The sequence below is a fragment of the Medicago sativa genome, chromosome 1, assembly GCF_051527215.1.
Source record: "Medicago sativa cultivar Bolivia chromosome 1, Bolivia_mono, whole genome shotgun sequence".
In the NCBI taxonomy this organism is placed as follows: Eukaryota; Viridiplantae; Streptophyta; class Magnoliopsida; order Fabales; family Fabaceae; genus Medicago; species Medicago sativa.
Genome location: NC_140749.1, coordinates 82,472,297 through 82,544,385, shown reverse-complemented (window position 1 = coordinate 82,544,385; position 72,089 = coordinate 82,472,297). Strand labels below are relative to the sequence as shown.

General features: G+C 32.1%; 7 protein-coding genes, 1 long non-coding RNA gene and 1 other non-coding gene across 13 annotated transcripts in view; 4 read left to right on the top strand and 5 right to left on the bottom strand.

Moving 5' to 3' along the window:
- LOC146958169 (transducin family protein / WD-40 repeat family protein) overlaps window positions 1-1,663 on the top strand; it is a 7,173-nt gene extending 5,510 nt beyond the window's left edge. For all 3 annotated transcript variants that reach the window (XM_085739749.1, XM_085739747.1, XM_085739748.1), the window contains 3 exons: window positions 134-192; window positions 753-840; window positions 1,205-1,663. In XM_085739749.1, coding sequence (XP_085595875.1) covers window positions 134-192; window positions 753-840; window positions 1,205-1,429 — 372 coding nt within the window. In that variant the 3' untranslated portion in view covers window positions 1,430-1,663. The remainder of the gene's footprint in view (window positions 1-133; window positions 193-752; window positions 841-1,204) is intronic.
- A 14,670-nt stretch (window positions 1,664-16,333) lies between these two features.
- FAB1D (FORMS APLOID AND BINUCLEATE CELLS 1A) lies at window positions 16,334-27,436 on the top strand. Of its 2 annotated transcripts, none has more exons than XM_085739741.1 (14): window positions 16,334-16,636; window positions 16,757-16,804; window positions 18,066-18,365; window positions 18,467-18,500; window positions 18,584-19,243; window positions 20,148-20,292; window positions 20,391-20,732; window positions 21,325-22,170; window positions 22,668-22,984; window positions 23,628-23,754; window positions 23,896-24,042; window positions 24,993-26,339; window positions 26,428-26,694; window positions 26,819-27,436. In XM_085739741.1, exons 3-14 carry the CDS (start codon window positions 18,125-18,127, stop codon window positions 27,137-27,139), a joined length of 4,794 nt encoding a protein of 1,597 aa, XP_085595867.1. In that variant the 5' UTR covers window positions 16,334-16,636; window positions 16,757-16,804; window positions 18,066-18,124; the 3' UTR covers window positions 27,140-27,436. The 2 variants fall into 2 exon arrangements, with proteins under 2 accessions (XP_085595867.1, XP_085595866.1); XM_085739740.1 differs by having other exon boundaries at window positions 16,757-16,832.
- Window positions 27,437-31,929: 4,493 nt separating this feature from the next.
- On the top strand, window positions 31,930-34,068 carry LOC146958167 (PyrD). Of its 2 annotated transcripts, none has more exons than XM_085739738.1 (2): window positions 31,930-31,970; window positions 33,541-34,068. In XM_085739738.1, the coding sequence occupies exon 2, from the start codon at window positions 33,562-33,564 to the stop codon at window positions 33,859-33,861; it is 300 nt and encodes a 99-aa protein (XP_085595864.1). In that variant the 5' UTR covers window positions 31,930-31,970; window positions 33,541-33,561; the 3' UTR covers window positions 33,862-34,068. The 2 variants fall into 2 exon arrangements, with proteins under 2 accessions (XP_085595864.1, XP_085595865.1); XM_085739739.1 differs by having other exon boundaries at window positions 31,930-33,379.
- A 1,493-nt stretch (window positions 34,069-35,561) lies between these two features.
- Window positions 35,562-39,635, top strand: LOC146958165 (Exostosin family protein). The gene is made up of 3 exons (XM_085739737.1): window positions 35,562-36,321; window positions 37,092-37,345; window positions 38,846-39,635. Exons 1-3 carry the CDS (start codon window positions 35,697-35,699, stop codon window positions 39,395-39,397), a joined length of 1,431 nt encoding a protein of 476 aa, XP_085595863.1. The 5' UTR covers window positions 35,562-35,696; the 3' UTR covers window positions 39,398-39,635.
- On the bottom strand, window positions 38,169-38,464 carry LOC146958166 (signal recognition particle RNA). The gene has a single exon (XR_015025061.1).
- Window positions 39,636-52,731: 13,096 nt separating the features above from the next.
- LOC146958163 (F-box/kelch-repeat protein KIB1-like) lies at window positions 52,732-55,668 on the bottom strand. Its single transcript, XM_085739736.1, has 3 exons — window positions 55,424-55,668; window positions 54,658-55,280; window positions 52,732-53,960 (listed from the first exon to the last, which is right to left on the bottom strand). Exon 3 carries the CDS (start codon window positions 53,698-53,700, stop codon window positions 52,891-52,893), a length of 810 nt encoding a protein of 269 aa, XP_085595862.1. The 5' UTR covers window positions 53,701-53,960; window positions 54,658-55,280; window positions 55,424-55,668; the 3' UTR covers window positions 52,732-52,890.
- On the bottom strand, window positions 53,704-55,165 carry LOC146958164 (paired amphipathic helix protein Sin3-like 6). Its single transcript, XM_085751630.1, has 2 exons — window positions 54,658-55,165; window positions 53,704-53,960 (listed from the first exon to the last, which is right to left on the bottom strand). The coding sequence occupies exons 1-2, from the start codon at window positions 55,163-55,165 to the stop codon at window positions 53,704-53,706; spliced, it is 765 nt and encodes a 254-aa protein (XP_085607756.1).
- A 3,669-nt stretch (window positions 55,669-59,337) lies between the features above and the next one.
- LOC146958162 (uncharacterized) lies at window positions 59,338-62,148 on the bottom strand. Its single transcript, XR_015024581.1, has 3 exons — window positions 61,449-62,148; window positions 60,742-61,057; window positions 59,338-59,820 (listed from the first exon to the last, which is right to left on the bottom strand). It is a non-coding gene; the product is annotated as an uncharacterized LOC146958162 (long non-coding RNA).
- A 1,949-nt stretch (window positions 62,149-64,097) lies between these two features.
- Window positions 64,098-64,727, bottom strand: LOC146958161 (uncharacterized). The gene is made up of 2 exons (XM_085751624.1): window positions 64,496-64,727; window positions 64,098-64,414 (listed from the first exon to the last, which is right to left on the bottom strand). The coding sequence occupies exons 1-2, from the start codon at window positions 64,725-64,727 to the stop codon at window positions 64,098-64,100; spliced, it is 549 nt and encodes a 182-aa protein (XP_085607750.1).
- Window positions 64,728-72,089: the final 7,362 nt, after the last annotated feature.

Genomic DNA, 72,089 nt, shown 5'->3' with positions numbered 1-72,089 from the left:
TTTCATCACTTATCCTTGTGCTAGTTTGTTCCTTTTGTCTTTGCATGCTGCAACTTTATTTATGTAAAAGGGTTTGAGCATATAAATTTAGCTTTCTGCTTGGTTTCTAAGAAATGTTGTATCTTGTTGACAGGTTGTTAGTACCCTGCCTTCTCATTCAAGTTCCATTGAGTGTGTTGGATTCGCACCAAGGTATGTTTTAAGACTAGCAAACTATTCATAACCTGTGTCTATGTGCATTCGTGCGCATTTTCATGTCCATGTATGCTTGTCGGATCATGCATGTGTATGGTACAAGTTTTATTTATTCAAAAATGTAAATTTGTCCCGCATTATAGAGTTACAGTCATAAGTAAAAATAGTCTTGTCAGTGACAAGCAACAAAAAATCAGTGTCCGTTGATGTTTGAAAGAAGTAGGGTTTGTTGTTAATAAATATGAAACAGAACCAAGTGTTATGACTCGTAAATAACCGTCAGTGACTTTGTTCACGGTATAACACAAATATCAATAGTAATTCCATCTCATTCTCAAGGAATGATAGACTGCAAAGTGACCTAAACCTTAAATATGAATAGTTGGCATAAGTGAAAATTATGGGCATCTTTTTAGCAGACTTTGAATTTCATTCGTTTACGTTATTTCAACATTTCAATAACTGCATTTTTGTCTTAATCTAATGATGATTTGGACCTTGTACTCCTAATTAAATATGAGCCCTCAATAACTTTGTTCCTTAAAACTGTATGACAGTGGTTCCTGGGCTGCAATTGGAGGCATGGATAAAATGACCATCTGGGATGTAGAGCACTCCTTAGCCCGAAGCATTTGTGAGCATGAGGTTTGTTGGAATCTTGCTTTGTGCAAGTGACATGCTTATGCATTAGAAACTGAATGAACTTTTGTTTACTAGCATTCCTCCTCTCGTCGAGTAGTTCTAACAACACTCATTCTAACATGTTTTTCAACAATCAACACCCATTTTCTTATGGGTGAAATCGGGTGGATCCCACAACTTTATGTGGAGCCCATTTTCAATATGGTGAGACTCATGTATTTCAGTTAGTAAAAGAGTGAGTGTTAAAAAGTGAGTTTTTGAGTGAGTGTTGTTAGAACTCCTGATGTTCATGCATATCCTATTGTATTTTAATTTGGAATTGTGAATCTTACTTCTGATGAACGAAAATTTTCCATTCTCTGAGCAGTATGGAGTGACATGTTCAACCTGGCTTGGCACATCGTATGTGGCTACTGGATCTAATGATGGAGCTGTGAGATTATGGGACAGTCGATCTGGTGAATGTGTCAGAACATTTAGAGGGCACTCTGAAAGCATTCAATCTCTTTCTTTGTCTGCTAATCACGAGTACCTTGTCTCGGCTTCTTTAGATCATACAGCTCGTGTTTTCGATGTTAAAGGAGTTTGTTAAGCAAAATCGTTTGTTTGATTGCATATGATATGGGGTTGTCAATCATCTAATCAAAACCCCTTTTTTTGGCACACAAGCATGTATATGTCCTTTAGGACAGCGGGCGTTCCTCTACAGAAGCCAGATTGTTGTTTTATGTTATGTTGTGGTAGAGTCAAAAACTGTTGCATAAGGTTTCGAATTTTGACGGACCTAGACATTCTAGAGCAGAAATGTGATTGTCTTTTAAGGTTATATTTCCTTTTTAATATTAATTTTGAATGAAATTCATACTAACTCAAAAGTTTTTTGTTTTATGGCGATGGGATACATTGTGAACAATCCATTTTTACATGTTAACCTCAAAAGTTATTTGTTTTATGGCGATGGGATACATTGTGAACAATCCATTTTTACAAGTTAACATAAATGATGTTTTTACTTAAAAAAAATAAATAAATCAATTCGTGTAAATTTCATATTTTTTAATGACTTTTTACATAGATGTTTAGCATGTTATAATAATCTCTCGAGTAAATTTCGTACCACTTAGGTCCTTAATTGTAACAAGTTGGTTTTGAAGTTTTTTTTACCAATGAGGTTCTAAGTTATTAACGTTAACAATTTGGGGGATTTCAGATCTTAAAAATGTAAGTTATTCAAGGCCTAAATGTTACAATTAAATAACTTAAAGGGACCTAAGTGTTACGAAAAATACTTAAAAGACTTAATTGTTACAGTTAATTAACTTAAAGGATCCAAGTGGTACGGAAAAAAACTTAAAGACCAATTTGTTACAACAGGGCATAGCCAAACATTTACAGGTTGTGTTACAAGTTTCACAAGAGTATTAAGCATTTTAAGTAAGGTATTTGGAGCACTTATTAAAACAATTTTTTTAGACTCATCGACATAATCTGACCTCAGTATATATCACTTAATTCGATCAATTTGATATGGAATTTCTGGGAGCTTCTTCTCTCACTCTATCTTCATTCATACTAATTGAAAATTGCTTCTGTCGGATGGAAAAAAATCTGAATGGACAAATCTTGAGTTTTTGGAGGGGGTGTTATGGTTTTTATGAAATGAAATTTGGAGAGTAAAGTAGCTCTCTAAATTTTTCAGGGGGGTGTGCCAGTGATATTTTATTCGCTGGTTTATTGATCCATAGACATTTTTTAGAAGCCCGTAAATAGCCCACGAATATTATCACTGAGCTGAGAAAATTGATGTTCCCACATCAAAGGTTACTTGAAACACCAAAAAATTACTAATATAACCCTATCGACAGTTAACTGTCGATGGATTTTAACCGACGGTAGTTAACTATCGATGAAATTTAGGGTTAAACTTGTCATTTTATTGTGTTTCTTAGCATTGTGAGAAGTGTAAAAAGCAATTTTCTTGAGCTGATGAGTGATTTTGAATTTCAGAATTTTAATTTTAGGGTAGTCAAGACAAAAAAATAAATATCAAATTCTCTTATAGAATTTTATAATATACAACATAGTATTTTGAAAAAAAAAATAGAATTTGAATCTTAAATTTTACAAATAAAATCCCACATCTTACTAATATACAAACACATGAAGAGTAAAATTGATAGATTAGAACTCAATTAAAATTGATGTTCTTAGTACATAAAGGATAAAGGAAAAGATAGAAGAAATTACTCTACTAGAGAGTACCAAAGGGAGAGAGAGGAGAGACTTTCATCATTTTTCTTTCATACCCACTATTGATCCTCCATTCACTATTTATGCACATCCAAGGTTCCTTTATTTTAGGATCACTAGACATGTGTCGACCCGTGTATGTTGTTCTTTAGAAATTTGGAAAAAAATTTAAACAAGTAGTTTAGTGGCAAAAAATTCACAGCATTAAGATGAATAAATAAAAATTCATAGTTCGAATACCGACCTCTACATACTAATATCTCAGTCAATTGAGTTATGTTCATTGGAGACAGACGATTGCCTTTTCAAAATTGTCATGATATTATAAGTTTCTAACATGTATTGACCCGTGTTTTTTAATGAAATGAAATAGTCTTCGGATTTTGAATAAAAAAAATCAGTATTTTTTTTATTCAATACTGATTTTTTTTATTCAAAATCCGATTCAGTATTAGTTAATTAGTTGTGGATGAGAATTTAACGTAGTAAGTAACAACTACCCCAACTTACCATAGACATTCTTCTTTTACTATTTTCTTGCATTCCTAGAGTCATTTTTAATTTTGCTTGTTCTATATCTTGTCAATTAGAATACTAATTCAATGCATATAGTTTATAGGATGTCATAATATAAAGAGGTTGAAAGTGACAAGGCCATATACAATGAGCCGTAGATATCATTTCATAGAGTCGCATGGCTATTAAAAGTTCGAATACGTGCGTGACATCTCAAATGGCGGGTGCTTTGAAATTTGCAAATTCTATGATCAAAATATTAACAAGTTGCATATTATCCAACTGCCAACCCAATACAACAAATAGCAAGTTGCAACTTTTAAATTTCCCACTTGCACTTACGATAAGTAATTTGACATTTAACTACACCACTACTCCATCTGTGTTTGGAAGATTTTGTCAATATTAACATCATTGTGATTATTACAGCAGGCACCGATTATTTATTGATTGGTCAGGACAAGAAAGAATAATATTTTTTTTTCTTCCATATATGTCAATTGTCAAGGATCGTCTTTTTTACTATTTTCTTTCTCTTCGGAATATCGTCTACTCCATTGTTTGCTGAATAGTATCAGAAAATTATTGGGTTAGTTATGTTTCTAATCCCTATAAAATAGCGACCTTGTAAGTTTAGTCCTTACTTAATTTTAATAGTATTTTTAGTCCCTATAAAAAAAATTTACTTATAATTTTAGTCCCTGCTAAAACAAAGTTTGATTAATTATCCTTAAACTCTTAAATTTTTGAACGATTTTTTTGAGACAAGATTAGAACACTATGAAAGGTTCGTTTATTAAAATTTAGAATTTTCAGACATGAAATGAATTAAATATGAATTTTTTAAAACGACAAAAGTTAAAGATAAAAAGTAATAAAATCTGGATGTAGAAATCAAATTTTGCGATAATTTTTTGCGGAGGAACTTTTAGTAATGCTCTAAACATGTCTGCAAAAAATTGTTCAAAAATTTAAGAGTTTAAGCATAAATTAAACAAATTTGAATTGAGTAGGGACTAATATTCAGGGAAAAAAACAAAATTAGGGACTAAAAATGCTATTAAAATTAAGTAAGGACTAAACTTACAAGGTCGCTATTTTATAGGGACTAGAAACATAATTAACCCAAAATTATTTTGTGATGAGTATTTATTTTCTTGAGTTAAAATTATTTTTGAATGATTCTAAAATTGAGAGCAATACCTTTTAAACGGGTTTTGATGTTAATAGAAGTGATGGAGAAGTGCTCTTTGCATAGGCGAGGAGCCAAAGATCAACTACAAATCCAATGGCTGGGATTAATTGATCGTTAAACAATCAATGGCTTGTTCTCACCTTATTAATGTGGATGCAGTGTAGAATCAACTAAATGGAGGGTGCGCACACACATGTGCTAGACACGCGCAGACGTGCGGAAATGCATGTTGTTGCGTGCAAAATGCTTATGTGTATCGAAACAAAAAATTAATTAATTTGAGGTTTCAGACCATTAAAAATTAATACACCACATAACTCAAGTCTCATGCCCAGGCCCGGACAACGTCGTCGTACGGTAGTCATCGCCCGTTTAAAAAGATTGTGGACCACCAAAGGGACACCCTTGAAGTCCTAGCTCCCAAGCACGAATCTAGTGTGGGGGCGATGGGGTCAAGCGACCCAACTTCCCTCCACATGTGTATTGTATTTTTAACCTAAAATTAGATATATATTTAGTTTGACCCCACTTTATATAGTATTATTGTCTTCACATAGTTTATTTATTACACTATTAAAATTACAAAACTAAGAAGGATCTTAATCAGTGTTCTAAGAGCACTAAGAAGGATCCTAATCAGTGTTCTAAGAGCACTAGTTAATAAATCAAAAGTAGTTTTTTTTATTTTTATAAAAAGTTGTTATAATTATTATATCGATACAAATAATCCTTATTTTTAAGATAACATTTTCTTTTATGAAATCTTTAACCAATTATCTCAGAGTATATCGTTGACAAGACCATACAACTACTATTATAATACAAACTATTCTTATATTTGTTGAAAAAGGTTGTGACTGACGCTACGTTGGTGGTGAAAATATAATTAATTATGGTTATATTTTTTATACTCTACTAGAAATGGACATATTTTTTTTTAAAAAAAATCAACATTTTAGGGCAATTGTAAATATAATTTGTATAATTTTCGTACGCTTACGCGTTTATAAAGTTTTATATAAATTTTTATGATATAACTTGACTCCACTTATTAAAATTTTTGGATCCGTCGTTGCTAGCTCCACTATATAAACACTAGTGTTGCGTATAAACTCTCCAATGTGGGACTTTTGAATCTTTTATTTCACACACAAACACCCACAGTGTTCCAAAAGACCATGTCCCTATTTTGTGTGAATCAGATATCATTTGCGCGTAACTGCAGAGTCTAATCACTAGAATTAGGTGAGATCATAATGGATAACAAAACTCTCCCTCAATAGATTTAACAATGTTGCATTCTCAATGCTGATATTTAACTTTCCCTCAAGAGATTTAACACTGTTGTTTTCTCATGTTGAATTTGAACAAATAACCCATGATTATGTTAAAAGAGAACTTTGATCATCTCATTCAAATGTTCTTTGTTTTCTACATCAAAATTTAGCGCAACATGTACATTGAAAGTACAAGTAAATAGTAATAAACATTTTCCAAAAACTGTCATTAAAGAGGAACAGTTGGATATTTTTTTTAATATAATTTGTATTTCGGTAAAAAAAAATGTATATTTTGTAATTTCTGTTAATATATTCTTGAATTTAATTCAACAAAGACTAGTCGAGGAGTAGATGAATGAATTATGAATATTCCTATACTAAGTATGTCTACATCTTTTGCTTATTGTTTTCAAAGATAGCGACTACTATGTTTTCAGGTCCATTCCTTTTTGAATTCAGAGAAACAAAAGTTACTATAAGGCATGTTATCGACCCCTGAAAAACGGAAAGAAAACAAGAAAGTTTTTTTTTTTTTTTTTTTTTACCATAATCACAATAACCATTTTGTCAAAAAATAAATAATAATCACATCACAATAATCATAATTGCTGTGATTTGTTTACGAATTATTTTTTGACAAGATAATTTGTTTGTTGATTAATCATAGCTTTTTTTCCACACCTAATAATCATAGTTGTTAGAAATTAGGATGTGTTTTCTAAGAGATTCCCCCTGTCCAAATTCTACATTATCATCACCAACTTTTTCGGTATTATTGTATTTGCATGTATGGGAGCCGTTTGGCATGGCACCTTCATTCTTTGAATTGTTCAATGGCCGGTGCATTTTGGCTGATGAAGGAAGGTGGTGTGGTCCTGATTATCCATATTCCATATGGTCATTTTCTGCTGCTAGAAATTTTATCTATAATATACTATATACTTACTTTTTAATTTGCAATAAAATAAAATAAATATAAGAATCATATCCCATTTTCTTCTATTCTATCCCCCTTTCTATATAAAATATTCAACAAATAACCTCATTAAATTTGACTTTGCTTGGTAAATGGTATTGGAGGTTGAAGGAGGAATGTGGGTGTCTATGGTATAGAATTCTAGCATCACGTATGAAGTAGGGGGAGTATTGGCGATGGTGGGAGGGGGGGAGGTTCTGTATGGCGGAATAATTTGATTAGCATTTGTGAGGGTGTATGTGTGGCGGTCAAAATGTGGTTTGATGACAATTCAGTCGGGAGGTGGAGGAATAATTTGATTAGCGTTCGTGAGGGTGTAGGTGTGGCAATCATAATGTAGTTTGATGCCAGCATCAGTCAGGACGTGGAGGATGGGTCTTCTACGATATTTTGGTGGGCTCCATGGATAAATGAAGGGTTTTGGGGGATAGGTCCATCCATCTTTTTGAGCTAGCCGATAATAAGATGTTGTCGGTGGTAGAGATGAATTTATTAGGTTGGGGGAGGGGAGAGACATAGAAGTGGCGGAGGAGGTTATTGGCCTAGGAGGAAGAATTGGTAGGGGAGTGTGCTTTGTTAAATTCTTTTGTTTTGCTGGCTGATGTGGATGACAGGTTGTTATGGCTTTCACATGAGTTTAAAAAGTACAACGTTAGCAGTTCTTATTCTTATTTACTATTAGCTAATCACAATACTATTTAAGAGAACACAAATTTAAATATCATCTGACATAAATAGGCTCCTCTGAAAGTAAGTCTTTGTGTGTAGAGGCTTCTTTGTAACTGTATTCCTACAAAGGTTAATAAAATCAGGAGATGGGGTGTTTCAGTCAAACACACAATTTTGTGTGGGTGGTTGTGGTAAACTTGAGGACGCAGATCATTTGTTTCTGCATTGTGACTTTTTTGGTAAAATTTGGTTTTTTTGTTTCTCATTTGTTAGGTATTATTACGGTAAATTTGGTATGTGTTTCAGATCACTTACGTTAATTTGAATGGTTAGGAGGATTTTCAAAAAATATTCGTTCAGGTATTCATCTCATTTGGTTTCAACCGTCTGGGTTATATGTAAAGAAAGAAATTCTAGAATTTTTTCAACATAAGGAGGATACTCATCAACATTTACTTCAGCAAATTAAGTTACAATCTTATCGGTGGCTGAAGACGAAATATATTACTTTTACTTTTGTCTATCATCCACTCATGTGTTTGAGAGTTGTTTCTTAGTGAGTTCGTTTTTCAATTCATGTAAGTTTCTAGGAATTATGGTGTAATTGTGGATTCTTTCCTAAGCTTTTTTAGGGCACTTCTTATGCTAGGAGGACTCGGTGCTTCGCTTAATATATTTCATTTTAACTTCTTAAAAAAAACCGCATTTGTCCTCTGTAAAATATATTAAAAATTAAAAAATGAAAATATCAAAATAAATATAAACAGGACGACTATATAACAATACAAAATAGAAAACAACCATATTGTAAAGTGAGTAAAAAAAAAACCTTACTATAAAGAATATTGTAAGTAAAAAAAGGAGGAAACAAAATAGAAGGTAGATTTTTGAATGGGTTGATCTTTTTTTTTTTGGTGGTGACCTTGCATATTTTATGTATTTGTCCCTACCAACTGAGCTAAGCTCACGAGGACACAAAACTTGTGATCGGAGATAAAGTAAATGCACTCGTTCGTACGTTTTGATGATCAACCGTGAGTTTTTTTTTTTTTTAAAGAAAGCTGTAAGTTTTATTTATTTACTGTATTTATTTATTTTTATATATTATAGTTAGATGTTATCTACCTCTGAAAAAAAATAGATTTTATCTTCCTGTCCTAAATTTTTTCGATATATGAAAACATAGAATATATATATATATATATATATATATATATATATATATATATAGAGAGAGAGAGAGAGAGAGAGAGAGAGAGAACATAAAAGTAAAATTAACATTGTCCAGTTTACATATGTAGCTTTTCTTAGGTTTTGGGGTAGCTCGACCTATAAAATCATCTTTTGAGTACATGTTTTTTTAGAGGTAGTACATGCTATATTTTGGTCTTATCTTTAGCCAATATGAAACTTATTATTTTTTCGATAAATTATTTACGTGATCACGTCCAATTCTATTAAGTTTGATGTGTGAATGACAACATGATTCATTGACAATTCTAATATTGATTTGAATATTTTATTAATTTTAATTCAACTGTATAAAATTGTATTGTAAGGTAAACATTGTCTAAGGATGAAAACCTTTATTTCTTCCTTTAACATTTATTTACCATTGTTACTTTTGGCATAAAAAAAAGTATTTGTGATTAAGATGAATAAAAATATTCACACATTGTGTATACGAATTAAATCTCTACGCTTATATACAAACTAGTTTCTACATTTTTTAATGAGGAATTTTTCTCACAAATTTTTAGATGAGAATGGACATCATTTAAATATTTTATTTCTAAGAAAATGGTGATTTTTATGGTGTTTATTTTCTGAAAGGAAAGGGATGTTAAATTAGGTGACAAATACGGAGTGGCCGGAGGTCACAACAAAATCCCAATTATATGGTGCAATAATTAGTCTCCATTTGATACAGGATAAACTCTTGCACCCAATCACATTTCTCCATCTCATAACGTAAACCATTATCTACACAAACTCTTCATCATCACAATAATTCAAGGGTTATAATAGTCTTTTAAATCCACGTGGCAAGCCACGAATGCACCATGATGTAATCGTACCTGATCATTGGAGCAAGAGAAATGGCGGCTCCTATATCTTAGATTCTATTCGAATGCATGAATGACACGTGGAACAATTGCAAGTTCCCGCGTCAATTGCATTCAACGGTGATTAAAAAATTTAAAAATTAAAATGTGTGTATGGAGAGAAATGCAAGGGCATCCAAAATAGAGAATCGATTGATTCTCATTTCTACGTATAATAATTTTTTTAAAATTATAAATTAGTCCTTAAACTTAATTTTAGATAATACTTTGTGTTTTGTTTTTCTGTTTTGATTTAAACTTTTATGTGATATTTAGATGATATTTTTGTCTTTAATCTTTTTCATCTTTCGATTTAGTCTTTTATGTTATAATAAAATGTCAACATTATTGTTATTTTTTGTCAAAATAAAATCAAAAAATTCATAAAAAAACAACTTATAAAAAAATTCATTAAACACATAAAAAAAACTCACATATTCATCATGCAATCATAGAAATCCAAATTTCATTAAAAACATCTCATAAACTTCCCCTCTCAACTAATTTTTTCATATGCATGAACCAGAAATTGAATATCTCACAACGTGTTTAAGGGATCCAAATCTCTTGTCATTCAAACAAATTCATTGTTGGTATCATAACTATCCGATTATTATAAAAGTGTTTGACTTTCTTCGTATGTCATTTACAAAGCCGCATACATATAGTTCACATCAACATAACTCAGTTGGTAGCAGCCACATATCTAGGTAAAGTGGTTTGGGGACAACTGCCCCACTACTCTTCCGATTATAGTTGTTAAATCTTTGATATTTTAATGATTGATCCCTCTTAAAATAACAGATTGCCCCCATTAAATGGAAATTTATACCATAAAAAAAAGTTTCACTCAGGAATTTTATAAAATCAAATGTGTAAATTCATTTGAGATGAAATTTTGAATAATTTCTACCATATTTTTTAAATATAAAGGCACGTAGTCGTAAAGAATAATTTTAATTTCCTTCAAAAAAAAAGACAATTTTAATTTATAGATGTTGACGAGTCTTTAATTTTTCTAATATATAATAGGATAGTGTTTACAATCTTGAGTATTTTTCTCAATGATAATGATATATTATTGTATCACTTTTGTATTCACTACCCAAAAAAATATCACTTTTGTAATGCTAATTTTTTTTTTATAAATATTTATCATATAAAATCTTGCATCCGCAAGTCAACATTTATGGATCCGTCAGTGATTGGTAAATATATTGAATTATATATACATCGGTCGGGTTCGAACCCCAAATTCATCATCTATCCACCTTAAAATGTGAAATTATATAGTCCCTGAGTTACAGAAAAAAAATCACATACGTTGTAATGGACTGAGATATAAAACCGTTTCCATTGGATGAAATGATTATATGGTACATAGATATATATGATCATTACGAATACAGCAAGAAATGAATTGTCCTGTTTGAATATTTTTCAATGCTTTTTTGGAAAAAATTTCAAGCCTTTCTTTTCGGGGGAAATTTTTTTAATTCTTTTCTTCCAACACATAATTGTACGCGTATTTCTATATTCATGCATGCGCTTTAAAATAATGTTAAGTTCAATGCATAAAATAATGTTAAGTTCAATGCATATACGCGTATTTTTTTCTTAGATAAGGAAAAAAATCAGTATACACGTATTTTTGTTTCTTTTTATTACGATGTTATCATACGATGTTTTCATGATGCCTAATCTTGGTCGGTAAATCTCTGTCTAAGGAGCATAGTTCGATTGGTGAAGACAATTTATTACTAATATGTATAAATTATCCAATCTCTATCCATTAAACCTATTCATTGATGTGTATTTCTATATTCTCAGCTGGAGTCTATCAAAACGCGAACAATTTCACATTTAAATATAAAAAAACACCAACGTTCACGAAGTTTTTTTTTTTCTTTTCTTTTTCCTGCAATTGTGAATTACATAATCAAATCTTAAAAAATACTCATCTGATTCCTATTACTTGTTGCTTATTTAAAATGAATGTTTCTATAAAAGACATGAAGTGGTTACAAAATAATTATGTTAAAGGTACAAATTATTACTTTCAAAATAGCTACTTTTGTTATTGAAAAAAAAAACTCCAAACTTACAAATTATTCCCTCATCGTCCTTAATTATAAATGTCATTAATAAATAAATGTATTATCTTAATTTTGTTGACAATTATAATGTTAATTAATATATACTGCTAACAAATTATCTTAAAAAATAATATTGAACACATCTATACATAAAAAAACAATTTAATACTGATAGTTCTACACAATCTAACTAGGTATGGGTCACAAAGCTCCTTTTTCCCATCTGAGATGTAGGGTTGAAGGGCTCATGAGGGTTTTTTGTGGAGGAGGGACGTCTCTTTACATGGGATTACCTCGAAATCTTTAGGGGATATTGATTCTCCGACGACATTAAGGTGGTGGGTGATGTAGATCCACTTTGTTTTTGTATAATCACATGATTGGGGGGTGGGGTTGGGGGGTGTCCCCCTTGAGTGTTAGATTTCAGATGTTTTTTTTAAGGCTTCTATGTAGTGTAAGGGTATGGTAACTGAGATGGGGAGGTGGGTGTGTGGAGCCTAGGTTAGAGATCTCAACTAGAGACGAGCCATGTCTATTTGGGAGAATAACCTCGTGGCATGTCTTATGTCTGCACTTAATTCTTTTGGACTATCTTCAACAATCGACTCTTGGTCATGGAAGCTTAATTCAAAGGGGCTCTAGTCGGTTAAGTTGACTTACTCGACCCTTTTGGTGGGTCTAAGGTTGAGAGCAGTCGACTCACCAAGGAGGTTAGCACCTTGACCAATGTGAGGGCGTATTGGGCGCCTCCTTATGGTGGTTGTTTTCTCTTAGCAACTCCTATAAGATCGAGTTCATGGCTACCAAAACATATTTTGTTGGAGGGTGATAGTGGATCCAACATGTATCCATTGTGCTTTTTGCGGGGTGGTGGTTAAGTTGTTGACTCATCTGTTTATTGTCTGTGGAGTGGTCCTTTCTGTTTGGTACGAGGTTGTTTAGAACCAAGCGAATCTATGCAAAAAATTAAAATAGCATAAAAATTTGAAATTGATAGTGAATTTACTCTAAATACTATCAACTATTTACTTGCAATCAAACTCAATAAACACCCGTGGCAAAACTCATGTTATTAATATAACTAATTGCCTTTTAAGTCTCATGCTTCCTCTTCTCGAGGTTGAGGCGCACACACATTAAAAAGTAGAAAAAGAAAAGAATTAAATAATGCATATTTTTAAAACAACTGATTGATATGTGTTTTTGTGCATGTGTCCAAAAGATGTGTTCAAATATCTGCGACCATTTAGGACTTCATCTACTTTAACTATAGCTATTATTATACAAAGAATCAAAATAAATATACCACCTCGAGTGTTTTTTGACTTCCTTTTCCTCGTGATAATTAATGCTACGGACTATTATATATATTTTTATTTTATAATAATGTTAAGTTGTTAGTGGTGCAAATTACACACCGACTTTGCTGATGATTAATCTCTATCAAAATCTAATTGACAATTTTTAAGAAAGACTCCTATAGCAACCACATTCAAACTTGATCAATCATACTTTAAAGATTGAAGGATGTTATTTGAACAACCATTTTATATAACAACTTATGGGACAATCAAGATATACAAAGAAAGGTAGGTCTTGACACAAAAATAAAAATAGAGAGAAAAAAACGAAACATGATGTGAGTATAAGAGAAAAAGTTTTTATAAAATAATTGTTCAAATATTATTTTTCTTAAAAATTCGAATTTATTTTCACTTTTGATCAATTATTAATATTCAATATAATAATTTAGACCAAAAAAAAATAATATTCAATATTATTAATTAATGACTTAATACTTTACTAAGTATATTTTTTTCTTTCAATTTCTTGTGTCAGATTTTAGGGTGCACGGAATTGACTGAAAGCAAGAGTCTTGAAGCATAAGATCTAGATTACAGGGACCTAACAGCAAAGATTCTTTAGATGCATGGAAAAATACCTTTCCCATTGATGACATGCGAAAAAAACCACGTATTTGGACAAAGATTATCCCAAAATCTAGCGTACATGTATTGCTGTGTCCATACGGTACATGTTACATTCCACCCTCCTACAAGTAACGGCTAAGTATAAATAATTATTGTTTTTTTTTTTGACAGAATAAATAATTATTGTTTTTATTAATTATTAATATTAATTTTGTTAGTCAAAGTATATTAAAATTCTAATTAGTTTATCCAATCATCCTCATGCAAACTTACTTTCTTTCATTATAATTAGTCTTCTCTTCTTTAGGTGACTATACTGATTAGTTGACCAAGTTTGATGCTAAAAATGTTTTCTTTGAAGATATGAATGTCTCCTTCTCCTCAGCTAAATATCACTCTGCTTCCGGACGCCTATAGGATATTTAAACAGCAAATTGCTTAGTTTATTTATTGTTTTCCCCTTGATAAAATAATAATAATTAGTCTACCCAATAATATTTTTATGAGATGGTAAGAGATCTCTTATAGATAAATCAAAATTATTTAGTTTAAATTCAATCTTCAGAGACTACAATCAATCATAGAGAATACCTGATTTACACACAAAAAATAAATATAATTTTATATCCTTTCTTATATACAAAGTTTTTTAAATATTGTACATAATCAACCGAGATTGAGTTCAATGAAAATACAAGACTCTCGCAAATGATAAACTAATGTTCGAATCCTAATTGAGAGACAATTCTTATAAAAAAAATTAAATCCTTTACAAAAGTCAAGAAATAACTTTTTGTTAATAGGCTAAAAAATCTTTTTAGTAACAATTTACTTTTGAATATACTATTTTTTTTATTGAGACACAAATGCAAGATTCGTACAACATGATAAACCAATGTTCAAATCTTAACTCAAAAACAATTTTTATGAAAAACTAAAAACACAAATCTTGTACACAAGTCAAAATATAACATTTTTAATAGCCTTAAAAACATTTTATTAAAAAATATTTAAAAAATTTCATAAGAGTTTATTTTTCAAATTTTTATGATAAACTCTTATGAAATTTTTAAAAAATATTTCTGATACAAAAGTCAAGAAATAAATTTTTGATTAATATCCTAAAAACTTTTAATTAACTTCTTTCTTTAAAGGTTTTAATTAACTTTTGAACAGACTATTACTCTTTATTGAGACACAAATGCAGGACTCCTACGATGTGACCAACTAATATTCGAGTCATATATATTTCTTATGAAAAACTAAAAAAATAAATCTTGTACATAAGTCAAGAAATAACTTTTTTTAATAGCCTTCATTTTTTTTATCAAAATTAACTTTTGAATATACTATATTTTTTTATTGAGACACTCATTTAATTATTCTTTTCTTTTTTGACTATATATATGTAAAGTAATAGATAAAGTAATAATATACTATTGCGAACGAAGATCGGTTATAGTTGATAAAACGTTGACTCATATCTCATAAACACACGAATTCAACTCTCGCTATTGCCTCATTCAATTAGTCTTTTCTTTTTTGACTATATATATGTAAAATAATAGATAAAGTAACAATATACTATTGCTAACAAAGATCGGTTATAGTTGATAAAACGTTGACTCATACCTCGTAAACACGCGAATTCAACTCTCGCTATAGCCGTTAGTAGTGTATAATTCGTTGGTCAATAATTTATAAGATATCTATCAACAGTCCCTAAAATTCGAGATTGTCTAACCTAATGAACCTTGAAAATACCCATTTGGGGTTGGCTTAGTGGTTGGCTTGAGATCTTGGAGTGTGCTCCTCTCAAGGTCTAAGGTTCGATTCCATCTGGTGCCAATTTCAATGGGCAAGTCCATACATAACTTTGCCCTAGCTTAGAACGGGCCCCCCCGCAAGTGGGCGGTGGAATAGGTACCCTCGGACTAGTCGGTACTTGGATCGGATACCGAGTTTTAAAAAAAAAATGAACCTTGAAAATCGACTCATCTAAACTTTCGTTAAAATGTCTAACATAATAACCAAACAATTGAGTTCAAGTGATAAATGTACTTCAATAAAGGACAAATCGTTCAGGAGAATCTGAGTTCAATTCTTGGGTGAAACAATACTTAGTCAGACTATCCTTACCTCACGATCGAACTGCAGATTACTAGGATCAATTTCTTTTGGAAATTAGAGGCTTAACATAAAAAAAAAAATATCTAACCTAATGAACCCCAAGAACCAACACACCTAAACTTTTTTTAAAAAGAAAAAACTAAAAGTACAAATTAATAATAAAAATATAATATAATTTTATTTACAAATCGAAAAACAAAAAGGCAGAAAAAGTGTAAAAATATTTTAAATTTTCCTTAAAAATAGTTTTTGGACATTTTCGGAGGCAAAGAGTGTGTGGGGTCCACAAAGGTAAAACCCAATTTTCTTTGCTTCATATGTTGTCTAATGCTTCTGTAACAGTTCTTCATTCTCTACTTATTTTCCTTTCATTCAACCATTGCATCCTTTCAACAATTCTTCCATTCTTCTCTTCATGTCTCATCTTTCTATCGCTTACCCTCTTTTCTTTTCTTCATAAAGCTTCCATCTTTACCCTTTTCGCTTCTGTTAATCCATTTTTTTCATACCAAAAATTCTTTGCTTATTTGTGAAAATATTACTAGATTTTTATTTTTTCGGCTTAGAAAAAAATACCCTTTTGCTTGGGAGTTCAGATTTCTCTGTTGGTTACATCCATCTATTCATTCTTGGATTTGCTTTCACGTTAAGGTGTGTATATATTTTCTTGAATTATTTTTTTATTTTTTGAATTCTTGAATTTTTTGTTCTTGTTTTAAGCTTTTCATGATGGTGAAAATGACATTTTTATTTTGAATATTGATTTAACAGGGAAGGATATTGATGGTTTATGTTGGAAGCAGAAGATTTGATTGAGAGGTTCATCTGAATTCTGTGGATCATTCTTGTATGGATTGTTTTTTATTTTATTAGGTTTTTATGCTTACAGTTCTGATCCATTTATTCACTGTTTGGAATCTGTGCTTAACTGTTTGGAGAGTTTGGCATTTTAAATTTTCCAATTCAAATATTTGGTACTCAATCATGTGTTATTCAATTTTGGTTTTATTTATTTAATTTGTTGTTTTCTTGTTGCCATGAGAAAATGTGCATCTAAAATCACTAATTTTGATATGGTTTTAGTAAAATAAAAATTTGAACTTTTTTTTTTTGGTGATTTATTTGAACTAATTTTAAATATGCAGTTTTGGCACATGGTTGAGTTGTATAATGTCTTGGATTTGAATTTGTTAGTGGTTAATCATCCTAGGTCTGCTAAGTTATTTGTACTTTTGGTCTGATTTTTTGATCTTGTGTATATGTTGTTGGATTTTTTGTTTGGTAGTTAATATGGCTAACAAATCACCCTAATTTGTAGTTTTAATCTTTTGATGGAAACCAAACTATCTTTTCCACGAGTTTCGTTTGATTCAACTTAATGCTAACTTGTTATGTGTTTTTCACATGTTTATTGCTTCAATACATAGAAAAGAGAATGCTGTTTTCCTGTATTAGGTTCACTTCTTAATTTTATTATCTTTTTTCCGATAGTCCGAGAAAAGCAAGACCTTTTTATTATACCAAGTACCCCATTTATCAACGTAAATGTTTTGTATAAAATTAAGTTGGAGAAGGATGTCCAGTGTTCAAACCCTAGCTATTATCATGACATACTAACAACCATCATTTGCTTATAGAAATGATTTGTATCATCTTTGGTGTATTCCATCAAACAGTTAGGGTCTTAAGGCAATTGATCAATTATTTTATTACATTTATGAATTAGTATATGTTTGACATTGCATGCTATTGTGATTTTTGGCGGTTAGTCAGGTAGATGATGTGTTTCCTTCTCCGTATTTTATACTTTATACGTGTAACGACTCTTTTTTATTTATGCAAACATTTTGATTTGAATATGTAGTGTTTGACGAATAATAATTTAGCCAGAAAGGAAAATGAACTGAAATTTAATTTTCTTTCTCCATCTATCTCCCTATATGTTTGCGCGCGTGCAGTTAGTCGTGTGATGGAATAGGAATATTATCATATTTACGAAGAAAGTTATTATTGATTAGCTCTATAAAAGAAAGAGAATTTTAAAACTAATTCAATACTAATATACTTTATCTTGTACCAGAATAAGTGATCAATATCAGGCTTCTTTTTGATAAAGTTTCTGGATTAGCGTTGGATCGGATGTGTAGCATGTGCCATTATTGTGGTGCAAGCTTGACGGAATCAAATGCTGACAATAAGAAGCAGGGAAATGAGAATAGTTTAAAGTTGAATGGGAAAGTTCCCGTAAAACCTTGTAAAGCCTGTGGACAGAAGCTTGAGCGAGAAAATGTGAAACGGAATAGCACAAGTCCATATGTGACACCGCATATCAGTCCATCCGCATCGCTGTCAAGTACTGACAGCTGTGTGTCCACCTGCAGTAAGCTACTACTATCCCTCTCTCTTTCATTTTTATTACGCTTATGACGTTAGTCTTATATTTATGAAATTGTCGTTATGTAACCCAATCTGATCTTTCAGGTGAATTTTCAGTTGATGTGAACTCATTTGACAGGTACTTTTATGATCCAACAGAGACGTGAATATAATGCTTAAGTTAGCCATGCTCATATGCTTATTTTTTTTTTATTCTATTAGGAATAGTCGAGAAGAAAAGTTAATCGAAGGTGCTATGCAAGATCTTGATTATAAGTCAAACGCGAAATCACAAAATCCGATGGAAAACAACAGCCAAGAAAGAAGTAATGAGTTTGAGGGCTATACCGTGAGAGACGTGGATATTACAGAAGGAAATAGCTTTCAAGAAGCTAAAGCTGATGGTTCCGACGAGCCAACTGCATCCTCTGCTGAAGAAAACGAATATTCTTTTCCTGATGATCTGGATATCCAAACTTGGGAACCACCCGAGCCAGAAGATCCGCTGGATGATATGGAAAATAGTGTGGCTTGTAATGACGATGATGAAGAACATGGCATCGGGATTGCAAACTGGGGCGAGCCAACCTCCACGAGTAGTTCCAAGGATGAATTAAGTGGGGGCTATAGGTTTAGAGAGGAAAGACAAAGAGAATTAGAAAAAGTAATGAATGGGAAATTTAAGGCCCTTGTAGGTCAGCTTCTTAAATCTGTGGGAGTTTCCTCTTCCGATGAAGACGATAAGAGTTGGGTGGACATAGTTACATATTTATCTTGGGAAGCTGCTGCATTTTTGAAGCCTAATGCTATTGGAGGAAATGCAATGAATCCTGATGGATTTGTTAAAGTGAAGTGCATTGCAGCTGGTTCTCGCAGCCAAAGGTAAAAATAGTCCCTTCAATAAGAATCTACTTTCCTGTGCTTTTTTTTTTGTATGAGCGTATACTAACCTGTCGATACATGATAATTTTCATTTAAACTACATAATGTTTTTTTATAGTAATTTGTTGGTGATTTTCAGAAATCATCATATTGTATTATATGATTATAAACATGTTTTCTTCTCCTAGCTATTTAAGAAAACTTTCCTTACATAACCATATAATAAAATACGGCTTATCTTTTCTGTCATGCATTTCCGTTAACAATAGGCTTCCCCTGTTTTACATGGTATTCTTAACACACTTCTGCGAACTCATGGCAGTCTCTCTTTTGCCATAAAGACAGTGTTGTCAAATAGTGGCGATTGCGGTGCTGTAGCGCTATAGCATACGGATTTTGATGAGTCCGCTATAAAAAACGCTGTCCTAGTTTCACTATTAAGGCAATAGTGGTTGCTATTCTAGTTTTTGGTAGCAGATGTAGCGGCAATATCAGAAAAGAGAGAGTTGTAGGGGTTTTAAAAATAGTAAAACTGAAAAAGTTAGCATGTGTTCCAACACATGGCCTATTTTTAAAATAAAACAACTGAAGAGTCGGTTCGTATTACTCTTATATTCACTGTAATACACGTAAACCTTTCAATATATAAGCTATGGTTTGCCACCATTCCTTTTTTATTTGTTTGCAACATGCCTTTTGTTAATATAATTGACATATTTCAACCTCTTTGTGACTTCCTCTATTTGCCTGAAATGCTATTTGTTATTTCACGTGGTGGATTTTTGGCGTTCCGCTGTTGATAACATTGCATAAACATTTCAATGGAAACTGAGTATTATATAAATATTTAGGATAAAATTTATGTCTCATTATGGAAAATCTTAAAGAAAGTATTTTGTTTCAGTCAACTATTCCAAGGTTTGGTCTTCAAGAAACACGCCTCTCACAAGCATATGCCAACTAAGTACAAAAATCCAAGGTTGCTACTGATTAGGGGCATGCTTGGCCAATCTATGAATGGGCTGTCCTCATTTGAATCCATGGACCAGGTAACTTAACTAGACTGGATAAGGATTTATTAACATAATATTCTTCTCTCTTCTGTAAAAAGAAAATATTCTCTTGCTTATTATTTGCTTTCTAACAGGAGAAAGACTATCTGAAATCTAAAATGGATCTTATAAAAATATGTCATCCAAATGTTATATTGGTGGAGAAAACTGTTTCTCGTGATATCCAAGAGGCAATTCTGGATAATGGGATGACGCTGGTACTTGATATGAAGCTTCATCGACTGGAAAGAGTTGCACGCTGCACTGGTTCACCAATTCTTTCATGTGATGATTTGAACGGCCAAACACTTAGACAGTGTGACTCTATTTACTTTGAGAAGTTTGTGGAGGAACATGATGGTACTGGCGAAGGAGGAAAGAGGCCCACCAAGACCTTGATGTTCATTGAAGGGTGTCCTACACGCTTGGGTTGTACGGTACGCCTTTACATGCAGCTTGGAGCCTCCATTTTCTTTATTTATCCTAACTCAATTGTCAAAACTAATAAAATGGATTCTTCATCTTTTGTGACGCTGCAAATTTGTATTGTTTTTACCGGCATACATATGAAAGCATATATTCATGTATACTTGAAATGTACTCCTTTTTTTGGCATAGGTGTCCAAAGGCTCTATCATAGTTGAGATTAGCACGCTTTGAAGCACCGATCTAGATATGAATACATTATGACACTTACAAGTGCATATGATAGTAAAATTATGAACTTTCATTGTTTTACATATATACCGATGGAAGTTTTACTTTGAAAGCAAATAAACTGATATCATATGACTGAAAACTGAGGAGTTCCTCTGATTTTGGTGCAAAAAATTTCAACAATTTTAACTTCAGGATATTTGTTTTCTCTACCCTGTGCTTCTGTCAGTGATGCCAAGTAATATTGATTTTTGTCACCATTATCTTTCATCCTATGAATATGAAATTACAGTTTATCTTCTTTCTTTCAGAGAATGGTTATTCATCTTGAGTTTTGTATGCTATTAACCTCGTCATTTCTTGCAATCACAGATTTTGCTGAAAGGAACACACAGTGATGAACTGAAGAGAATCAAATGTGTCATGCGGTGTGCAGTTATCATGGCATATAACTTAATCCTCGAAACCTGTTTTCTAGTTGATCAGAAAGCAATGTTCTCCACCATTCCTCCAGCTAATGTGGCAGATATCTTGCCAATCAATCAAGATTCCAGCGGCTCAGCATCTATAAATTCATGTGTTCCGTCGTCTCTTGAGCATTCTGATGAAAATGGAATAATTAGTACTGATATTCCCATATGCAATGGAATTCATGAAAAAAGCATCAATGGTTTAACCGTAGAATCTGAAGAGTTTTCCCCATTTTCTCATGAAGCATATAATCCAGCTGGATTTTCTGGATTCTCCGCGATATCATCCTCTCTGAAGAAGGTTGTGGGGGATAGTTTTCCCTTTGCAAATTCTGCTCCTTACCAGTCTCTATCAGCATACTTTGGCTTCAATGGAAGGAAACCAGATGGTCAGGTCAACAATTCTGTTTCTATTGTGGAATCTCCGGAAGCAGATGAAGATACCAAGATTGAAGCAAAAAATTATTCCGATGAAGTAAAGTTACTTTATGACGGACAAACCTTGTCTTCACCTGTGCGCTTAGATTCCAAGGGCGGTATAAGTAAAGTTGATAATGAAAAAAAAGAACTCCAGAGTAAAGATGATATCAATGCAGTGTTGGATTCTCAGAGTATTTTGGTCTTGATGTCTAGCCGTAATGCTTTAACAGGCACTGTATGTAAGCAAAGTCATTTTTCACATATCATGTTCTACAAGAATTTCGACATCCAACTTGGAAAGTTTCTGCAGGATAGCCTACTCAATCAGGTTTTCACTTTCTTCTTTTTCCCTCCTTACTTCTTTGCTTAATCTAGTTGACTAATATGGTAATTGTGAGATATTGTAAATAGGATTGGTATCCGTTAGGATATTGTGTGATTATGTTTTGATTATATTTATTTAGCTTTCCTTTCTTAGTTGATTCTTTCCCTAATTCTTGTAATTGATTAGGAGACTTGTGTGTATATTCATATGTACATTCTCCTCACATAATATTGACAAGATTTTCATTTTCGAGTGTAATCATGTGATATGATGCATATTTCTAAATAATTTCATCTTATGAATGTACTATTTGAGTTATCAAGTATGGCAGCATTGTTTAAAGTGCAATATAATTTGATACAAAGTATCTTTTTGTGTGTGCATTTGTGTTTATTATTTTTTCTGCAAAATGAGATTGATCTTTGTTTTTTTTTTTTGTTTTTTGAAGGAAGATTGAACTATGTTTATGTTCTAACTGATTATTGTTGCTATATATACAGACAAGACTTTGTGACACCTGCCAAGAATTGCCAGAAGCTCACCTTTATTATTATGCTCATCACAATAAACAGCTTACTATACAAGTGAAACGATTGCCGCCAGGAATTGTTTTAGCTGGCGAGGAAGAAGGGAAAATTTGGATGTGGAGCCGATGTGGAAAATGCAAGTCTTGTTCTACAAAAAGAGTGTTGATATCCACCACTGCCCGCAGTCTATCATTTGGAAATTTTTTGGAGCTTAGTCTTTCTCACTATTCATCTAGCAGAAAATTGGGCTGTGGCCATTCTCTTGATAGGGATTTTCTCTACTTCTTTGGGTATTATATCTACATGCAACTTTTTATAGTAAAATCTGCTATTCAGTTATTCCATGTTTATGTTGTTTGACACATTCATCTTAATATTTGACGTTAAGATATATGGGTTTAAATTTTAGTTACTGTTGAAATACTTCCTTGATTTACTTTCCTTGATCTTCTGCATATATTTCAGATTGTATATTAATTAAATAAATATAGGTTATTATTCTTATCCTATAACCAAGGGTATGAATAGAAAAGGCTGTGGAATAATCTCTCAAGCAATTCCTCTATTTTCAAGTTGGTATCAGAGCCTGATTCCAATCCAGTGACTTGTGGGTTATGGACCCACCTGACTATTACATTTTAGTTACAAACGAATTGTTTGTTAGCATGTCTACCATGACTTCTAAATTGTAATTATTTTTCACACTTCAAATTAGGGTTTTACTGCATTATGTGAGATTCGGTTGATTTCATTTTGCACTATTGCATTCTACCGAATTGCTTTTGTGTTTTAAGGATGTACCTTGCATTGCATAGATGTGCTCATTTGCATCTTTTGGCTTAATTAAGGAGGATTGGGCAGGATGTTAACCTTGCATGTTTATGTTTCAATTGGTAATATTATGTCTTATTGTATTTTTTTTTTGTTATTCAGATTAGGTCACATGGTTGCAGTGTTCAGATATTCTTCAGTCACTACTTATACTGTGTCTATGCCTCCTCAAAAGCTCGAGTTCGGTGGTGCGATAAAACAAGAGTGGCTTTTGAAAGAGACCGAAACTGTATGTTCTATATTTGGACATTTTCATGTAGATATTTCTTGATCTGCACAGGCTGAAATATATATGAATTGGGCATAATTATTTTCTTAACTCTCATGCAATCCCTACATATAAATCACCTTTTCTTTTCTATGTTTTAAGGTTCACTTGAAAGGCATATCACTATTCACAGAAATTGCAAACTGTTTGAAGACAATACAATTTGATGGATCAACCTTTAACCGAGGATCAATAAGAGAGTTCTCTGAGGTTGAGAAGATGTTAAAGCAAGAGCGAGAAGAGTTTGAGGTTAGATTTCTATTAGTACATGATTTTGACATGTAAATCAACTTCCACTCCAAACTTGATTCTTTCATAGCTATAACCCTTTTGCCAAAATCACGGGAATTAAGAAAGTCAGTAGTAGTATTAAATTTGTATATAATTACTATTGTTTTTACAAATTTATCCTTAAGAGAGAGAGTTAGTTTATGTTTTCAACATAGTATTTGTTGTTGATTGAAGAAAAAAATGCAAAATAAACAAGGGTATGTTGGTAAAAAAATAATTAATGTAATTGGAACTACCAAAGGAGTCTTATAAAAAGGGACAATTTTTTCTTTGAAAAGGGTCTTATAGTTAGGGACGGAGGTAGTAATATGTATGGCACCTTGGTTATCACATCACTCTTTTATATGACAAGTATTGCCAAATCACATCTCATCCAAGATTTGTCTTACCCATATTAATTCACAAATCACAATTCACAAGTAGTTTGAGTCATATCCCAGGTGCCAGCCACTATGTAGAAAAGAGGAGACATGAGAGTATTGTAATGAGATGCACTACAATGTGTACTGGCCCTCGTATTTATATTACTAGGTTAAGGGAGTAGTACACAAGAGAGACATGTGGACCGAGTCCGTATACTCAAGACTAAACCCTGTTAACTTATTATAATGACTCTTAACAACACAGCAATACTAATGCATTGAACGAGAGTGACATAAAATCTGTGATAGATGTAGTACTGTATAAGTTTAAAACTTGATATTACTAAATCTCTAATTAGATGTTTCAATTCCAATCAAAATTTAATTTATAAGTGGAAAGATTTAATTTGTTGCAACTTGCAAGTGATACATTTGTTAATTTTCATTTCTTTTGATTTCTGGTTTGTCCTCCCAATAAAAATCTTGTCATATTGCAATTAGCATGGATACTATGTAGTATTCATCTGACTTGTGTTATGCTAGCAGGTTAACATCAAGATTGCTGTTGCTAAGAAAGGTGATCCAGATCGGGCTGCTTTCAAACTTCTCAGTCTCAACCGATTGATGTGGGATCTTCTGATTGAATCTGCAGTGTGGAATCAACGCTTGAAATCATTACGCTCACCTGAGAAAGCTATGCAAGAGTATAGTTATTCAAAGGTAGAAGGTACTGCTGGTAGAGAATCTGCATCTATGGGTAATTTTAGGGAAGATGGTTCTGTGACTGGGGATTCCCAAATTGTGCCTAACGCTTCTGTGGAACTAAATGAAATCACAATAACGGACATTCCTATCAGTGGATCTCCTCGAGAGTGCAATAAGCAGGATGATTATGATCCATCTAACACTTTTGATATCCCTCAGAATTTGAAAATACAAACTGTTGATGGTTTAGGATCGAAGAGATATTCTGACCAAAAATTGGAATCGAGTTCGGATGTTTTCACTCAGTTTCCTTCGGCAAATGGTCATCTTCAAGTACATGGAAACTTTCCAGTTTCTGTCGATGTTCAACCTAGTCGTTCAACCGCTGATTTAAAGGTATTAAACAAGAGTGCTTCATTGCATTCACCTGTTTCCAACTTGCTCAACTCTACTGAATGGTTCTGGAAGCCATTTGCTGATATTCGGCAGACAAGCATACGGGAGTTTCAGAAAAGTTTCTTTCCAAAATTTGAATCCTTTTGCAGTTCTATTACAGAACATGTGCCCACAGCCGATCAATTGATCATTGAGGAAGGTCCAAGGTTGCACATTCCTCTCAAGACAGATAGTCATATTGTGTCTGACTTTGAGGGTGAACTCTCGAGCATAATTGCTTGTGCACTGGCCTTGTTGAAAGATTCATCTGAGGTGACAGAAATTGATGAAGGTGGAATAACTTCAAAGTCGACGGATTTTTCGCATGGCTCTCAAGATTCAGATTCTGCGCATTCTCCAGGAAGCACGTCTTCAGAAGAATCACGGGCATTTCGTACTCCGGAAAACCATAGCATAGAAGTTCATTTGGGTTATGCAAAATCACTTGGGAGAGAAAAATATTCTGTGGTTTGTCATCATTTTAAGCAGTTCCATGCACTTAGAAATTGCTGTTGCCCATCTGAGATTGATTATATCGCTTCTTTAAGCCGTTGTATGAATTGGGATGCCAAAGGTGGAAAAAGCAAGTCGTTTTTTGCAAAAACACTTGATGACAGGTTCATCATAAAGGAAATCAAGAAGACAGAACTTGAAGCATTTTTGGGGTTCTCTTCTCTCTATTTCAAGCACATGAGAGACTCATTTGAGTTTGGGAGCCAAACGTGTCTTGCAAAAATCTTGGGGATATATCAGGTTTGTGAACCGTTTTATACATTTCTTTTTCTGTCATTTGCCAGTTTTTTCTCCTTTTTGAGCATTTCAAATTTCAATATCTATGCAGGTTACAAAAAGACACATTAAAAGTGGAAAAGAGGTTAAACATGACCTCGTGGTGATGGAAAATCTTTCCTACAATCGAAATATTGTACGCCAGTATGATCTTAAAGGTGCCCTTTTTGACCGGTATACTTCTGCTGCTGTTGGTGCTGGAGATGTTCTTTTGGATCAAAACTTTGTGAATGATATGAACTCTTCCCCATTATATGTCAGTCATAAAGCAAAGCGAGTTCTTCAGCGGGCTGTTTGGAATGACACATCTTTTCTCAATGTAAACATTTCTACCTTTGAGCCTAACTTTTGTCAGCGAAATATGCTATTCAATTTGTTTTTCCTCAAATATGTTTTCGTGGCTTTCTAATACTTTCATTTTCATTATTTGCTTGAATATGCAGTCGATCAATGTGATGGATTATTCCTTACTTGTTGGAGTTGATTCTCAGAAGCGCGAACTTGTTTGCGGGATCATTGATTATCTCAGACAGTATACCTGGGACAAGCATCTTGAGACATGGATGAAGTCTTCACTTGTTGTGCCCAAGAATCTACTGCCGACTGTGATCTCTCCAAAAGAATACAAGAAGAGGTTCAGAAAGTTTATGTCTACATATTTTTTGAGTGTTCCGGATGATTGGTGTTCTCAGAAGTCCCCTATTCCTTGTAAACTTTGTTGCTCAGGAGGAGATGACCTTTCCCAACAAAAATCCTTGCACTAGGGTTCCAAATGGTTTCTCTTTCTAAATATTTTTAATTTCTCAAAAGAATTATACAAAATTGGGAGTTTATGCGATTATGCGACTATTTTATTATGCGACTATTTTAGCACTGTATATAGTCGGCTGACATTGTTTAAAAACCCAGCCCTGCTATTCTGCAATTTTTAGAATTTCTAGGGATGTTGTTATTTACAAGCTCATCCTGTTCAACATGAGATGAGTAATTTTTTTGTAAACCCAAGGGAACATGTAAAGGTTTATTTTGAATCAATGGAAAGTACATTTTATAGAGTCAAAGTGCGTGCTTTACGCTGGTTCCTCCCCACCTCTTGTCACCTTGTTAATACCATTCCTTCAGAGAATAGTGCTACAATAAAAACAAGTTTTTAAGAGTTGGAATTTTGATGGAAAAATGCTTGATTGGATCAGGTCAAAGGAAGTAGATACTAATCATTTGAGGATGTATCAAATGAGAAACGATCTCATCCATTGATTTGAGATCTGACGTTTCAAATTACACAATTGGTTTCACGCAATTATCCGATCTTGGCCTCAGATTTAGATCGGACGGCCAAACTGCAGTGCATCATGACATAATTACTATGTCTAATCAAAATCCATAATTTCATCTTCCTCATTTACTTATAAGATCTAGTGATTAAGATTTATTATTTTGACTCTTTTTGATACATCTCCAATTACTCCTATTTAAATAGGTATGAAAATGTTTTTTATGAAGAAAAAATAGAAAATCTTATGTGGGTGTATTATTGACGTATGGTGAATCTTATTGTGGTTGGGAGTAACTCCTCCAGTTACAAATTTGGGTGGAGTACATGAGATAATGTAGAAGAGGCAAGAACTTTGTTTGATTTTTTTTTTTTTAATGAGTCTATCAAATGGATCCATCAAGCATTGACCAATAAATTCCTTAAAAAAAAAAGCATTGACCATTAAATAGCTTTTTTTTAATGACATAATAAATAGCTCTCTCATTCTTAAATGTACATTTTTTAAAATAAAAAGATGGTGAATGACTTTGTAGAAAATCACTCATCCTAGTACAATTCTTGTCGAAATATGTTAAGACTATGAAAGTTTATTTGTTAATATTACATCCACACTATTTAGAGAAATGGATTCGCAAAGGTTTGTGGATCATTTGGCATGCAACTATTTGGCAAGCGAGGAACCATTTCATTTTCCGTAATGAGGCGACTCATGTGGAAGATCTTTTGGCGGAGATTGTGGTAAATTCGTGGCGGTGGAGTTTGTCTAGAATTAACATGCAAACTTGTTTATTTTATGAATGGAATTGGAATCCACAAGAATGCCTAATAAGGAAGTAGCTAGTTGAGGTGCTTTGAGGCTGTTGTTGTTCCTGTTGGGGATTTCTTTTCCATTTGAGCGTGTGGCTGTTGGGTATGTTTACCTGCTGCTTTTGGTGTGCGGCTCACAGCTGTTGAGTTTCTGGAGGCTGAATGTGAGGCTTTTGGTATGCATGGAAGGAATAGATAGGAACAAAGTATAGGGGATGTCCTCTGTTGTTGTTTTCCCCCTTTCCTTAGACCATGTACAATGGTTTTTCCCTTTCAATACCCTTCAACACCCACTTTTTCAATTCCCAACACTCCACATCATTTTCTCTCTCTTAATTCAACACCCATTCAATTTTTACCTCTCCAATGGTTTTCATTCAACACCCTACCCCACCACTTTTTATTTCTTATTCTTATTTAATTTTTGTTTTTATAATTGCATAAAATTATAATTATCGATTATAATTAAATTAAAATAATACAATTAACAATTTATTTTTTAGTTTTTTTTGGAAAAACAAAATTTTGTAAAATAATTTATTTTTATTTTCTTAACTTAAAATGCAATACAACAAATTAAGCATGTGACACACAAATAACTTAAGAGAGTGAAAAACTTGGTTTTTTTTCTGTGTCCAAATCAAATGATCCAAGTCTCTATTTGTAGAGAAAACAAAATCACGAATTTTGGTAAAAAAAATAAATTAAAAAACTTTTTATTTACAATGAAATAATTGAGTCCAAATTATTAAGAAGATAAAAATCCAAGCAGCCAATTGTAGCAAGCCACGTGGCGTCTGCGGGCCAGCTTTCAACATGTTGAATCCTTTCAACACCCTCTTTCATCCACATCATCTTCAACAACCATCTACAATGGTTTCAACATGTTGAAAATGGCATTCAACAAGCCATTGTAAATGGTCTTAGTTGTATATAGTAGCATCATGATTACCTTCTTTGGTTTTAGAGTGGTGTTTTCGCTTTGGGGTGGTTCCTTTCGGTGTTCCGTCTATATGCGGCACTATTTGCAATCTATATCTTTCAGTCTTTATCCGCGAGTGGTACAATTTTTGTACATTTAGTCGTGAATAATATTAGCCGATTCAAAAAAAAAAAAAAAGAAAAAAATCATTATCATTTGTTATAGTCTTATTTAAAAACTTGGACCTATAAGTGGGATAGTCGAACCTATTTGGATTGGTCCTACGATGTTATTTTGAGATCTTTGAGAGTGTTCCTTGCAAGGTCTTAGATTCAATTATTTTCGTACCAATTTAAATGGATTAATTTAACTTTTTCAAAACAAAAAAAAGAGTGAAAGAGTCGATTCAAACTTCGATCATAGTGCTCAAGTCTAACAATTTTAGTATTTCTAACGGTTGAGTTAGATCTTGTGAACAATTATTTATAAAAGTTATTGGTGTATTTTTATTTAATAACACTCATCAGTCATCATTGTATCCATTCATAATAGACTTTAAATATAATTCAAATAAACTCATTTTTCATAAAAAAAACCTAATAAACTAGCTTATTGAAATTACTTAATAATCCTTCCGTCCCAAAATATAAGAAAAAAAAAACTAATTTTCTTTGTCCCAAAATTTAAGAAAAAAAGACACTTTTATCCTATTTAATCTTGTTTTTTTTAAAAAACCATCTTTTCCAAGAAAAATTTATTCTCATGAAATCAAATGCAGATTACATTCAATTTTCTTTCTCTTTCATTTTCTCCATAACCAATAGCCAATGAAAATCGTTTTTACATCTTCCTATAAAACTTATTCGAAAGAAAACACAAAAAATTATACTACAAATTCTTATGTTTTAGTATATGTACTCTCTTCGTTCCAAATTATAAAAAAAAATAAAAAAAATCAAATCACACTTATTAAGAAAAACTAATATCATACAAAACATATTGAAATTAGTTGATTACAAAATAAAAAAAAAGATAAAAACATGTCAAATAAAATCAAAAAATATAAAAATACCACAAAAAATTCTAAAAATCAAATAAATTTAATGCAACTTTTTGCGGACTTTTATAAGAATACGAAGATTTAAAAAAAAATGAAAAAATAGGTATAAAGGACGAGATTTTGTATATTGGGAGTCATGATCCTTTTTTTTTTATGATTTTATGAGCAAGTTTCGGAGCGATCTGATCAAATAGTTTGAAAATCGGATTTCAACTGGGACTCAACGGGAACAATTAACAATTATATGAAACATAAGAAGGAGTTATCATGGTTAGTATAATTTGTAAATTAAGTATCCTTGTTTCAAACAGACTTAATTTTTGCTTATACATTTCGAATTATATAATTTGAATCAATTTTCCCATAATTTTTGGCACAAGAGGGTGAGTATGAAGTGTTAGGATTTTATAATATAAAAGAAAAACAAAAAACACACCATATAATAATGGAGTGTTTAGATTGTATATAATCCAAATAGGTGAAAAACTTATTTTTCATCCAAAAACAAATTGAAAACTCAATTTGAATTAATGCGAGAATACTTAGATAGTGTGCCTTGTATACTGTTCAACCTGTTCCTAACGTAAATAATCTAAAACGGCTCAGTTTAAGCAAATTCAGGTTAGGTCAGTTTGCAATAGTTTTTGGTGGTTTCTTTGGAAATTAGTACAAAACCGGATACAGTGCCACTGTAGGTAAGTATTTTCCTATATATTTCAAAAATTTCCCATAACATTTTTGTTAAAAAAAGTAAATAAAATAGAACGCGTGAGAAAGTTACAAGATAGAAAAAGTAACAACCATCGAACAAAAACAAATAGAGCTCATGTCAAAGTGGTGATGATGTAACCCATTTGGGGTTAATCTAGGAGTTGGCATCTCATTTTCGATTTCCTTTGATGTTAATTTCGGTCATACTACAAAACTTTAGTTTTAAATGGGCACCAAAAGTGAGCAGTGTGATTGATCACTCGGATTAGTCCGTTCAAAGGACATCGAGTTAAAAAAAAATAATAATAATGGTGATGACGTGTAAAACTTAATAATTCTGTATCCCGTGAGCATTGGTTGGACAATGCATTATTATATGCAAGGGCCGGATTCGAACCTCGGACATCCCATTTATTCACATATGAATTCTATCCACTAGAAGAAAAAAAACTTAGTGATTCTGTTTTTGTTATTAATTAATGTGCAAGTTGGACTGAGAGATTAACATGGCTAGGTAGTGCGTATACTAGTAAGTGAAGTGAGTAACATCGGTGATTACGATTTGTCGACAAAAAAAAATAGTAGGTCTTAATCTCATGGTTGCATTGATCAACTAATTTCATTTTCAGATCTTAATTACAAATAACAAACTTTTTTTATCCATATCGAAAAATTTGGAGGCAACTTAAGCAAGCTTCGCAGAAAACACCACACAACAACAGTGGCCCAGTTGCTTTTTGCCTCGTAAAAGATCTTATCAAATCTTCTTGTCCCACTCACACACTTTCTCTGCTCTTCTCTCCTCTTCTCTCAAACGAGGTTTGTGTCCCTCTCATTCCGTTTTTTTTTTTTTTTTTTTCCTTCTGCTTCATCTTGATTCAACTGAAACCCTTCTTTTCAATTTCACTGATTTTGGGTTACATTAGATCTCATTTATGTTATTCATTGGTGTGTCACATCTTGATTTTTAGAATTTTCAATTCATACAGTTTATTTTTAGATCCATGATGATTTCAAATCTTGCAATGGGTTAGTGGTTAAGTTTCTATTATTCATGTGTCCGTAATATTTTACCTTATTGCTATGGAAACAATTTCAATTTTCAAGTCAAGGATTTTTGTGAATGAATACTAAGTGGGGCTATAGATATAATTGACTAGTTTATTTTGAAAACTTTTGTAGCTCTGAACTAGTTGAAGTTGTTAGTTTACTGTTTCTGTGATTGAATTATAATCTGCTTGTGTTTAGGACTTTAGGTTAATTTGAAGTATGCTAACCCGCATGCTAGATAATCAATCATTTTAATCTAATTTTGGCTCATTAACTAACAAACCTTTGAGAATGATTAACCTTGTTCGACTTTACTTCCAAACTTTGTATGTTGCTTCTTTTATTGTTCAAACTGATTTGAAAATAACCTGTCTATGTGTCTGCATTAGTTGACATTTCTGTTTCAGTTGTTTGTGAATTAAGTTCTTTAAAATGCTCCTTCTTGAAGAGATGCAACAAAAATTTTATTCTTTAGTGGTATATGTAAAATGGTATAAGAGATGAATGTGTTATAATGATAATTCATGTGTTTCTGTATGTTGACCTGTAAAAACTGTCATGCAAAGCTAGTATGTCGTTCTCTGAATCAATGATTGATCATCTAGTTTTGATAGAGTTGCTATGCTCTTTAAAGTATTTGGTTCTTGATAGAGACGTTAGATGTAGGATATCTGCAAAGTTAAACTGTATCCAATCCAATTTTAACTTCTAAGAAAAACTGTTATTAAACGACTCATAATCACTGTAGATTGTTTCAATTTTTCTGTCCCTATACTTATGGTATACTTTAGTGTTTGAAACATGTGGCTGGCTTAACATGAATAATAGATAGGTAGAGATTATAAGGTTCAAAATTTTGGTAATGTGGCATTTCCGATACACCAGTATGGTTATAAAGTTACAATGTTTGAGGTTAGATGCTCAAATAATATTTTCTAGATTAGATGTCTATTTCCAATGGACAAACTGGTCATAAGAAATGAATGAGTTGTGGTATAAGGAAGTTTTACATATGTCATGTCACTGAAAGGTCACAGGTTCAAGTCCTAGAAACAGGGTAAGGCTGCATACAATACACCAATTGGTGGGACCCCTTCCCGGACCCTGCGTATACGGGAGCTTTAATGCACCGGGCTGCCCTTTTTTTTTAGCTTACCAAGTTGACCCTTCTAAGCAAGGTGGTTGAATGTTATGTTGATCTTTATAATGCTTCTCATCCCATTCTTTATATGTTATTTCCCACACTTTTGGTGCCAGATTGGACAGCTAATGATTTGAAAATCTAAGCTATTTTTTCAAAACTTTTATGAAGAAATATAATTTCTGACATGAATTGCAGGGGAAGACTGTGAGAGGCACAATGAGTCTAGCATGTCTTGTGTGCCATAGTGTGGAAAATCTGTCACCATCACACTCTTTCAGGAGATCTGTTTCGAATTCAGATAACGAAGGAAGATGTTATGCTATTGCAAACTGCTTAACACGGAAGTTATCTGTTCAACCCCCTACTGTACACTCTTTTCTTGCAGCATCAACTTCCAAAGTTACCCCTCAACCTAGTAACACTGAGATACCTGGTCCTCCGCGGCTTGTAAGAAGTCGTGCCGTGAGGAGGGACATAGTACAAGATTGGAATTTTGATGAAATTGTAGCCGCTTAGTCAACAACGTGCTGGAGAAAGACTAAGGGACTTCTCTTGTGCAGTAGTTTTTCTCTAATTTTGAGGGAACTTTCTTGTAACATAGTTTAGACTTAAGAGCATGACATGACATTTTGCTATCTTGCTGCTTTAAATTTTGTTGTGAGTTCAACTGAACTCTCTAGTTTTATTGTATATCATCAAATTTAATGCATAACAATGTTTCCATTTGCTTTGCCATTGTTCTTTTGGTTCACGATAGATTTTTTCGTCGAGGAGGTTATAATATCTAGTTATCTATCAAGGTTAATTATGAAGGAATTCCCATCTATAGAAAAATTGGATTTAATATATCATTGGTATTACTTCAAACCATACTTTATAGTATTTATTGCATCGTATTCTGTTATCATCATGTTGGAGATGTTATATTACTGGAAATCACTTGTGTTTGACAGATATGTTTTCTGCACTTATGTTATGGAAAAGTCATTTCCCAAGGCATAGACATCCAAATGAGTTTGAGAAAGAGGTTCAGGATTCAAAACCTAATCGCTAGGAAAACTTAACATTTGCTTATAGTTTTTGACCCGTGCATATTTATGCACTCTTTCTGAATTTTCCTGCACAAAATTTTAATAATTTGGTATCCTTACATGCGTCATCTTTGTACATATACTAACATTTCTGTTGCATTTCAATTTGTACGTACCCACCAAGATCATTTTGAGAAATCTCAATTAAAACTAGAATTTGCATAAAGGAAAGTAGCAACTGACACCAAAATATTCAGTTATATAGAGGAATGACCGCACATGTTGCTTCGGTTTCATTTTGAACCTAAGCTTTTTTCTTTTGACAAAAGCTTAAACTTATTAAGCAATTATGCATGTTTGTGTTTTGATTCTTCCACTTATATTAAAATATAAATTGAGTTTTAGGCTTCAATGTTCTAAAGGTAAAAAACTCCAAATCGAATGATATGTGAACTATCTGTTTTTTTTTTATTTTTAAAAAAACTTGGTATCCGATCCTAGAATCGACTAATCTGAGGGACCAATCTCACCGCCCATTTGCGGGGCCTCATTTAAAGCCAGAGTTATGCTCTGTATGGACTTGTCCATCGAAATTGGGACTAGGAGGAATCGAACATCCCAATGCATATTTTTTGTCTTTAATTATCTATTTAAAAAATTATAAAAATTTAATATTTTGAAAATATTCATCGAGACGAATCCAACAACATCTTATATGATACTCCCTCCGTTTCAAAATGAGTGTCGCTTTAGGCTTTGTCACACAAATTAAGAAATGGAATGAAATAATCATTGGATATAACGCTTTTACTACACTGTCCTTACTTCATTAGAAAAGACAAACTTAAAGTTGCATTGAAAATTGTGTGAGAGAAAAGTTTGAGAGGGTAAAGTTGGAAGAAAAAAATTAAAGTTGTATTGGAAATGTAAAGCGACATTCATTTTGAAACAAATTTTTTTGGCTAAAGTGACACTCATTTTGAAAGAGAAGGAGTATTATTTATCTTTGTATATATGATCAAAGTATATCAAGTCAAAAGTGTATATTGTCAAACAAGTCATCTAACAAGGGACGGAGGAAGTAATTCACTTGTAAATTTTTATAGTTTTTTTTTTCCAGAAGTTAACGCGGCAAATGTGAATTGTGATGTAAGATGATATATTTCTTGCATGCATTGAAGAATCAACTTTTTATTAGATCTGATCATCCAAAATCTATTCAAGTCTGGATCTGCGCATTCATCCACTGTTTCATAATTGGAAAGCACTCATACTGAAACGCAAGAAACAGAGTAAAACAGAGACAATACAACAAACACAATGCCTCCAATTCCAAAGAACAACAACAATGCTCCATTCTCCATTCCCACACTCTTTCTCTTCTTCATCATCATCTCCATTCTCTCTCTCACGTTCTTCTTCTTCTCCTCCTACACCACCACCACACACTCTTCACTCTCTCTTCAACCAACCACCTCCGGCATCAACGTCTACGTCGCCGACCTCCCCAGATCCCTCAACTACGCCCTCCTCAACCGCTACTGGTCCTTCACCTCCGATTCCCGAATCGGCAGCGACGTCGATCGTGAAATTCGATCCAAAACCAAAGCCTTAGAATTTACTGAATTTCCACCATACCCGGAAAATCCAATTATCAAACAGTACAGTGCGGAGTATTGGATCATGGGGGATCTTGTTACACCGACGAAATTGCGTACTGGGTCGTTTGCAAAACGGGTTTTTGATGAACGTGATGCTGATGTTGTTTTTGTTCCGTTTTTTGCTACTATGAGTGCTGAATTGCAATTGGGTATGGCGAAAGGGGTTTTTAGGAAGAAGGTTGGGAATGAGGATTATCAGAGGCAGAGGGAGGTTGTTGATTTTGTGAAGAAAACGAAAGCATGGAATCGTTCTGGTGGGAGAGATCATGTGTTTGTTGTCACTGGTATGTTTTGTTTTCCGTGCTTGCAATTTGCAAACTTGTTTTGTTACTGTTATGGTTTTGAATTTTTGGCCATGCTTGGATAAATAGCTTAATTCAGCCCTTGTTTATCATATACGTGTTTATGGATAAGCTATTTCTACAACAAAGGATGAAATAAATTCGAACTGTTTTCATAAGATAAGTTCTTTTCATAAGCTATCCTGAGAATCTTTTGAACATGTCATTAGTTGTTTTCGTAAGAATTGTAGGCTCGGTTTGGATAAACAGCTTATGCCCTTTTAGCATAAGGGCTTATAATATAAGCACTTATCTACATATGTTATTTCTATAACAAGAGATAAATAAATTCAAACTGTTTTCGTAACTTATCATGGAGAGCTTATGGGATTAAGCCGAAAACAATTTATGGACATGTCATAAGTTGTTTCTATAAGTTCTCTTAATAAATCAATCCAAATAAGCACTTAATGTAGTGTAGTTGAACTGTCATTTAAGAATGTTCAAGGTGTTGAATTAATTGTACTGTATGCATAGCTGCAATAAGGGTTTTTAGTGTTGTTACATTTCCCCCAAATGTTATGTTCATATGTTGTGTATTCTTATTGATGATTGATTTGTGTTGATCATGATGATGTTGGGAACAATGAGAGGTTAGTTTAATGCATGTGTGAAAATGTAAAAGGAGAAAATTATGTAGAGTGCTGTTACCAGCTTATGAGTTAGTCTTTGGAATTGTCAGGTTATGTTAAAACTGAAGCATTGTTTGGCAGACCCAGTTGCAATGTGGCATGTTAAAGATGAGATTGCCCCGGCCATTCTCCTTGTTGTGGATTTTGGTGGGTGGTATAGACTTGACTCAAAATCATCCAATTGTACCTCGTCTGAAATGATCCAACACACTCAAGTTTCTGTAATTAAAGACGTGATTGTGCCGTACACACATCTTCTACCCCGTTTGCATTTGTCAGAAAACAAGCAGCGTCACAACCTTCTCTATTTCAAAGGAGCCAAGCATCGGCACCGGGTCAGTATTGTTTCTTTTTGGACTAGCCTTGCATGCCTTTTCTTTTGGAACTATGCTCTACAGCTTTAGCATCTTTTATGACTTATAATTGGACTCTTTATCCACTCCATGGTTTTAAGTGATCAAATTTATTGGGTGTTGTTCTTTTCTTTCTGTGTCATGGCACTTGTTCTTTGTGTGGATTTTTCTTGTCATGCACTTCTGTTGTCAGAAAATCTCAGTTGTGGGTTATAGCAATAGCATCTTATTAGTGTATGCTGTTTTTTATGTTAAATTTTATGACTTAAAATTTCAATTTAAATTACCCCTACTGTCGCCACTCCCAAAACAAAAGCCTAACTATTCAATCACTCTTATGCCCGTTGGTTTAAAATTTGAAAATACCTGTGATATTACTCATAGCTGGATATACCACTAGATAAAAATCATCACTTAAAACCATTGATTATAGTGTATTAGTGTTTGCTTATTAAAGCTTCATAGCAATATGAGCATTATGTATTCACTTTTGTCATGCCATTTCATACACACCAGGAAGTTATAATTATATCAATCTGGGAAATTATGCTTCTTAACTATTTAACAGCATTTTGATTTACTAAAATACTGTTTTGCAAAGCATACACTAGTTTTCAATGTTATAAGTGTGTGGTTTCCTTTGAGAACCAATAACAAGAGGCTCAACGCTTCCTGGCACATACATAAGACCTTACTTTTTAACATTACAGAGTTACTTCTGCGCATGAATGAATTGTTTCAAAGCCTATCAGAATTCATCTCCGATGTTTACTAGTGCTTTTTTTTTTTTTTGGTTACTCTTTACAAAAGTAATGGTTCAAAGGCTAGGCTCACCGGGCTTAGTGGACTGGAAGTGCAGCAGCCTGTAGTCCCTCCACTGTTGGGAGCCAGAGGTATTCGCTGCTCTGTGAAACCAGCCTCACGCAGTTCCCTCTCGTCTAGGGACCAAGAGACATAGACCTTCGCCCATGTCCCGTGGCACAACTCTCAACTTGGAGCGGGCAGGCCAGCATATTGCAGCTAACAGACCAGCCAAACAAGCTGTAGCCACGTTCCATCATTTTGGTGCTCCCACTTGGGTCACACTATGTTAGTAATATATTGAGGATTGGTTTGACCTTTAAATTTACTTAATGGAATATGACTAATTTTGTAATTAAATTTAAGTTATTGCTTTTTCATGTTTAAGGCTTTGAATCTACATTTTCTGAGTCGTATGAAAATTCTAGAACATAATGTTGATGGTAAATAGTTGACATCCTTGAGGGTGAATTCTCTGCCTTTTATTTTTCTCCTCTTTGGTCATATATGAGCCTCAGCTGAATTGTTTTTGCTCAACAAAACACTGAAAAGCCAATCCTATAATGTTTAATTATAAAATAGATGCAAAAATTTATGTAGGTATTCATCTAACAGGAGTGTGATTATGCTGGTCTTTATCTATTCCATGTTAATCTTACTGAAAAATTGTTCAAATTACAGGGAGGCCTAGTTAGAGAGAAGTTGTGGGATCTATTGAATAATGAGCCCGGTGTAATCATGGAGGAAGGCTTCCCTAATGCGACTGGGCGAGAGCAATCAATACAAGGGATGAGAACATCCGAGTTTTGCCTGCATCCGGCTGGGGACACACCCACTTCATGCCGACTTTTTGATGCCATTCAAAGTCTTTGCATACCTGTTATTGTCAGCGACAACATAGAGCTCCCATTTGAAGGTACAGTGGACTATACAGAATTTTCAGTTTTTGTAGCAGTTGGTGATGCACTTAAACCAAGCTGGATAGTCAATCATCTTCAAAGCTTTTCAAAAAAGCAGAAAGACACGTTCCGCCAAAACATGGCTCGAGTGCAGCCCATGTTTGTCTATGATAATGGTCATTCGGGTGGTATTGGCCCTGTACCTATGGATGGTGCAGTGAATCATATATGGAAGAAAGTTCACCAAAAGTTGCCAACGATAAAAGAAGCCATAATTCGAGAGAAAAGAAAACCACCGGGTGTGTTGGTTCCCCGACGATGTCAATGTACTTAAAAGTAGTTCTTTTATGTTTCTCTTCTATCAAAGCAGCAGTTATATGTGTTCATATTTGGTTCAGAGATTGCATCACAATGGTTTTTTTGTTGGATGTCGTATAGGAGAAATTAATTGCCATTACTATCCTTGCATACCTTTTCTTTTGGAACTTTATTCTAGCATCTTTCATGACTTGGACTCTTTGACTACTTTTTGATTTAATTTACCAAATTTGTTGGGTGGTGTTTTTGTCTCATGGTACTTTTTCTGTGGATTTTTCTTGTCGTGCACTTCCATTGTCAGCTAATCTTAGCTGTGTGTTGTAGAAATAACATCTTACTAATTATGTTGTTTTAGTTAAATGTTGTGACTTGAGTTTGTATTAAAATTACTAACTGTGTCGCCATCTCCAAAACAAAAGCCTTATTATTGAATTATTTTTATGCCTCTTGCTTGAAAATTTGATAATACAATACCTGTGATATTGCTCTTTACATCTCTTCTCAAAAGTTGCATATGCTACGAGATTAAAACCATCACTTGCTAGTTTTTCAATATAATATTTGCTTGTTATATTAAAGCTTCATAGTAATGTTTTCATTATGGTTTAACTTTTCGTCATATTATTTCACACACACCAGGAAATTTTACTGAATGCTTCTTAACTAAATTTAGTGAAAAATCTTGTTTTGGGAAGCATGCATTGGTTTCATGTTATAAGTGTGTGGTTTTCCTTTGAGAACCAATAACAAGAGGCCCAACATTTATGCCGCATACATAAGACCTTACTTTTTAAATTACAAAGTCACTTACTTGCGCATGAAGGGATTTACTTTTCCCACCATGTGAGTTTTCTCGCGCGTCCTATTTTTTTTTTCCAAAAATGTCCTTGAGTTTCCGGATTTTATAATCCGGAAAGGTGTTTTCTTTTATTAAAGGGTGAAAAAATGAATACGAATTTTTCCGGATTTTGTAATCCGGAAACTTCAAAAAATAGGGCACGTTGCATGATGTTTCTGGATTACATAATTCGGAAACCCCCTAAACACCCATTTTTCAAGGTAAAACAGTTCGGATTATATAATCTGAACTGTATCAGCACAAATTCTAAACATGTTTGTAATATGGATAGTCATTTTAGGGACAATATTAATCTTCCCAACTCCCATCCTTCTGTTTTTGGGTCATTGTTACCTGTTCTTAGTCAAAAATCGGGTTTTCGGGCTACTTGATCGGATTGCTCCGAAACTTCACTAGAAAATCAGAAAAAATTCAAGGACCATGATTCCCATAGAAGGGACTTCTTACGGGACTCCACCCCTCAAATTCCAAAATTTCAATGTTTAGACCCATTTTTAATTATTTTTAATTTTTCATATTCTCAGAAAAATCCGAAAAAATTTGCATTAGTTTTATTTGATTTTTAGAATTTTTTGGTGCTATTTATATATTTTTTATGATTTTATTTGACAGGTTTTTAGCATTTTTTGACTTAGTTTTTTTGTTGTTTTTAAAAACAAAACTCAAAACTGCTAAAATGTGAGAGAGTCTGATGGCTGGTTATACATAAGAATTGTCCGGATTATAAAATCTGAAATAGTAAACATGAATCCGGATTTTAAAATCCGAAATGCACAAGGGCATTTTTGGAAATTTTACAGGGCACGGGAGAAGGTCATATGATGGGAAAAGTAATTCCCGCGCATGAATGAACTGTTTAAAAGCCTATAGAAATTCATCTCCAATGTTAACTACTGCTTTAAGGACTAAGTAATATATTGATGATTGTGGGTCAAAAAAAAATATATTGATGATTGGTTTGACCTTGAAATTTATTTGATGGAGAAATGTCTAATCTTGTAATAAAAAAAATTAGTTATTGTTTTTTCATGTTAAAGACTGTGGATCTAGATTTCCTGACTAGTATGAAAAACCTAGAGCATGATATTGATAGTAAACAGTTGACATCCTTGAGAGTGAATTCTCTGCATTTTATTTTTCTCTTTTTTTGTTCATATATGACAACAATGTTACATTATAAAATAGATGTTAATCTATAGAGATATTCATATAAGGAAAGTTTGATAACGCTGGTCATTCTAGTCAGTAAAAGACAATGCTTTACATGTTTGATGCTCATCTCATTGAAGAGTTGTTCAAATTACAGGGAGGCCTAGTTAGAGAGAAGTTGTGGGATTGCTTGAATATCCAGCCTGATGTTATAATGGAGGAAGGTTTCCCTAATGTGAGCGAAGGGAATTTTTTTTGGAATAAAGTGTTAAAATCAAGTATGAAATTGGAAGAACAACGTGAGTGAAGGCACGCCAAAATTCGTGACATAACTATCTGATGGAGGCGATACATTTTTAATAACATGACTTCTAACATATCTATCTATCTATTATTATAAATTTGAGAATTTGTACCAAAAAAACAAAATTGGAGAATAGTGTGCATACCTTAATCCCCAACCCTAATACTCGATTTGACTATTGTGTCCTTTATTTTGCCACATCATTCCAATTTGACCCTTCCATTCTTATGCATTCCATTTTTCCGTTACATATTAATTTAATTTTTGGCTTAAATGCAATTTTGAATATCTAATTTCGAATTTGTTAACTTTTGATACTCCATCTTTCAAAACCGGTTTTTTGATCCCTCTGTTTAAAAAGTCAACGAAAAATTCTAGTCCCGCTCCTAGGGCTGGCAATGAACCGAACCAACTCGACAATAGTTCGAAACTCGATTCGACAATTGTCTCATTGAACTTGGTTCATGAACCAAATGAGCTGAACTTGAGCTGAAAATTAAGTTCGTTAAATAAACGAGCTGAACTTGAGTTGTATATAGTTCGACTCGATTGGTTCATGAGCTGGCTCGATAATATATATATATATATATATATATATATATATATATATATATATATTCTACTGTGTAAGTTAATTTTTCTCCCTTTATTATATCCTAAATATATTCAATTGTGGAATTCCAATGTTGTTTTGTTGAATGTATAGATTTCCATAGTCATAGCAGAAGGTTAAATTCAATTCGGTTGCTGGAAAACAGGTGAGAGAGAATAAAGATGAGAAAGAGCAAAATAAGAGAATATGTTTTGGTGTAGAGAGTATATCATAAGATCCATTAAGTCTACTTATCTAATGGTTCTCATCATTTGTCCAGAATGGACCAATACTTATAAGGGTCCTGCCTAAACGGACCCTTACTTGACAAGTTAGTAGAGTGTGTGTGTATATATTGTTATTGACGGTGGCCTCGGTTTTGAGTTCAAACATTTTTTTCGTACTAATAACTCTGCATTGTTTCAATCATTCAAAAATTCATTTGTTCCAATCTCAATTTGTTTTTTGGCCATTCATTTTTGTCTTGTAGCCTGCTCCATGCCAAATATCAATCAATGACTTTTACCGATGTTCGGTAATCGATTGTAAACTCTGATGAAGTAGAATTAATTTGAGGATTTTACAAATTAGGGTTCTTGAATAATATAGAAATTTTATTTTCATATTTTTTTTAAAAAAATTCTAATTATACAATTTTATGATTATATTTTAATTTAAATGACATGGATTTGACCCCTTATTTGATTAACCATGTAAGCAATGCCACGTACACGCCTCATCATTCAAAAAGGAGGGGGACTAGAATTCTTCGTTGACTTTTTAAATAAAGGGATCAAAAAACCGGTTTTAAAAAATGGGGTATCAAAAGTTAACAAATTCGAAATTAGGAGGATCCAAATTGTATTTAAGCCTTAATTTTTTCTGATACATATTGATTGTCATTGTTTGTAACCGATGGGAACAATAATATGTCTATCTATCTATTATTATAAATTGAATAATAACGTGCCAACCATAATACCCGATTTAACTATTTTACCCTTTATTTGTCACCTCATTCCAATTTTACCCGTCCACTCTTATGCCTTCCATTTTCCGTTACATATTAATTTATTTTTTTATGTTGCATATTGATTGTCATATAGACAATTACATGTTGATTGCCATTTTTTGTACCCTATGGGAACAATAAAAAAATGTCATTAGAAATCATTCTAATGATCGCTTGAGTGAGAAGCAGAGTCTCCATTCGCTCCTCCTTCTCTCTTTCTTATGATGTTTTTTAATATATTCTTTCGCTCAAACAATTGTTCTTTTATTATTTTGAAGGTCTTTTTTTATTCACAGTTCGTTATAATTGCATATATTTGTATCTCTTATTGTGTTTCATTATTTATTCATGTTAGTGTTCTTTTATTGGGCTTACTTAACTTTTTGTGCTCTAATATTGTTTTTGCAACACTTATTTTCTTCTTCACTCATATTGTTGTCTTTGGGGTTCTGACTTAGTACTTGAAACCAATTGGTGAGTATTTTTGTTTGTTTACATCGTTTTAATATTGATTTTCATCATTTCATTACTACCATTTCTCTTATTATTGTGTTTGTGTGCTTTGCTGTAAACACATATTTGTTTCCTTCCTTTAATTTGTTAATTTCTTTTTTCTTCTTCAATTTTACAGTTTTTTGTGTGGCGAGAATCAGATTGTTGTTCTTAGTTTCAAATTTATTTAGTCTCCATTCAATATGTATTCATGTATTTTATAAGAATTTAGTTTGTTTTGTGAATATTCTATATATGACATGTTTTACAAATTTTTGTTTGTCTGTAATTGTGTGTCTGAGTACATTGGATATGCATATTTTATATTCTTTCATTCTTCAAACCATTAAACTAAGTTTTTGAATTTTCGTTGTTAATCAGATGAAAAGAATATTGTTCGAGGCATTCAAATCTTCTATATATGACATCTATAACTTTTAATCATTAGATAATTGGAATTTCCAAAAACATTACCTTTCCCATCTTTAGTTATTTCATTTGTTTGCAAGGTTTATATAACGGTTATTCTAGACTCGCTATTTCATTCCATTTTACTTTTTCTTCCACTTAAATTTTGATAATAATTTTTGTCCATATCGGTTGTTATACAATATAACTCTTTTTTGTTAGTCAATATATTATGTATATGAAAAATCATTTGTTAGTTACGATTGTATGTATATGCAAATATTATAAATACAAATATATATATATATATATATATATATATATATATATATATATAACAACACCCGCATGTCGCGCTGGTCACATTCTAGTTAATATAATAGAATAACATTAAAGAAATGTCATTTTTGTTCAGAATTACATAACAGAGCATCAATGCGAATATCATATATAATATTAGATAGAGATAACTAAACAAAAAAGAGCATAATAATCAGGCACAACCTATCAATAGCGACATAAAGTAATAAAAATCATAACTAGATATTTTTTCCAGACATCTACTTTCTTCTTTACAACAGTTACCAAGGTCAACTTTCTCAACTCAGATTTCAAAGATTGAATCTCAAAAACACAATCATCAATTTTGTCAACAAATTATTAATTTTTTCCCTTTCTCGTTTTCCTTTCATCGTTCACCAGCTTCATAAGCTTGTCAACAAGATTCATTTGGCTCTCAAAATATACGAGTATTATTTTGTGAGTATATATAATTTGTTCTTGTTAGTATTTACTATATATATATATATATATATATATATATATGTATGTATGTACGTACATACGTACGTATGTATATTAATATTTGTTTTAGCTTTCTATAATAATACATGTGTTGTATTTGTTTATATAATATATATTTTGATAATCATATTATGGTTATGTTAATTATAATCTTATATATGAGTAATACTTTATGTGCATATTGTAATATCTCTTGAGTGTATATGATGTTTGAATGTGCATGCATTTAGTTGTTACTATTACTATTTATGTTATAATCATATCTGAATATTTGTTAAATTTGCATGTATACTATATTTTTGTGAATCGTTTGTATTTATGTATTGTGTTTGTATGGTTACTGTGTTATCTTTATTAAATTTAGGTATTTATGTAACTTCTAATTTTATGTATTTTAGGTACTAATGTTAGTGTGTTAGCATAGCAATTGGTTACTATGTTTTTCGATTTTAAAATACCTAAAACAGCCCTAACTGATGATGCAATAACATGAATGTTTGTGTTAGTATTTAAATGCGATAAACAAATAAGTATTATATGCATATACAAATACATTGTCAAGTACCCAAACATGCAAGCCTCATGCATATGAATATACAAAACAATCCCCCTAAGATTCAAAACAAAAATAAAAGTTTCATTAAAGTGGTCACCACCCTGGTTAGTAATAATATAAAATAAAAAAAAACATACGGACCTCATAAAATTTGTTAATAAATGTGCTAGTTTGCCGGTAATCGTATTCCACAAATCATATGCAACACCATCTCTTTGTTCGGTTTTGATGAACTTAAACAAGTTGATCCAACACCGTTCGATTGCAAGGTACGAAAAATCTTCACTATATGCACTCCCAAAGTATCTTACAATGTTTGGATGATAATCCTATTTCAAGAGGATTTTCATTTCTCTCTCAGCTAGAAATTGATGATCGCGGAGAAGCCGTTTAACTGCAACTTATTGGTTTTCATTTTCTTTATATGAAGCTTTAAAATATCCAACAATAACAGTAGTACCATCACTGCCCTGTCCAATCTCTTCCTTTGAGACTTCAATATTGCCTATAGTTTTAAGATGATCAAATTTTTTTGGCTGTAGATTTTTGGCCTCTGTTGTCTGTTCTTCCGCAACTGACTGTAAATCTTTTGCCTCCTCCTTTGTTTATTCTTCCACATCGCTAACAACAGTCGAACAGTATTAAACATATAATAATATACAAATTAAATTATTAATAACAATATTAGAAACAAACGTAAGTTAATCACGATTATTATTGAACAGATGATATTATTGTTAGAATACTACGTGAACATAGACAATACTAAACAACAGTTACATACAACAAGTGAAATTATTATAATTAAATATCAATTATAAAATTGCACAAAATTAAATTCAAATGTAGCTATAATAATATATTTATATACATTCATGATATTATAATGATATTTTATATCAAAATTAAAATTGCACCTTAGTGTTTTTAGGTGGATGCAAGTTAACAACCCCCTATAAAATATGCAAATACATACACAAAAACAATATATATTACACTTTTTTTTAATATATATTACACTTATCGATAGCAAAATATACTATCATATAAATTAAAACTAACCATGATAAAAATCAATAATCATACATGTTAAATACAACATACATATAACATGGTACATACAATTAATCACACAATAGCTCCATAGAAACAATATATGATAAACAACAATGACAATTAATACTGCACAAAATAAAACACAATAAATACACAAATTGCAAAAGATAATGTACACATATATTCACAAACATAACATGATAATAGTACATATAACACAATAAAATCACATTGGACACATAACATCAATATAATACAATATCATGTAAAATTATATAATATAATATTACAATAAATTTACAAAAGACTAATTATCAATTACACGACACAAACGAAAAGCATAAAACATTTATTATACACATAACCTTGTTAATGACACATAACGAAATAAGATTAACAACGAAAAACATAAAACATTTATTATACACACAATTATATTAATGACACATAATGAAATAAGATTAACAAACATACATAAAATAATAAATTCATTCATCACAATAATCACACACACATGATTATAAAAGTACAATATACACAAACATAAGAATTGAATTAACTTGATATTGTTCATAATATCTTATACAATATTAATAAACGTAATGTAACAAATACTTCTTAATAATATTATAATCAACTATGTAATATTCTATGTTTTTTAGGGTTTGATTTTATATTTTATGCATTATGTGTTGATTTAATGCATTTGTGTTTTCCAATATTTTTAGGTTTGAATCTATATCTGTGTGTGTCTTTTCTACACAGACATATGTCAAAAAAGTGAAAGACAATTGAGATTGTGACTCAATATCAAAAACTCCTCCACTGTGGAGAAAGTAGTACCGGGCAAATAAAAAATGATCATAAGTCTCGTGGATCGTTCTTTTGACGAGCATTCCCGAAAACACAAAGATGATTGTGTACTATTAGAGAATTAATGCATACGATGGCTCTTAAAACAAAACAAAAAAAAATCATTGAGACATTTTACCAAACACATAGAGTGCAATTTTCAAACAACTAAGAAATCTAACAATTTCTAAACCCTAAACTACCACATTGTACTCTAAACAACATCTAAACAACAGTTTCTAACTTAATTCATCACTAACAATCCTAAAAACTAACATGCAAGCCAAATTTCAAAAAACCTAAAAATGTTTTCTAAACCCTAAACTACCACATTGTACTCTAAACAACATCCAAACAACAGTTCCTAACTTAATTCATCACTAACAATCCTAAAAACTAACATGCAAGCCAAATTTCAAAAAACCTAAAAATGTTTAATTTCTTCAAAAAATCACAAAATTTCAACAAAAAATAAGCAATGAAGTAGAAGAAGCAACACTTACTTGTTCAATTGCGTGATTTGATGATGATTTGCTTGAGTTTGGTGAAATTCGCACTTGGAGGGAAGAAAATCGTATTTTGGTTAAGTTTGAAAGTGAGAGAGCCGTGTTTCTATTCTGCTGTATATACACTTAAGTCACGCAGAGAGTATAACGTGCGTTAGTTCACTCACGCAGCGTGAGTCAACTAACGCAGAGGTATAATGGTCAATTCAATTGGGTGCGAGTGAATTTTGTTGGGAGAAGAGCATAATTCATCATATTATATTTTTATATTAGCCCTGATTCATCACTACAAAATCAACTTATAAAGTGTGTGGTGACATTTTTTATAAAGTCATTTAAGATCTTATCTTTATTTTATGTGGCACTTGAGTTTTTCTTAATAAAATATAACAAGATACCGCAACTCATTAACCATGTACAAAACATATTTACTACGATTATAGACGTCATTGATTAAAAATTGTCGTTAACAACATTTAAGATCATAGTTAATTGCGTTAATGAGTTGCACCGCTTTGTTATTTATTAACCATCCACTTTGTAAAAAAAAATAGATGTCAAAATTTTGTGTCAATATTATTTCTCTAAATAGTGTGGATGTAATATTAACAAATAAACTTTCAAAGTCTTAACAATTTCGACAAGAATTGTACTAGGATGAGTGATTTTCTACAAAGTCATTCACCATCTTTTTATTCTAAAAAATGTACATTCAAGAATAAGAGAGCTATTTATTATGTCATTAAAAAAACTATTTAATGGTCAATGCTTTTTTTTAAGGAATTTATTGGTCAATGCTTGATAGATCCATTTGATAGACTCATATTTAAAAAAAAAAATCAAACAAAGTTCTTGTCTCTTCTACATTATCTCATGTACTCCACCCAAATTTGTAACTGGAGGAGTTACTCCCAACCACAATAATTCACCATACGTCAATAATACACCCACATAGGGAGGGGATCCTCTCCAGTGTATTTCTCTCATGTGTGTTTAGTATTTACAATTAACATTAGAAATAGGGAAATTGATAATAGAATCGGTTCATTGCTCTTGATTGGTGCTTTGAAGGAATGCAGTTAATGTTGGTGTGATATTTTCTTTATTGTATTAAGGAAGCATGTTTATGTTATGACTTTATGATATTTGTTGTGCTTTTACATGCAAAAACAGTGGTGTCACAATTTGCATTTACACTTGCAAGAGTAATTTGTTTGTCCAAGTCATTTACATGTCAAAAACCTCCATTCTTATTACGATTGCAAATTATTAACATCACAATCGTTTTGTTGGAAAAAATGAAGTCTAGTTTCTGTTTTGATCACAATGAAAATGGTTGATGTGTTTGACAAAAGTATATCATACTTATTTTCTTCTTTAACTGGTTGATCTTATTTAGTGCTAAGATGTTGGTTTTTGTTTATTCAGCATCGAATAGAGAAGTTAACAAAGCTACTACCAGTCCTATATCTATGTGCAGTTCTATGGCATAGTCATATTTTTACTCGGTAGTCAGTACTTACTCTGAATTGATATTAGATTCCCAATCCAATAAAAGGATATACATTAGTGGTGTCATAATCTCTGCAAGCAGTCTTGATTTCCATGCTTAGCTAGTGTTTTCCCATGATAAAAGAAATATCCGTTATTTAACATTTCATCGTCAACGGAAGCTCCAGCCTCTAAGATTGGTGCTGCTAATGATTTTCTCAATGCTAAAACTAACAAGAATGACTATCACTGGTATGTTTGCTGGTGTCTTTCTGTTAGCTTTTGCCTAATTTTTTTTGTTGTGACAAGGGATTTCTGTTTTTGGTAATTAGTGTAATAATGGAATTTGAGTGTTTGCTTTTGAAAATGCTTCCTCCTTTTTTGTTGGATAAAAGATTATAGAACATGGTTTCTATAACCCTAACTTTACATTTTTGGTGTGACTATTTCAACTTTTTGCCTCATCTTTCACAATATAAAGAGAAGAAAAAAATTCAATATACATATGGTCATCTTCTCCGATATGCTGGTATAAATTTAACAATTGCAAATGAATTGAAAGATTCCACTTATTCTTTATTGTGTAAGTTCAGATTGTAACCTAAGAGGGGGGTGAATTAGATTTCTAGGATTATTGGTTAATTTTTCTTAGTTTAGCGTTGTTGATAATTTTTCCGGTAAATAATGATGAAGGTATGAATGCAGAAAATAAAGAGTAAGGGAAGAAGAAAAGACACAAGAGAATTATAGTGGTTCCCCTTTATACCTCAGGGTACATCCACTCCCTTCACATCCTGTGAAGGAATTCACTATGTAAAGAATCTTTGTTACAAAGCAACCTTAATCTCTAGACCCCTTAAAAATATTTCTCTACACACAAAGATAGCACCCCACTATCTTTACAACAAGAATCTTCACCAAATCTATGACGAAATTCTCACAAACAAACAAGACAACACTCCACTATCTTTTACAACAATTCCCACCAACAATGGCGAGAAACTTTACAACAAAGTAATTGAAGAATATCAAATGTGTATGGCTGTATACTTTTATCAATATCACTCTTAAACCGATGGACTTAGTGCTCAGAAAACTTTTTTAATTTTTTTAATAAATGTTAAAGTATGGGCAAAGTTTTCAAAACCATTTGAATGAAAGTTTGAAAGTAAGTGATATTGAAAATGTCAATTGAGATAATGAAAGTTGTTGTATGTAAATTGTTTTGATTCTCAATTGAATTTATAGAGGTTAAAAAGATGTTTATGAAGCAAAACTATTTTTTTTCAAAAAGTGTTATCAATGAATAGAAACATATTTTAAAAGGCACATATTCATAAAAAGAGTATGAACTTCATTTTAAATAAAAAATAGCCGTTTTAAAACAAAATGAAAACTAGCCGAAATGTGCTGAACGTTAAAGCATGTATAGATGCTAAATGAATATAAAAAACATGTATACATAATTATGCCTACAAAGATAAATGTGCTGAAACTAAATTATTTGTGGCATAATTGGTTGGTTATATGATTTTTCCAAAAACAAAGATGATTTTTCTAATCAAAATATTTTCATGCAAAAATATTTTATTGCAAAATCACATTTAAATAAAAATTATTGTCAGTGTGTGCTTTATTTTCATAAAAGTTTTAGCATTGCTTCATATGAGAATTTAGAAAAAATGTCTGTAATTATTTTCTGAGCATTCTAAATTGTTCCATAAGTTAAGAAAGATAAATAAAAAATAAGGACCATACTTACAAAAATATAATTGTAAAGCCTAAGTCCCATTATCTTCATTCTTCAACTTGAACCTCCATAATTTTTATTCTTTTTAAGATGTGGTGTTGTTATCATCAAAACCCAGCCAAAGTCTAAGAAAGAAATCTTCGTTACATATTGCTCTATGAGTATATATGCAGGAGCACTCAATGTCGTTGATATTAAATTCCTTCATCTTACTTAAACAAATTAGAATCCAAAGCTAATGCCTTATGTTGAAAATTAAATCAAGTATAAACTAGAAGCTGCTAGAAGCATTCTAAAACATCTTAGTCATTAAGTAAAATAAGAAATTCAGCACCGCCTAAGTTTAGTACTGCTACATTTACTTAGATGTTAAGATGCTATGTAGAAAAATCTAGATAGTGAACCGCCTCCATAGGACTAGAATAATTTGGCGCCATCCTTGTATTTACTTAGCTAGAAAAATCTAGTAACCGCCCTTTAGTTTGAAGCCTATAAAAGGCTATGCTTGTAACATTGTGATGTATCAAGTTTTTGAGTGAATAAAAAGAGTGTTCAATAGAAAATCTCTCCTTACTACTCTTTGTTAGTTTACTTGTGAGTTTGTGTGTGTTATATGTCCCACTGATATCACCGTAAATAATAAATATAGGGTTCAATTATATATTGTGCTCTTACCATATAATGTGGTAATATTGGCTAATAGTTAACTTTGACACCAACTACTGTTAAAGGTATCGAGTTAGCATTCGGCCTATTCACTTGATCTTAAACAGTAGACACAGGCGGGGTTAGGAGTGTTTATGGATATATGATGACAATATGTCATCAAAACATTCACATGATTTGAAAAATAAGATGTGGTACAGAGACTCTTCATTAAGATCTCAAGTTTTAGGTTCCTCTAATTCTACGAAGTTCGCAAATAAGGGTATTTTTACCCGTGGTTTAATTAACACATTCTTTTAGTTCTTAAGTGCATTTATTTGAAAGTATCAGAGATCAGTCTGATGTATAAGATAAATAATTTAAGGATGGATTTGATAATGACATGAGTGACATAATTTAGAGACTAACTTAATTTTTAATGAATAATTCAACCACACTAACAATTTGTAATGACTTTCGTTTAAAAAAAAGTAAATTTAAATTTCTCGATTAAATTTGTCCCTATACACATGAAAGTTGACTTACAACTCTACGTCAGCACTGTTGACGACAAGATTTGACGAAGGGACTAAATTGATTGACATATAGAAAATTCAAAACGTATTGACTATTTCAAAAAATTGAGAAATGAAATTAACCAATGCATACAAATAAGAAAAAAAAACTTATTCACTGGATAATCAATGGTACATAGTTCATTGCCATCTAATAACGATGGTTTCTGATGGTGTTAAAAAGGGTTATTGGTACTATTGTAACGGCATCCATCTTTACCTAAATACATCGAACATTATTAGTCTCCATTATCAACTTGTAAACAAACTAATAAAGTCCAACACATTGAATTCATGTATTCTCAATATTAATCAATGTATTAGTAGTAAATCTCAATACTTATCTAATATTGAAACTACAAATTATTACAAGTTTTTCTTACTCTAGTCTAATTATTGGCAAACCAACATAGGTTGAAACAGAAAGATCATAAGCAGCAACGTGTACAATATGCAAGTTACTCAACTTGAGAATAATCTACCTCATATCGTAGATGTCTAAAACACCATTCGACCATGGAAGAACTTGCTCCATGAGGAGTCGGAAGCATGATGCATTTTTGCAACTCGTTAGCATCCCCTGAATACACGGAACATGTTGTAGAGAAAAGATCGATGACATACACAGAGTTGCTCTCATATCCCCACATGACCGGGTTGCTCAATGCATAACAGTTACTCCTATCAAATTTTGAAACAAAAAATAATGCAGTATCGCCCAAAGTTTCCAGTTTGACAAAACTCATTGTTGAGAAGTCTACCTTGTAGATATTCCTTATTTTTGTCATTAATAAATCAACCACTAAAAGTTGTTCATTACATTCAACCAACCTAAGGTACAAGGAAATTGTTAAGCCGGGAGTAATAGTCAGCTTGAGAAATTTAATATTTGCAGAATTCAAGCTGAGTACCCCAATGTTGGTTTTGTTAGTGATAACATATATTATATTATGAAAAACCACAAAGTCAACAACCATCTCTGCATTTTCCATTGTCAAATAAGTAACCCAACCAGAGTTTCGAGATTGATAGACATGCAATCGATTTTCGCATAAAACCACCAAGACAAATTCCTTAGAGCATTTGTCAAAAGCAAGCAAGGCACGATCAGTTAAATAAGAATAGTTAACTTCAGAAGGAAGGGTATTGATTACCTTCTTTATTCTTGTAAATGGATTGATTAACATAAATAAACTGTTGTGTTTTGTCATGATAAAATATCCTCCAGAAGACGAAACATAAGTAGGGTAGAGGAAGTACTTCATCATCTCCTAACGATAAACTTTTTGGTCAGGTATGGTAATAAAGAAATATGATTTCTTAACTTGATTCGAAATTTGAAGAAGTAGTGGTTCTTGGGATGCCAAGAAATTTCTCCAAGAAATTTTATGAAAAACCCTCCAATTCTTGCACACACTAGCAAACTGAAAAAAGTCATCGAAATCTAGTATTCTGGAAATGATATCAAGCACATCCCAAGGAAGTTCACCGCTCTCTTCTACCTTCTTCACCTTTTTCACCTTTATACCTATGAATCACAATGACAGTGTTAGGTGATTTCTAAACATGTTATTTTTTTTAATTTATAAAAGTTAAGATATTTTATCGTTAATCTGATGATATCACAGAAAAATGAGGAGATAAACAAATATTGATTACCCCATTTTCCCATAAGGAAATTTAGACCAGCATAAAATACAACAAATATGTGTGATCTTTTTTTTTTTTTTTTTTTTTCCTTCTTCATGTGAGTAGTTAGTTTACTTTCCCATTTTTGTGGTCATGGATCGTGCCAACGTATAGAAAACAATAGATATTCATTTTCATCCTCACATATATTAACATCCTAATTGAAAGCATTAAATATTAGGCATGGCATTTTATTTGAACCCCACTCCCCAACAAAAGAAAATGAAAAGGAATTAAAGACATAGGGAAAGGTCAAGTAGTGAGGAAAAATCATTTCCATGCATTTCCCCTACAATAAATTTTTTAGATTAAACAAATTAGTCTCTAAACTAGGACGCCATTAGACTCAATCTAGGAAAGATTGAGCAATTTAAATATATCGAACAAATATAATGGTGGATGGCAACAAACCAAAAATCATGGCATTACAGCATATGGTAGAAACATGAGGGATATATATAGTAAAAAAAAAAAAAACTGCATAAAAGTATCAACATATGAGAAGTGCAATGAATAATCATAGATTACTAACTGACCGGTGGTGTCAAGTTGAAATGGAAGTGTGATTTGATGTTCCTTTGGCAGGAAGTAGTTGAACCACAAAATTAAATTGGTATGCCCTTTAAGCAGCTCCTTCACTCTTGCCACAGCACTTTGATCCTTGAAATTGTTTAGGAGATTCAAAAACTCATTATAAGTTTCCCTCTTATCATGAAACGATACTTTTACAGCCTCAAGAAACGCTGATGCATCTTTAGACCCTAAAGAAAGTGTGATTTGATGTTCCTTTGGCAGCAAGATGTTGAATCCCAACATTAAATCTGTATGCCCTTCAAACAAGATCTTCACTCTTTCTTTGAAGAGGTTTAAAAACTCATCATGATCATATTTATGACTTACTACTTCATATCGAAGTTCGTTAAACTGATCATTCTTTATTCTGTCATATTGAAACGCAACATTTACTTTCTTAAGATACATGGATAGATCATCGCGAACTCTATAGGGCTTGTTGGATAGATCAGAAAATAAATGATTACTCATCGGTATAATTAGGAATTCCATCAATTCAAAGTAATAGATGATTTGAGCGAAAGAGCATACCATTGGTTTGGAGGCTGGTAGGCTGATTTGCACAGATGAGCGGTGGATCTCACACCTGAATCAACAATTTTCAGCTTCGTCAAAATAAATAAGTTATTTTCTGAGTAACAATTTTAACCCTGATTCAAAATAAATAAGTTGCCTTGCTACTAAAGAAACAGAGGGACGATACAAAAAAGAAACAATGACGAATCTTACCTGCGAAGGCGGTGTTAACTGTGATGGAAACTTGAACCAGCGGCGGAAATATAATGAACGAGGCAGAAAGAAGAAAAAAAAAGGAGCATAAAATAGTGAAATTAGGATTAGGGAAGGAAGACTGAGATTTGGGTGGAAATATAATTTCAAATTATCGATTTCGTGTGGCCTATTTTCTTTCCAGTTTTGTCCGCACTATCTTGGTAAAATTACTCATTGCTCCCAGTTAAATAAAAAGAAATTAAAAAAATGCAGCAGTTACTGTTTACAATTACAAAAAATAATTACAAATTGAAAAAAATAAAATAAATTAAATTTTAATGTACAGGGAAAATCTTCAGTGCGTAGAGCTCTATATGGAGAAATTCTAATATGGTCACAGGACCAAATAAATAGTGTTTGGTCACACACACATAAAGAAGTATTTTTTTTTAACAATAAGGAGGAAATTGATAAAAGAAATGATTGAATATTTTGAGGAGAATCTTTTTATGTGTGTGTGTCCAAACATTGTTGATTTGGTCTTGTGACCATTGCAAGAATACCTCCTCTATATGTCGATTTGCTCACGTACTATGGTTTGCGTGCAAGCCGAGACTAGATATGGTTCGATGATGTTTTTAATTTCTCTTTCTCTCTTATATTTTGATGAGTAATGTTAACCAGTGTCCTCGGGACACTAGTTAAAAAGCAAATATAGTGTATTGTATTGGAAATTGTGTTGTCAATCCTTAAAAGTCAATAAAGTGTCTTTTTTAATTTAATACTTTCTCTTTATAGTTTTCTTAACTAGTGCCCCGGGGATACTTGTTAACATGACCCTATTTTGATTTGTTTGATTCCAGATCATATTTGTTCAGATTTATTAAAAAATTGTTGAATTCAAATATTGATTCCAAAAAAAATTGTCCCCTTTAATTTTCAATATAAATTTAAGCTGTCAATATAAATTATCCGTTTGGATTGACTTATGTTAGAGCGTATGCAAAACACTTATCTAAATAAATAAGCTTTTTGTATTCATAAATTGTCGACGTAGTTTATGAAAATACATTTTTTGTTATTGAGAACTTATGAGTTAACATAAAGGCTTACTTATTTATAATAAGCTATTTTGCATAAGCTCAAAATAAACCTAATTCAAACTGGCCCTTAATGATTTATTTTTAATTGTAATATCTAACTACTCCCTCCGTTTCAAAATGAGTGTCGCTTTAGCAAAAATAATTTGTTTCAAAATGAATGTCATTCTCACTTTTCAATGTACTATTAGTTACTTTTTTTTTCCAATAGTACCCTTAATTATTACTATCCACACAACTTCCAAAGTATCATTTTGTACTTTAATTTATAATGATGACAAATGCACTTATAACTAGATATAGCATTTTTTTGCTGAACACACAATTAAAAAATACTAGTATAAAAAAACAAAATGAAGTTGCCAAATTAATTCACTTTGTTTTTTTTTTCTTTTCAATTGTGTGTTGAAATTTTTTAATTTGGGGTTGTGCTCATATTTATGATTTTTGCTGCTTTTTAGTTTTACCAATACTTGCAGTAGTTTTTATTTACTCTTGAAGGGAATTTTACTAAGACGTATGGTAGATATATTTATTGTCCTAGCATCGGTAATATTATATGCCTCACGCCATGTCAACTAGATATAGCAAAAAAGTTTTTTGTTTTATGTGTTCAGGGTATGAATTCTTGCTTTGAAACTATGCAAAACCTTTCGTAGTTCTATGCAAAAAAGTTGAATATATATGATGGTGTTTTATGCCTTTTAAATCGGTGAAAGAAAGATTCATTCATCAAAGTAAAAATGAGTGGAGAGAAGAGAAAAGATAGCAGAAGAGGCAAAGGAGGAAGAGGAGGGTTGCTATCACCATCTTTTAGTGTAGCATGTGCAGCCGTCGTAACCACCGCTGTAATAATCGGTTGCATATACTCAGCCAGTTCCAAGATGCACACCCTCCTGAAGCTGTGTGGACCAAACCTATCATGGGTTGGGTGCGATATTCACAGATTCAATCAGCATGGTGTGGTGGAGTTCAAAAGTTGAAACCAAATAATTTATAAGGAAGCAATTTTAAAAGGATTAGACTTGGCTATGGGAAAAGGTTTGACCAAACTGGTTTTGGAAGGGATTGTGAATTTTGTGAACAATGGACAAAAAGGAAAATCTTCTGATCCTCTCATTTCTGGTATAAGGGAGCTTCTTAATAATCCTCCTTGGCAAGCCAAGTTGACTTTGATTCGTAGAAAATCAAATCAAGTTGCTGGCAAACTTGCTAAAATGGTTTCTTGATGTTTATCACCTTGTCTACTATCATGTTTGATTTTGCTTAATCTAATAGTGTGTTTTCATTGCCTTCGAGCTTGTAATATGCTTAATGCCTTAAGATTTATCGTTTTCTTGTTTGTTTTTAATAATCTTAACATTTGATATAAATTTTTGTTTAAATATAAAGAATACAAACAAATTATAACCAAAATTTAACCATAATACCAAAATTCGGCATTCATTTTGATGAAGCTGATCGAACAACATCAACACTTATAGCTTCATAACTTCCTAGAAGGAATTAAAGAGTTTAAAGTTGAAGTCATTCGAACCACCTCAAAAACTTTTTTCTTCAAAAAAACTTTTTGTAAGATCTAGGTTTTGGTCCCATTCAACGAAGGGGAATCCACTACATCTAATTTTGTCCTGTTTCAACCGACACAAGAGGAAAGTTTAGAAAAACGCCTAAAGACTTCCTGTCTTATTGCTGAAGGACGATGAAGTCAAGAAACTGATTTTGAGTGCCTTCAATGAAGGAATCCGACCCATTAGTATAATGTATAGATTTTGTTATAAATATCTTAACGACCGCCCGTCCCAAGGCTCTAACAAGTTACAGAGAGAATGAAGCTGAAGTAATAGAAACCAATGTTCATAACTCTAATAAAAATCAGGAAACAACTCAAACATGGTCAAATAACATTTCCTAGAAGAATGGCTCAATTCTTCATGATCACATCACATGCATGCACCACAAACATGATGGAAACTAGCTGCTAGCTATGGTTAATTAAAACTAGACCATTCACCCGTGCTGCCGCACGGGTCATATCGATTGGAAACAAAACATGCAAATGTATTGAAATTAAATATGCTTGCGGTACAAAATAAATTGTTTATAAAAAAAATACATTAAAAAAAGAGCTTAAATCAGTAGATTGCGGAAAATCTCCTTGTAAACTACATTTGAAGTGCTATTCATGCTTTTACCATTCTCATCAGTCATTAAAATCTTCAACCCACTCCTGGAGGTCACCCTGGATATTGTGGCGTAAAGTTGACCTCGCCTGTAGTTTTATAATCAAGGTACGTTGTGTATACAATGCGGATTTTTTATTTTTTTTTGAAAACTACGTTTGAAGTACTATCAATGCAAAATCATCATCCTCATATGTTAGCAGAATTTTTAGACCACTCTTTGAACTAATTTCAAACACTAAGCGAGATCAGCAAAAATAATATAGAACAATCGACCCCTTAAATTGTTTTATGAGCCACTTTCTATTCATGAACAAACACTAAGATTAGCTACGTGGAGTGAAATGACACATTATACACAAAACAAATCTTAAAAAACCTGCTATTATACAAACAAACCCAAACAAACATTATTGATTATTGAAATGGATGGTCTGCATAAATTAATTTTGACATATCCTGTTGAAATGGGTGGTCTGCATAACTATTGTTCTATACACAAAATAAATTAATTTTGACCTAAAACAGTAGACTGAAGAGTTATCTTGCAAAAATCATGGACAAAATAATTAACCTCAGTTGATTCAATCAAATCTGATAGTTGTAGAAAATCATCAGAGAGGGACTGTAATCGGACCAGTAAAAAGAATTAGAAACTTCAGGCAAATCATTAGTTAATTTTTAGTTATTGTAAAAGTTGCACCTTATAACTTTTTCTAAATCACAGTGGCTCACCGTGATTTCGATAAAGTAAGTCACCACGGAAACTCAAAATAAGTTTCAATAGTGAATATACACATCTAAGTATAACGTTGTGAAATAAGCCCCTTATATTTGCAGTCAAAGAAAACTACCTTAAAACTCAATTTAAATTACTTGCAATTTGAAATAATTCGAATATGGAAGACATTATACATGTAGAGCAGATTGTAATTGATTGTGCTTTTTCTTCCTCATTTTCCTCTACCCCTGGAAACCACAATCTAAGCTTAGTAGCCTTGATTCTGATCTTTATCAAATGTCACTGCCTTCATATGTTCCACAATCTAAGCTTAGTAGCTTCCAATGTGATTCCATAAGTATGCCCACTTGCAATGTGATTCCATTAGTAGCTTAGTAGTTTCATATGTTCCTACCACATAATCAAAATTATAACAGATTCATATGTTCCTTTCAAACACCAAAACCATATGTTAAAAGTAATTACATATTGTCAAGCAAGATACTACACTAAATATCACCGACACAGGATGTGAACAGCAAAACATATAAGACTTTAAATCAAGGAAAGCCCGATGTGAACACAATGTTTTAAAAAGCATAACACAAAAAGGAAAGAGTTAAAAGTGAAAAAACTGAAGGGGAAACTGCATGTGTATCTCAAAGAATCTACACCTTCATACTTAGACGGGTCAAATACTTGCATATCCGTCTTTTGAAGAAGAAAAGGAAACTTAAACAAAATATGCTGCAACATGACTTGAATATTTAGATCAAAAGCCATAGAGTAGAAAGTAACAGATAAAAAGCAATTCCAAACATGTATTCATCCATTTCATGAAAGGCTAAAAATGATTTTGACTATTTTCTTATGGTGTATCAGATTTCATGGGCTTTTCAAGTCTTGATATCATTGGTCTCCAAAGGCTGATAAATGATTATTTGAGTTTCTGATTTGGACATATGTGCACTAAGTTCTTATGTTCTTATGATAATCAAATGAGAGATAACATGAGATAAATGGATTTGTTTGTAGAGATAACATGAAATTCACTTGTGAGGTCCTTAGTCTCGGATGTTCTGTCACTGCAGGTGTGGGAAGTTCAGTTTTGGCCCCGATTATTGGTATTTTGTGGCTGAGTTTGTCTCAATGTGGTTCTAGATTCGACCTTTTTGTTTTGTTGTGGTACTGGTTTCTTCTCATTTAAGTATATGTTTCTTTAAACAGGATAACCCTGCTACTATATATATATATATATATATATATATATTATTAAATGACACAAATGGTGATTTCGTAACCAATATACCTCAACGAAATGGAAATAATTACCTCAACGGCACATGAGGGAGAAAACATGGTTGGCAAAAAATCAAGTACATAGATTGGATTTGAGCTTCGAATCTGAGACGATGGGAATAATTCAGAGAAAGCACCAGAAGAATAATAATGGAACTGAAAAGCTGAGTCGGGTTATTTGAGGAAGCATTATTAAACATTGCATCACATCTTCAAATGAACATGTTAGCTTCATCAGAAACATTCTTCTCATAGAGTCAAAAACACAATATCTGCTCTATCTCAGCTCCTTCCCATATAGTTAAATGGATTCCACAACCACTCATAAAATAAGCACTAAGGATTTTACCTGCAAAGAATGTTTGATTTTTTTTTTATTTTAAATGCTAAGATGAAATATTACAAAAGATCCATAAATACACCATAGTTACTAATATAACTATTCCATTAAAGACCAATCTGCAAACGTTAAAGACCAATCTGCAAAACTATCAGAAAAATAACATCTGCACTTCCCAAAGCTTCTATGCAGATGTACTGCAATCAAAATATAAAATGAATATGAAAATTTGAATGGTAAAAAAGAAAATAGGGTGCATCAATAGCCTCCAACAAACAAATCAGATAAAGAATCGCACACAAAAACAATAGTTATGATAATTTAAAACTCCAAAAAATTCATATTACAGTCCTTAATTTAAACTCGAATTACAAAAGCAAATTAAATTACAAAATATTACCTGGTCATGAACAACAAAAGAAATTGAACAAACAAATTTTCTCCTTCTATTGATGATAGTAGCGGATAAGTAGTGCTCTGTTTTCATAATCATAACCATAACTTAAATCCTCTTCAACATGTAGTGGAATAAAAAAACGATAATAATAGTCATTGGCTAACAAAAATACATTGTAGTCAAACATTCATTGTTACCACTCATACACGGATGGGTTTAAGAAATGATAAAGTGAACCAGCATGCAGAAAACTACAAAACTGAATTGGTGAAACCCCAATATGAAATTTTTGGGGGAATCATAACTGAAATTTTTGGGGGAATAAGAAAACTACAATACCAAATTGTTACAATATGTAGATCAGAACCAGTGATGACATTTGAAATAGATTAAAAATGGTGAAACCCCAATATGAAAACCTTAGGAAACAAAAGCACCACCACCGTTCTCCTTTTTAGATGATTTGTTAACTTGGGTTTTGCAGCAACTTTTTTGAAAAGATAAGGAAAAAAATGGAAAGAGATAAAGAGACAGTGAGATGGAGAGAACATTGAAGAAGATGCTGAGAGAGAGGTATATGCTGATTTTTTCGTTAGAGAATGAAGAGGATGAAATGGGTATTCGGTGCCATTCAGATCCCTCATCCCATATGCATGTGAATTGGAAACATAAAAGACTATTAATTACAATTACAATACCGGTGCATTGGAACAATGTATAATATTAACGGTTATTTGAAACATTTATGATATGACTTTGGAAACATACAAAATGGTGGAAGGGAAAATCTCATTCAAATTTGAATGTCAAAATCTGCATTTAATGAACATTGGAAGCACAATTCCCGCCCAAAACATAGGATTAGGGTTTTAGATGAGTTGTTTACATTGTACTTTAGGATTAGATAATAAGGATAAGGATGTACGTACGGGTACCATTGTCGTTTGTAGACAAATTTAAGAAAAAGAAAGGAGAAAAAAAACAAGAATCTTTGTAAATTCAAAGTGGCGATGTTTGAAGTTTGGTATACATGTGAGCATGAACAAATATGTTGTACTACTAATTAAAATGTTGTTCCTTTCCCATGACAAGTGTTGTATAAAAATATTGTGTATTGGATATATAATATGGTGGAAATTTCATCCACTTATCTTTGTATTTTTAGTTACTTATGTTGTTTGTACTATGTAAATGTAATATTGAATCATGTAAAGTATATCAGACATTCACCCTTGTATATCATGTTTTATATAATGGCGATTCATGTGGTTAGTGATTGCATAAACGTCGGATCTCGATTATCAAGTTTGAGATATGAACCGTGTTCTCACACAATCACTAACTGAATGAATGTCTGTAGTCCGTGACCATAAGGAATTTCATCATTGTTTTAAGTTAAAGTGTGTTGTATTAAGTCAAAAGGCAGAGTATTATAATTATAATAGTTTCGATCGTAAGAATGCAAACATATCTTACAATAATTAAAGTTACAATATTTCCTCCTGCTTTAGAATACTATGCTCTGATCAATCATATCATAAATAAATATACATGATAAGGGTGACTGGCTTTAGTAAACAGCAATTAATTAATCAATCAATCAGCAGAAAGAAAGTAAAATGAGCGGAGGGAGGTCGATTCTGTTTAAGATTTGAGTGTCTTAAATATTTGACCAACTGATCGAAAAAGGGTGGGTGGAAAAGAATAATATGTAAATAATATCGACCATTTAAATTCTTAAATCATATGAAAATATGTCTCATTAAACATAAACATTTTACCAATAAAAACTCACATGGCAGTGATAAGGGTCGTCATAGATCTCTATCACACGAATCAAAGACTTACATTATTTCATACGATGGACTCTAATTAAATATACGAGTGGTGATACATGCACACCCATAGATGACATACACACTTAAACCTCCACACTAATATGTGACATGTGGTCTAGACCCCACAAACACTTTGTCTCTCTTCCTTATCATCCATCTCTCTTCTGTCTCTCTCCTCTCATAGCTGGGGTGTATGGGTGATATGAAAATATGAATGGTCTACCAATCATTTTCCTAAACATAAACATCTATAATATTCACTTAGGTTAGTCTTATGCCGCACATACATATAAGTGTTCTACCATGAATAAATTCGTTTCTACTATTAGATGATAAGTTTCACAATTGTATCAAATTGAGATGTAAAGAGATTTGTTGATCAAATAATGAAAAAAAAATTGGTGTAGTGTTAGGATTTTTAGGGAAGCTTAGCTAAACACCGGCATGTTAATGTTTTAATTGTTAGGTTAGTTTTTCTTTTTGTCGGAACTTGAACTCTGAACCTCTAACTTATTAACCCTTACACAATCCTTTGTCTTAGTGGTCTTAATCCGAAATTTTAAGTCGCATCACATGGGAGTATGAGACTATGTATCTGTACAAGTACAATTTTTATCTTAGTTGTGAGTTCCCCAGACATAGCCTTAACTTATACACTAGATGACAAAAGATCCCTTTATCTATTTTGTTTTACTGATACACGCTATCAGAAAAATATATTCCTTGTACCAAAAAGGAAGAATATATTCCTCTTTTTTTTTGTTACAGAGGCTAAAAAGAAGAACAAAAAGAAAAAATAAAAGCAAAAAGGGCACTAAAGCCTCAAAAAGAAAGCTACAGAGGCATCATTACGGATGGGGGGCAGCAGTTCCGATGGAGGAGAATCATGACACGTGAAAGCAATGTTCGACGAGGCACCAAGCTTAGCCATGAAATTTGCACATTGGTTACCCTCCCTGAGTGTATGGATGATAGAGGCTTGAGTCTGCTCCAATAACTCTTTTATGTCTTGAATCAAAACAGCGTAAACATGATACTTCAAGGTGGGGTCGGTGATGATGTTCGTACATAATAAGGAATCAGAGTAGCATATAAGGTTGACAATACCCTTTTCTTTGGCCAGAGAGATGCCTTGATAGATAGCATACAACTCAGCATAGAGGATGTCAGAAGAGTCGTGAAGATATCAGGAAAATCCAGACAAGTAAAAACCTGCAACATTTCTAAGAATTCCGCCATAACCAGTTCTAGTGGGGGAGCCAAGACAACTCCCATCAACATTAAGGATGACACCAGAGTGGTTGTTTTGGTTCCACTTGACAAATCTGTCTTCCATAGTACCGTTTGAAGACAAAGGGTAAGAGGACTTTAAAGATTCAACCATATCGTGAATGTTGGATGCAAGTTGATTAGCCGTCCAATGCTCGTTGCCCAAACAAATCATGTTTCTATTTCTCCAAGCCCACCAAACAGTAACTGCAAAAATGAAAGATAAATGGGCAACCAAATTGATTTTAAGCCAAACATGAGATACCGAATTTGTGAAAAAATCCGGATGAGTAAAACCGAGCCGTAACCAAATGAATCTAGAGTGATGGCAATCTCTCACACAATGGAGAAAAGATTCATCTTGCAAACCACACCAAGAGCAAACAGGGGAAGTTGCAATATTTCTATGGTTAAGCATGGATAAGGTAGGCACCGAGTTATGGCATGCCAACCAAAAAAGAAATTTGATTTTTTCAGGCAGCTGAAGCTTTCAAACCCAAGACCAAGAGGGAGGAGGATGAGGAATAATAACCGGGTCCTTACGAGAAAGCAGCCAAGAATATCCGCTTTTAGCGGTGTAGGTGACGTTCTTGTTGTTGGACCAAATGAAAGCATCTTCGACGGATGCATTGAAATTGAGATGAATGTTGTTTATGGTGTCTGCTTTAGAGGGAGGAAGAATGTTGTAGTGAATATTAGTATGAGGATTGCCAGATGATATAACATCCTTCACCGTAAGATGAAGATCATGAATGTCAATGAAAAGAGGTATGCTCCCTATAATTCCTAGAGTGATCCATGGACAAGACCAAAAGGAGGAAAGACCCGACTCGGCACGCCAATTATAACCATCTTTGAGGGCATCACGATTCACGAGCATGAAGGATAGAAGACTAAATAGCCGAAGCGGTGGGCCGAGATGAGGCATATAAGGTATTCGGACTGCTAACATACCTGTCTGAGAGAAAGTTACTAACGTGCATATATTCTTTTTAAGGTATGTTAACTTGTGTTCTTAAGGCACATGTTAAAGAACAAAAATAGAATTTTTTTTAAAAGTTTTGTGCATTCAATTTATTACAAATTTAAAAATTAGATTCAATGCACATATTTTAATAAAAATTTAATAATTGATTAACTTGTGTCTTAGCCACAAGTTAACTTTTCCCATTTTGTTTATGTTTTTATTCATTGAGATGAGATACACGTGTATTTTTGTTCAAAGGAACACTTTATCTGCGCCATGCTTGTTTGTTACTCCCTCCGTTCCTTTTTAAGTGTCACTTTTGGAGAAATTTTTTGTTCCTATTTAACTATCACTTTCAAAGTTCAATGCAATAATAAATGTTGTTTTACCAACATTACCCTTAGTTATTTATTATGGAGAGAGAAATATATGAAATAAGGCTATTGTAGTAAAAATATAGATTATTGTATAAGAAAAAGTAACATTTATTGAATGTCTTGGTTTGTGTAAAATGTTAAAAAGTGACACTTAAAAAGGAAAGGTATATCTTTTCAATGACTGCTTATCCACCACCAATGAGAAGACCATGCATACGAGCTCTATTTAAATTTTCATGATGGCAGGCAGCTTAAAGATCACATGAGAATTGATTTAAAAAAAAAGAAAAGAAAAAGAATAGCATTTGCATGAGATGAGACCATGCATTCCATGCTTCAATACAATTTACTCCCTCCGTCTCTAAATTATAGTCGTTTAAGGTTTGTACACGATTATTAAGGAAATGATTAATGGTGTTGATTTCAATGGTAAAATTAATATCATTTACTAAAATATCATTATTAATTATAGTTAGTGGAGTAGTTAAGTTGAATAAAATTCAATAAATAAGGGTATAACAATGGAAAAAAGTAATAAATGTTGCGTTGGTATTCTAAAGTGACAATTATTTTGAGAAAAAGAAAAATGCTAAAGAGACAATTATTGTGAGACGGATGGAGTAATATTTTAAACACTTCTCATAAAGTTTATAAATTTACACTTACTTAGTTTAGTTAACAATTTTTCAACCATCTTGCTATTGTATTCATTAATCAAAAGGTGTGTGGAACACATTGGATTGGGTCCGCCTGATGATTCATTGTTGCATACTTGCATTTGCAACAACATCACATGTCAACATGAGTGTAAAATGGTGTTTAAAAAATGAGTGTCCAAGACATAACTTTAACGTAAGATTTTTTTTTTTGGTCATAAACATATAAACATAAGATAACAAGCTGGGTTTGGCTCAACCTTATCAATCAAGAAACTATCCATCGATGCTCATCTCATTACCATTGGTTGAACGATGAAGATTTTTTATTTTATTTAGGAACTAGTTACAAACCCGTGCTTCGCACGGGTTCAATAACGTATTCGATAAAAAATTCTTCGAAAGAAGAGATGTTAAAACGACGGAACATTGTGATTCATCATAAAATATGTATGGGCTGATTAAGAAAGCATATAATCAGTTTAGGAGATTAGGAATTGATATAATATTTATAATAAAAATAATTGGAACCAATAAAGGAATCAATGATGAATGAATTTACATATTATCCAAAATTAAATAAAAAAAAACAGTGTTGTTATAGAGTTGCCAAAAAATGATTGATACCCATATTTACATCAAATGAAATCAAGCAAAGAAGTAGCATCGGTGAGTGAAGATAATCTAGTCTAGGATTAGAATTAAGGTATGATCTGTTGAAAGTGCGGATCATGAACACCAAATCTTTATTTTGAAACGACTTGAACGTGCATATTTTTAGGTGGCTTCTCTAGATCAAAAATTAACTTATTACCTACCTCTAACATATGTTCTCGGCAAAATTTAAACCATTGGCCGCCTAAGTATTTTTTGTAACTTACTCTCTTTGCCGTTATCAAGCGACACTTATACCTTTTTTGAGCTTGTTTGTCGATGAGTGTGATTGTTTTCCGTGTTCCTTTTAGAAATGTCATTGATATCTCATTTGAGAAGTGCTAGGTATAAAACAAATTGCAGTGTTAATTAGAAGTTATATATATATATATATATATATATATACATTTCTAAAACATTTACCAAAGCATTATAAAGATTTACTGTAGGAAAAGAGCATGTTTTATTTTGTTCGAGAGATTAGGAAAACAACATTACAATTAACATGATACTAATTGGAACCAATGGGGGAACCAACAATGTTCAGATTAACGTTACATAATAGTTAGGTTTATAAAAGAGATTGCAAGTTTCATAGACTAACCAAAAAGGTATTTTTGTCAATATTTACACCAGACAAAATGAAAAGAACAAATGACATCCCAAAGTTAAGATATTTTACGACTACATTCCAAAGCGATACGTCAAAATAGTAGATGTTCAAATAGTTCAACAACAAAGATCTACTTTGGAGAAACTCGAATTTGCAAGTTCTTCTGTGACTTTTCGAGATCAAAGATGAGCTTACCACCTTCTTCCATCACTCGTTATCTGTAGAAATTGAACCACTGTCCACCCAAATAATTTTCATAGCTTGCTCTATCGGCGGTAATGAGGTGACAATTATACTGTCTCTGTGTCTGGTCATCAATGAGAGTGATTGTTTTGCGCTTTTCTTTCAGAATGGTTCTTTACACCTCGTTTGGGAAATGCTAAACAGAAAAATAACTGCAATATTAGTCTAATGCATGTTTACATGGTTAAGATGTATGCGAATATAGTTACATATAATTTATAAAATAAAGGTAGCATAACTGATTTTAAGCTAAAGAAAATGTAGCATGACTTCTAATTTATTTTCATATTATCTTTCTATAAAGTCTAGATAAATGCATCATGTACATTATATGTACCCCATTGACCAATTAACATTGTTGAAACAAATGGAAATTAAGCATCACTTCCGCATGTGCATATATAGCTAGCACTATTTGACATTGATGTCTTCGAACATTTGGTGCAACTCTCATAATACAATCCAAACTGGTTAGGATTGAATTTAGTTGTTTTCCAAATAGTGATACAATATGTTTCCTAACACAAATTATGCACGTGAAATAAAGAATAATGCAATATGTATTTTTAATTTGTGCGTAAAAAAACTCAAACATGTTTGTGCATAATAAAAGCAGACATTGACTAAGTTTATAAATTCAGCATTTGGCCTAACCTGAGACAGTTTGGAAAAATCGTTGTACGAAGTAATTTGAGAAGAAGTCGAACTCTGACTTAAGTTCTAACTGAAGCTTTGACTCTGAGCTTGAGAAATGTTAAGGTCACGACAACAATTCAAGAAACATGGTCAAAAAACAATCAAATCGGATTGTGAAATAATAAGTTACTCTAACACTGTATTGTGAAATCATAATGCAAACTTACTAAGTCTTGAACTTCTCAACAAGCGGATGATGTAGGTTGATGAGCAGCCTCGAACCTGACCAATTGTTACATATATTTGGGTTGCCATTGACTACAAAATGGAAGCAAAGAACTCAAGGTAAAGAGATGGTAAATGATAAAGCTATAAAGTATTTTTTCCATAGTGTTACATCAACTATATTCCCACTACATAAGGAAAGACATCTTTCGGGTCATTATCAAACTTATACAAAATCCTATCATCTGATGTTGACAAAATAGAAAATAATACCTTTTCTATTTAGCAATGTTTAGTTTTTTTGAATAAGAAAAAGATATGCATAGTTTGTTACGATATAAAGGTGCAATATATATATATATATATATATATATATATATATATATATATATATAAGATAAGCATAATTTTTTTAGGCATCTTTACCTTTTTTGAAGAAAAGACATCTACAATTTTACTTTTAATTAAAATCAAAATTTTATAAAAATTATACACATTAGCGTAAGAAAAAAACAGACACACATAAAGTATTACTCTAAACGCTAATATGTGTCTTTGTATATTTGCGAGGTTGAAGAAAGAAAATAAAAATATTTTGTATCATTAAATGATAGCGTGAATAAAAATATTTGTGAGGTTGTTATGATTAAACGATATTTAAATTAAATATATAATTGATAAAAAGATAATAAAATTTCTTTGAAAAAAAGGTAATAAAATTAAATGGAACGGCTAAAAAAAATTAAATGGAAGAAAAAAACATATTGAAATATAATATTAGAAAATAAAAGAAAAGTTTCCCAACGTGAATTGAAGAGAGATGCTTGTGAAATAAATTGTCGAGAAGTAGTTTTTTGAAGTAGCATTCAACAACTTTTGGCCAAAGCTCATTCCATTGAATTTTATGCATTAAAAAAAAGTACATTTTTTAGTAAATACTTAATTGATATTGTCCTTGGCCTAACTTCTCCTTAAAAATGTAGAGAAGTTGAAAAAAAAACTGGGTCAAACGGCATCTTAATCTCCCACAACGGCAGTGTAGAAGCAACTGAATTTTGGAGAAAAAATTAGAAAATAGTTAAAAATAAAAAAAATTGGAAAATAGTCAAAAGTTTTTAAAATATGAAAATTGGAAAATAGTTAAAAAAAATCGGTGAGGTAGCTCTCAACCAAGCAATACTAAAAAAAGTTATATGCATTAGCGTAACAAATAACAAACAGACGGACATAAAATATTACTTTAAACGTTAATGTGTGTGTATATATATTCGCGAGGTTGAAGAAAGGAAATAAAAGCATTTGGTATCATTAAATGACAGCGTGAATAAAAATATTTGTGAGGTTATGATGATTAAGTAATATTGAAATTAAATATATAAGTGATAAAAAGATAATGAAATTCTTTTGAAAAAAGATAATAAAATTAAATGGAACGGTTAAAAAAAAAGTTAAATGAAAAGAAAACATATTGAAATATAATATTAAAAAATAAAAGAAAAGGTTCCCAGCGTGAATTGAATAGAGGTGCTTGTGAAATATATATTGTCGAGAAGTAGTTTTTTAAAGTAGCATTCAACAACTTTTGGCCAAAGCTCATTCAATTCAATTTTATGCATTAAAAAAAGTTCCATTTCTAGTAAGCACTTAATTGATATTGTGTTTGACCTAACTTCTCCTTAAAAATGTAGAGAAGTAAAAAAAAACGGGTCAAACGGTATCTTAATCTCCCACAACGGCAGTGTAGAAGCAACTGAATTTGGGAGAAAAAAATTGGAAAATACTTAAAAATAAAAAAATTGGAAAATAGTTAAAAGTTTTTAAAAATATAAAAATTGGAAAATATTTAAAAAAAATCGGTGACGAAGCACTCAACCAAGCAACACTAAAAAAAATTATATGCATCAGCGTAACAAAAGCACTGACAGACGGACATAAAATATTACTCTAAACGTTAATGTATGTGTAAATATCTTTTCCCCCTTTTTTAATAAATTTTTGAGTTTGGCGGCATAGGATGGAGGTATCTCGGGGTGCCAACCTAGTTGGGATGTCGATGATGCCTCCTGATGCATGTCCTCTCTCCTTGCTTATAAAAAAAATAATATTTGCGAGGTTGAAGAAAGGAAATAAAAGTATTTGGTATCATTAAATGACAGTGTGAATAAAAATATTTGTGAGGTTGTGATGATTAAACAATATTGAAATTAAAATAATTGATAGTGTGTTTGACCTAACTTCTCCTTAAAAATGTAGAGAAGTTGGAAAAAAAGCCGAGTCAAACGATACCTTAATTTCCCACAACGGCAATGTAGAAGCAACTGAATTTGGGTGAAAAAATTGAAAAATAGTTAAAAAAATAAATATTGGAAAATAGTTAAAAGTTATTAAAAATATAAAAATTATAAAAGTTATTAAAAATATAAAAATTATAAAATAATTAAAAAAAATGGTGAGGGGCAAAATGGGAAATGAACCCTAAAAATGATGAGGTGGCACTAACTACACCCCATCAATAAGAAATTACTAAAATGCCCCTCCTAGGGGCAAAATGGTAAAATCCTAGGGATTTATCTTTATAATATAGTAAGTAGACTAAATTAAAAAAGTCATAATTTATAAGGACTGAAGATATATTTAACTATTTCTCTAAGAAAAAAATATTTAACTATTACAACGATGAAAATACATTTAACTCTTATTTTAATTGAAGAAAAAACAAACAAATTGATATAAAAAAGAATCTACTAAGCATAAAAAAAAACAAATTAAAAAAAACACAGTTTTAGTTATTCTCCTCGGAGACACCTCAAAAAATATTATTGCAAAAAGAGAAGGAAAGAAATTTGGAAAAAAACCCAAAATATTCAAGATGAAAATTAGAAAAAACCGCATTTTAGTTGTAGATGAAGAATGAGAGAAAGATGAAGAGATGGAGGAAATGCAAAGTGGGAGAAAAGAATCAATTTGTTTCTTCTCTCCCACTTTAGTTTCTAAGTCAAAAATTCTCTTAACCACTTGTGTGAAGGTTCATTAATAAAGGGATTCTTTTTAAGGAGGTTCATTAATAGTTACCAAGCACGCATTGACAACAACACATAATGAGCATCCAAGCACAACACCACCATACCACCTCAACAAATCATCTATAGTAACAATAATACATCAA

Excerpts from the sequence above, each read along its gene's own strand:
- FAB1D (XM_085739741.1), top strand. The coding sequence starts at position 18,125 with ATGTGTAGCATGTGCCATTATTGTGGTGCAAGCTTGACGGAATCAAAT. Across the intron at positions 22,171-22,667 it reads AGGATAGCCTACTCAATCAG|ACAAGACTTTGTGACACCTG; the intron begins GTTTTCACTTTC and ends CTATATATACAG. Across the intron at positions 23,755-23,895 it reads TTTTGAAAGAGACCGAAACT|GTTCACTTGAAAGGCATATC; the intron begins GTATGTTCTATA and ends CTATGTTTTAAG.
- LOC146958167 (XM_085739738.1), top strand. The coding sequence starts at position 33,562 with ATGAGTCTAGCATGTCTTGTGTGCCATAGTGTGGAAAATCTGTCACCA.
- LOC146958165 (XM_085739737.1), top strand. The coding sequence starts at position 35,697 with ATGCCTCCAATTCCAAAGAACAACAACAATGCTCCATTCTCCATTCCC. Across the intron at positions 36,322-37,091 it reads TCATGTGTTTGTTGTCACTG|ACCCAGTTGCAATGTGGCAT; the intron begins GTATGTTTTGTT and ends ATTGTTTGGCAG. Across the intron at positions 37,346-38,845 it reads GAGCCAAGCATCGGCACCGG|GGAGGCCTAGTTAGAGAGAA; the intron begins GTCAGTATTGTT and ends TTCAAATTACAG.
- LOC146958163 (XM_085739736.1), bottom strand. The coding sequence starts at position 53,700 with ATGATGAAGTACTTCCTCTACCCTACTTATGTTTCGTCTTCTGGAGGA.
- LOC146958164 (XM_085751630.1), bottom strand. The coding sequence starts at position 55,165 with ATGAGTAATCATTTATTTTCTGATCTATCCAACAAGCCCTATAGAGTT. Across the intron at positions 53,961-54,657 it reads ATTTCAACTTGACACCACCG|GTATAAAGGTGAAAAAGGTG; the intron begins GTCAGTTAGTAA and ends TGTGATTCATAG.
- LOC146958161 (XM_085751624.1), bottom strand. The coding sequence starts at position 64,727 with ATGATTTGTTTGGGCAACGAGCATTGGACGGCTAATCAACTTGCATCC. Across the intron at positions 64,415-64,495 it reads AATTCTTAGAAATGTTGCAG|GCATCTCTCTGGCCAAAGAA; the intron begins GTTTTTACTTGT and ends CTATCTATCAAG.